The sequence below is a fragment of the Lactuca virosa genome, chromosome 5, assembly GCF_052849685.1.
Source record: "Lactuca virosa cultivar CGN04683 chromosome 5, Lactuca_virosa_CGN04683_v6, whole genome shotgun sequence".
NCBI lineage: Eukaryota > Viridiplantae > Streptophyta > Magnoliopsida > Asterales > Asteraceae > Lactuca > Lactuca virosa.
Window position 1 is genome coordinate 10,103,168 of NC_136430.1, and position 72,089 is coordinate 10,175,256.

Below are 72,089 nucleotides of genomic sequence, written 5' to 3' on the forward strand. Positions count from 1 at the left end.
CCTTCTCGCATAAAAGTTTCTAATCTAGACATATTTCTTAATATCCAACTCCCATTAATGGAAACATTTCCATATTTGCCATATGACAACTCATTCTTAATAGAATCTTATCTGTTCATAATAATGTCAATATAGTCCATCCAGTACTATACTTCCAAGTACTCACAAGCGACCAATCCTCAGTGAACCTCAGATCGTCATTTGATAGTTGTTTAATTATTTTAGTCAAAACCAGTTATAGACCTTTTCCCTCTTAATGCCCTAGGCATTTGGAAAATTTTAGAATGGTCAAATATTATAGCATATGCAATCGATCCTATACCCGAAGCGTATTGGACACGATGCATAATGTCTCACATAAAGATGTGATACTTTATCATCCTTCTGCCATAATATTTTATGTGCCATGTTCCCACAATTCGAACTATGAAGAGGGATGTCGTAATCATAATCGAATTTTGAGAATGCACTATGTATCCTTGACTAAATTTATTAACATTTCTCGATCTAAGCTTTAGAATTTCGAAACGAAGTATAATATTCTCTCCCTTAATTATAGCAAAACAACTTTTCAACCCTTGCAACTTTGCAAAGTGAATCTTTGTTTTCTATAATTAATATTGCTAACTTGCAATACTTACCATAATAATCATGCTCCCACTAACATGATGATTATTTTCTTACCAGCATAACACTTATGCTCCCACTAGCTTTGACATGTATTCAGAAAACAATTGAACTTCTAGAAAACAATGCTTATTGAATTCCTTAAGTTCATATTTCTAATACCTAATGCTTTGATAAGCCTTTATCTAAGCTTCTTAAACTCATACACTTTTGCCTTAGAAAGCTCATATGTGTGTCTAGACAAATTCAGAACTTATGTTACTAAGTCCCAAATGTTCAGACTAACTGCCAAATCTCACAATTCGAACTATGAAGAGGGATGTCGTAATCATAATCGAATTTGAGAATACAATTTTCACAATTGCTATCTTCTTAAAATCTCTCTTAGTGAAAGCATTTCCTCACAATCATTTTCATGAAGGAGGGAAACCTTATGCCACTTAGATTTTATGGTGTATGTGTTCCTATCCACGTGAATTTGCCAAAACGAAGGTTTGCGACAAATCCAAAAAACATATGGACTGAACTTTTTCAATCTTGATTTCTTGCCTCATGGTAACACGAGTGCCCACCATGTCTTCCAAGTAGTTTAGCAACTCACCCTTACATATCAATGTACCTTCCATTGATCAAGGTGCTTGCCTTTATGCATACAAATGAGAACTCATAGAACTCATATGCATAATTAACTTAACTGGAATGGCGCAGAAAACAAAATTATGTCATCCACGATAGGTTACAAACCTCAAGTCGTGCGCTAGTGATGATCAATTAGGTTTATTCTTGATTTATTCTTGAAACTTTTCAAGACCATTAAGACTCCCACTGACTCCTTGACATATAAGGTTCTCTTGTTAAGAAACATTTCTTGACAAACAAATATTCAAGAGTTAGTGTAGCTTCTTATCAAGCTTAACACTTCACACAATTGGTCTTAGTTGGCCTTTGACTTATCCAAGACATCACAACTTACCAATTTCAAATGTGCAAGAATATGAAAACTTTTCCAAATTCCACATTTGATGAGTGTCAGAAACCTTCTTAAGACTTGTCACTCAAGTCACAATCTTAGAGTATGACTCTAAGACTTGATTTTGGAACGAAGTATGATTGACTTCTTGATTTCATAATTCTCGATTCCTCTTCTTACACATACAAATGTACTAAGACTCACTTAGAGGATCAATTGAGATATGGTTCTTAATCATTAAGACTTATCATAAAACACAATAAAAGGTATTCTCCTTTCTTTTTAGAATAGAGAAACTTTTATCTTTCTGCCTACTTGATTCTTCTTATTCGTTCTGCTATTCATTGAAACTCTTTCAATCAACTCAGAGTTACACTTAATCTTATAAGTGTAATCATATTTACTGAACTTTAGTAAACCATGACGAATATCTTTATTACTCTTGTGGTGGACTTGATCGACGCACAACCTAGTGTACTCGATCTCTTAGTCCTTCACTTGACACTTTGTCAAAGAATTAGTCTAATTTTCAAATATGAAGTTTCTCATTCATTACACAATGCAGGTTGCATGATTCCAAGTTTCTGTCCAATTGAAACTTGGGTGATGAGAAACTCTCCCTATTTGGTAAATTCTCGACATTTCCACAAATAACACAATTAAGAATCAAATCCATTATTGCTAATAGGAGAAACATTCAAACATCAATTTTTTCATACATGCCATTGCAAGGATAAATAAATAAGACAAAAAACAAATTTTATTTTATTGTGGAAAAACTTTGTCCTTACAATGCAATTCAACTGAAAAACTATGCTATTACATATTTCTTAGAAATCTTCCCTAACTCTAAAGTAGCAGCTCAAAAATCCAATCTTTGAATCCATGCGATCGAAATCCATTTCTTCGTGATCAGATTCAGCACGCTTCTTCCTTAAGTTTCCTTTCTTTTCTTCGATCCTGCAAAACATCAAAATGTAATCTTATCACATCATGTATTAAGAACCAAAAAATAGGAACTTATAGAGTTAGTTAATGGATTTTACCTGAAGTAGAGCCATACGTCTTGACTCTCCCATCTCTTAGATCTCTCAGGTAGCTAGGGCAACTTGGTCTCCAATGCCCCTTCTCTTGGCAGTAAAAGCAAATGGACTCCTTTGGTACATAGCAAGGGACAATCTCAGCCTTTTCTGGACTTCCAATGTAGCCAGTGTCCAATGAAGTATGGGAGTATGATCGACCAATCAAGTTTGCTTGACCAGTGCACCAAATCATCGCTGATTCAGCAGCAATAAGCAAATATGTCAAATCAATGAGGGTCACGTCGTGAACCATCGCATAGTACTCTCTTACGAACTCACTATACGAATCAGGAAGTGACTGAAGAACCCAGTCAACAGCCAACATCTCTGAGATATCGACACCCAACATCCTTAACCTATCAATGTGTGACTTCATCTCTAAGACATGTGCACACACAGGTTTCCCATCTTCATGCTTACTTGCCAATAGGGATTGAGTGAGCTTGAACTTTTCAAGCCTTTGAACTTGTGGGTCAGGGAGAACAATTGGAGGAGGTGGAGGAAGTGAAGCATGACTCTCATTTCCTTGATCGTATCTTGGAACGTCATCTTCATTTGGAAAGCTTGTTCCAATGGATTTGGGAAGACCATTGTAAGATTTAGACATCTACAAAACGGGAGAAAATTCAAGTCAGTTGATAGGAATCCTTGATGTAACACCCAAATGAGACATCAAGGCTAGGATCCAACACAATACTCTACAACCTAGAAGAGGGATGCCGTAATCTAGTTGCAGAATATTTTAAGGTAGGTAAATGACGATTTACCAATTTCCACCATGAAAAAAAAACGAAAAAGAAATTTAAGTTTTAAACGAATTGAAACTCTTAGATCATTTGAGATTCATTGAACTTTTCAATGGGATGTTTAATCTCGATTATGCCCTTCTATTTGTGACTGGGATGCCGAGGATCACAAATAAGGTGTGAATAACCATACGAATCTACGTGATGCACTCAATGATACTATCACCTAATCAATGTGCCGGTTAACCACACACGCTCCATTGATCTATGATAAACATCGAGCCACCCTTCACTACCAATGTCAACCCCAAATTAGTGTGCCGGTTAACCACGCACGCTCCACTAACGTTTGGCAAGGGTGTGAAGTGTAATTCCATGGATTAGGATACAATTTCACATTTTGCCTAAAGTAACTATGATTTGGGAATTTATAAAAGTATTTAGTTACTTTGTACTTCATTATGCTTATAATGAAGGTTTCGTCCTATCCTACCCGTTCGGCTAACGACCCTCCACTAGTCAAGAGTGCGGTGGGTAAGAGTGGATACCCATTCAATCGCCATTTTATAGGCAATTTCCTTAAGCACCCCTTATAGACCAGCTGCGTGAATGAGGCCTACTAACGGTAAGACTGACTGTTTACTCATACATATATATAATATTAGACTTTTAATGTTATATATAGTATGGGGTGTATTTTACACTTTTAAAATACTAGGTGGTCTAATTTAATAAATTATACTTTTAATTTTAATTAAATGTAAACCAAAACTTTATCGGTTTATAAAATCTCCTTTAATTATACACCTTAATTAATAAATAAAACCATAAGGGTGTAATTTGAACCTTTTCAAAATTACGAGGGTTTTTAGAATTTAACATTTCAAAATTAAACTTTTAATCAACTTTTAAATTCCAAAACTTGAGGGCAAGTTTTGAAACATTTCAAAACATTAAGGTTTAACTATTTAAATTTCAAAAACAAAACTTTTAAGTTCAAATTTAAACTATAAAACTTAAAGGGAGTAATTTGAAACTATTCAAGCTTTGTCAAGAACATTCTAGATCAACAATTCAAATAAGACAATTATTTAGTTTTGACCTAGTCTAATTTCTTGCAAGATAATACACCAAATAATTCAAATAATTAAATTTAATCATATAAGGAAGTAATTATTCAATTAATATGAAATTATCTTTTATTTTGGCAAAGATAATCACCCAATATGATAAAAATCCGATTTTTATCAATAAAAACGTTTTGGTAATTATCCCACAGCAAAAATAGGCAAGAAATCCGAAAAATCCTCCATCTAACTCTCTGACTCGTCGAGTCAGGCTTGGACTCGTCGAGTTCACTATGGACTCGGCGAGTCAAGTCGAAAACCTCAAAAAAATTCGATTTTCAGCCAAAATTCGATCAAACAAGCATCAAATTCACTAACAAACAGCCCTAGGCTCTGATACCACTGATGGGTTTCGAGCAATACATCATTCCTATGGTGTACATGCAAACCCTAATAGCTTTTGGATCTAGTTTGTCTAATGAACATGCAATTGAATATCCAAAGCTATAAACCCTAGATCTATCATATAAGAACTGAAATAAGGGTTTAGTAATTACCTTTGATTGTTATATAGTAATAACAATCAATTCCTTGCTTTGATTGGCTTCAGAAAGCTTAGTGCCTCAAGTGTTGCACCTCTAATGGAGTCACAAACACCACTAAGCAATTGGATGAAGGAGAGAAGAGAGGGAAGGCACCAAAAACGACTGGAAACCCTAATCCAAGTGTTAGCCACGTTTTTGGTGCCCAAGGGTTCCTTATATACTTAGGCTATTAGGGTTATCCAACAAGGAAACCGTAATTTGACTGCTTAAGCCCTAAGCAGCCCATGGACCCCTTCTGGAACATGCCTTGGACGATTTCTAATGGGCTTCCCCATAGAATTTGTCCAACCTATTATTCCAAGGTGATCCATAGCCCAATTGCAATTATCTTATAATTACAACTCCAGTCCCCTAAGTTTAATTAATCTCTTTTAGCCACAAAAATTAAATCTTAATTAATTCTTGATTAATATTAATTAAACATTATGATTTCTCCTTTAATATATCATTCTCATAATATATTAATAAATCATAATTAATCCTTTCTCTCCTTAATTCATCCTACATATTGCTATGGTGAAGGCAACCTAAAAGGACCATGCTCATAATCGGGTCAAGTACATACCAAAATAGTTATGGACTTAGACACTAATCCAACACGTACAAGGGTTTACGACCGTACACCTTCATGTTCTTGCTAAGATGGTCGATTTTAAGATTGATAACAAGTGTTTCTAGTAGATAACAAGCATAGGAAGCAGTTACTCACAATTTGGAAGCTTGATGAGGGTTTACGGCCACCAAGAACTAGTGTGTGTTCTTGGTGTTCTTGGTGAAAGATGAAGATCTAACCAAAGATGAAATTTATGGAATGAAAACATGGATTCATCACTAGTTAAAGCAATGTAGCAACAAATTAAGGTAAGAAACACTTACATTTATGAAGATCTAGGTGAGAATTTTGATGATAGTAGAGAGAGAATCTGAATTCTTGGCTTGGAAGTGTGAAAAGTGTTGAATAATGACTAAGTATCATTTATATAGGTGAGAGTTCACGGCCATAGATGGGTGTACGGCCGTACACTCCTCTTGAAGGAGTGATTGGCCCGAATGCTATACTATGACTTACGAATGTAAACCAAGTGTCAACAAAATTCATAACACCATCAACATATAAACCAAGTGTTGGTTTACGAATGTAAACATCCACATATTCTTCAAGTGCTTGCCCCAATATCACATATGATTTGTCCATAGTGCATTCAATTTTATTGCCCTTCAAAAAACGATTAAATAAATAAATAATAAACAACTATATGATTAACATGGATAGTGTATAACTAATTATATGATATTATGAAATCTTAAATAGTTTAAAAGCAATTCATTTTAAATACCTCTTCATCCATTAAAATCATTCTGTTTTGTCGTGTATCATGTGGTTTCGACCAAGTTGTTCGTTTCCAAAGCCTGATTATTCAGACCTTAATTGTGTAGTTGTCATTTGAGAGACCTAGATCATTAATCATTGTGATTTCGGTTGGATCCATGAGCTATAAAAGAAATATAAAAACTATGATTATCACAGTTGCATGAAAGAATAAAGTAATAAGTATATTCTAAAAAAGGACCAAAATGCCCCTTCCCATATTTCCCCTGTTCAAAATTACAGTTACTTAAAAAAAATTATTTTATGTTCAGAAATAACAGAAACAATTTGAAAGTAATAAGTATATTCTAAAAGAACAATTTCATATGCAAACCGGAAGTGTTAAATGAATTCAAATGTTATATGTCTTTGCACCATTTTTCACAATGAAACCTGCAGCAAGAAAAACATTTATGATAAAACATTTCGGATGGGTCAAAGCATCCTTTAGCTGTTACAACTGTATACCACAATCTGCAGCCTATAAATGCTTATCCTTATACTTTCCTCCAAGTATTTTTCGGTTTAGAAAAAACAGAAACAATTTCATAATAAAAGGACCAAAATGCCCCTTCCCATATTTCCCCTGTCCAAGCATTTTTGGGTTTGTGTTACTATTAATTAAGTTTATTGCAAGTGTGAAACACTACAATAAAAAAAAAATCAAAAATACATTGTTCATCACAGTAAAATGACCATTATGTCCTTTTAAACCTTCATTGCTACCATTTTTCATACCATTCAAATTTCTAAAAAGAGACCGAAATACCCTTTTATATTTTTCTGCACATATATTTAATACATGGAACAAATTCCTTTTTCACCATATCCCTAACTGTGCATCTGCATTACAGTCTTCTGTAGAATATAAACAGACTAATCCATAGATTACAACTCTCTAATGCATGAAAACAACACTTCCCCAAATTTGCCCAAAATGGATTTGCAAATTAGAACAGAAAGCAGAATATGGTTCAGAAATTCAATCAACTGTGTTATTAGTAAAATTCAAACGATGAATGTGATTCCGTTTTATGGATCAAAACCATAGAAAATTTACACAAACAAATCAATTTATGCAGCGGATGATGAAGTTGTTTTTATGTAGTTAATAAGCTTTTAATGCATGGAAGCTAAACAAGATACAATTTGTCAGTATTTTCTGATTTACACATTAAGCACAGGGGCAAAGTCTCCTTGTATGCTGATGAGATCCATCACAAGAAAGCAATGAAGGTCTTTTCGTGTATAAAGTATAAACACACACAAGGATTCAGATATGTGGGGGCATCTTCAATATTTCAAATGAAGAAAATGTTGAAGGCATTACATCGAACACTTGGCGGACATCATAAAAAAGGCCATCTTACACTATGTGTTGAAAAAAAAGACAATCTATACATAACAAAACAATCACATTACTGACCTTTTGTGGCTGTTGGAATGCTAATGAAGATTCTTGAACAGACTTGATTTCCAGCGTGAAGAAGACTCGGGCATATATGAATGAAATTGAAAGAAAACGATAGATGAAATGTATTATATATAGATGAAATTGAAAGAAAATTTAGGAAATTATTACCTGTTATCAGTAAAAGATGAACGATTTTGAATGATTGATGCAATACTAAATATATATCCATATAACATTCCATATAAGTCCATATAACATACATAGATAATATTTGAATAAATGGAAGAGATGTGATTCTGAAATGCATTCATGAAATCCACCGTGATTGGAGGCTAATCGGTTGGTGTTATAGAATGAAAACGTATCTTTGCTTTGTTTATGGACTAAAATTTAGGAAACAATTAACATTATGTATACGTGTGTTTCAAGACTGTGCATCTGCATTATATATTGATTAGGTGGCATCTTAATAAATTGACAAGTGGAATAATAGGTAAATCAAAAATTCAAGAAAATGCCATATGTCCAATTGCACAAGAATTTGACAAGTGGCAATAGGATTCTTATTTATTAGGGAGGATTCCAGTCCAACACCAATTTTTGAGGTTTTATGGTTTGTTAAGAATACTTTCGTTGTTGGTTTCAGAAATCTTGTTTTCTTTTGTTTTATGTTAAGTATGGATTTTGATTTCCTTATTAAATGTTGTCATTTATTTAGTTTTAAATTGTTACTGTATGTATGATAAATATAGTGCATGTCTTTGTGTGTATGGTTGTTTTGTTATTAATAATTCCAACTCTCAATATTTGTCATTTTCATGTAATAATCAAACTTATACATCAAAATTGTTTACAACTGAAAGATAAATGTGCTTACTGCTTCCTGACGTTGGGTTTAGTTTTAAATATTAAAATACATTATTACCATGTTTCAGGTTTGTTTTCTTGGGCAAACAGAAAACATAACCAAAAAAGGTAGTACCCAACTCCAATATCTAAAGTCTAATGGTGAATCCCCATTATGAAAATTTAACACCCTAACACGTTCATTATATCTACTATGTAGGGGTATTAGTAGTGAAGTTCCATTTCATCATAAACATGTTTTTATAAAATGGTAGTAAAATGGTTTTATTCAAATAAATGTCTAAAGAAGCTTTTCATCAATTAGAACTTCAATGGTATTTGTATTTATAAAAAAATGTCCTCAAACTCCAAAGCTGAAACCCTCATGTGGAAAAAGTAAGATCTTTTTTTGTCCAAAATTAGTACAACACCTCAACTCACAGTCTTTATTAAGGTTTAATGACGTTTCTGATTAAATGGTATGTGTATATGATAATTGATATGTCTCAACCCACTAATTCAGTAAAAAGTATAAACCAATGAGAATATAAGGTATTTTCACAATTGAGGGAGGCTAGATTTTGAATCTTCTTGTCCTTTGCTCTGGTTATAGTAATGCAATTCAGTTATAAAATATGACTCAAGACACTAAACCAATGAGAATATAAGGTATTTTCACAATTATCTGCAGAGAGTTGACAATCATCTGTAGGGAGTTGTCGATTGTCTGCAAGGAGTTGTCGTGTGCAATCAATTTCTGGCGTATGCTTTCCATTAAATGTAAACAAAAATATGGATATAAATGTCTCTGGCAAACTTTATTAAAAGATAAAAAAAGAATACAAAGAGCAACTTACAACCAATAAAACAGACCAGAAACTAAAACCCTACACCAACCTATCCATAACCATTCACAAAACCATTTCCTACTACAACCAACAACCCAGACTCTAACCCAAATAAAGCCGACCCAATAAAAGGAATACTCCAAAAACATAAAGCGCCAACTCCATATCCTCAACAGGTTAGAAAAAATCCAGCACTCCCAATCCAAAAACCCCCCAAACAAACCACAAATAAACTCTTCAACAGAGCACTGAAAACCAACTCAACATGAGCCTAAACATGAGGCAAAAAACAAATTATTTGAGACTAACCTCAACGCTACCCTGGTTCAAACAAACCATTCTCTCATCCCCCAGATTTTTATTACTAGCTTCAATCGCCACTTTCTTCATTTTGTAATCTCCTTTAGAATTAATGACATAATTAACCCCAAACGAATTAACAACACTAGGTCCTGGGTCATATTGTAAAACAGAATCCGGACCACCTGTACCAGCCACAGATGAAATAACCTGATGTTTCGTTGTGTTATTCTCTAAACTGTCTACCAACTCATTGGTAATATCACTTAAAACATCAAAGCGATTCCTAGAATTACCAGCAATATTTTCCTTTTGTATATCCATGCTACCCATGCCCTTCTCCTCTCTTTTCTCTTTTCTACTCGGATTCTCACTACTTTTCCCATTATGCCCCTGCATGACCATGTTTGAGACCATGTTTCTTAACAAGATATCCACAAACGTTTTATAATGAATAAAAGGTAAGTCAAACACATATATCTAAACCCACCAAATATTCAGCACAAAATCTGGCTAAATATTCTCCAATTAATAAAAAAAATCTGAACCTAAATTGAAAACTTCATCAATTTATAACTTTTTTTCTAAAACAAACCTTAACAATTCATGTTCCACTACGTCTGCCCATCGGAAATCCTTTGTCGATCACTTTATTTCCATCTCAGCACCCATAAACTCCAACGGTATCATCTGTGATTTCCTTCTACTGTCATTGTTTAATGAACCCTTCAACGTTCCTTCGATGTTCAATTGTACACGATACGATCCAAAGCGCGCCTTGCATTCTGCTTAGGTCAAGAATCGATATTCACAGATACAGTTTCAACGTCTCCATCGACAATCACAGTGTTGTTTTACTTTTTTATCCTCATTCTTTACATAAACCCTTTTTTTATATTTAAACTTATTAATAAATAAATATACATTTTTAACTTAATTTGACTAAACATATATCATGAAAATGTGTCTTTTGAAGTAAATAAATATTATAATTATTAAATAATCACATTCTCTATGACCTTTTGATGACGATTCGATACATCTACAACACAAATGGTAAACCCAAACTAAATAGTTGAGAAGTTTATTCCTATATTATATTTTTACGTTTTTTTAAAACCCGTGAATCACATAAAAATAAAATATACCCTCTATTCTTTTTTTAATAGTCAAACTTGATTTTTAAAATGTCTTTACGATACACAAATTTATTACAAAAACACATATATACATTAAATGATTTTAAGTATAGTTATCTTAAAATTTTAAGATAACTTATGTTTAATATTGAAATTTGATCTTTTAGATATGATAAAATAAAATTGTTAAAATAATCTTTGAATTGGTTGTTAGGCAAAAAAAAATCAAAGTAAAAGAAATAAATAAACTTTTTATAAGAATCACTATAGTTTGATTTTTTGTATTTTTTTTTTGTTTCCTGGTTTACCCAATCACCTTCTAAACAAGGATGGTGAAATAGGATCCATCGCTTTGGAATAGGATCAAAGAGGATAGAGTGAGTGGAATATGTATAGAACTAATTTTGGGATTGACACAGTATGAAAGATCTTTTAGATGTACATATCCCTCCGGGACTTAAATAAACCTTAGTTGAAAAAAAAATTATTGATGGACCAGAAAGAAATTATTGACCTTGATATAAACTTCCTTTACTTCGTAACCTTAGCTTTAGATGTCCTTTCAAAGGCAGGCGAACTCGGACCAGTGCAACAAAGTAGGACTAGTAATGAAGCACAAAGCTAAAAAGGAAGTGGGAAAGCGCCCGACTGCGAAGCTGACAGAATTTTTTCAATCTACGAGTACGCCTACGAGCTCTCTCTTTTTATGGCAGAGATCTCTCCACACCAAGGAACCAAATCACAATGGATCGAACAACTGAAAATGATAACAGAATGACGCTTATTCCATGAAAGAGGAGCGCAACGGAGTCATGAACAAACAAAAATAGCCACTTCCTTATCTACGCTATTGACTTTCCTCCCCTCGTGAGAAGTAGCAAAAAACCACAAAAAGTTTGTTTTATTTTAGATTTAACAACTAAAATTTTGTTTTTCTATAATAGGCATTGTATTTTTCTTATTTTTCTATCGTTTTTTTTTATCGAATCTTATATTAAATTTAAATATATAAATATGAATTCATTATAACAAGTCCACGTCCATTTATCCTTATTAAATATAAGCTTCAAATTGTGGTACATTAACAATTTTTTTACACGTACCTATTTTTATAATGTGTCAATTTTACTAATTCATAATATATACTAACAATTTATATAACATTGGTTTATTATAGTTTTATTACAGGATCTATTGTTTTTATGATATAAACATCGTACGGATTCAAATGATTCTAAAGACCGGCGCAAACAAAGAAAGTTATATTTGGATAAAAAAAATCCAATGTTGTGTCCACCACTTCAATTGATAATTCTTTTTCAACATGTCAATTTTGTTTTATTATAATTACTTTTTTTATTTAACTTAATTTATAAAAATATTGATTTATATTATTGAAATTTGTATTACACATAATCAATACATTATATTATTAATCCGGTAGAGTATTATATATTAAATGTTGTTTTTCCTTATAAAAATAACTACTTTACCGTATATAACATATCTATAAAAATAACTTAATTTATAAAAATAACTACTCTGCCGTATATAACATATCTTGTAGGTAACAATGAAAATATAAATCCAAATATTTTAGGTGGATATCAGTATACAAGTTTTCACTCTACTGTAAACTTTAATGCTACAAGTGTATTATCAAATGATGCTAAAGACAAAAGAAAACTTAGAAAGTTATATTTGGATAACAGAAGATCTAATGATACAACCATGAAGAAGCCGCACGGTATATCTTTTCCTATCATGCATTTTAATGCTATAATAATAGTGTTTTTACACATTCCTGTTAATTTTGATGATTATTTTCTTTTGTAAACCTTTTGCAACATAAACAATGCATTTCTTTATAACACTCTTACAATTTCATATTGAATAGTCCTCATGATCAACATTGATTTGATTTTTTTATTAATTTTTTTAAAATAAATCCTTTATATATCGTTTTCACAAATCATTTATCCTTATCAACATTTAACCACTTCAAATTATTTTATTTATCTTGCAGGCAACAATGAAAATATAAATTCAAATATTTCAGGTGGATATCAGCATACAAGTTTTCAATCGACTTTGGCTTTTAATATTACAAGTTCATTATCCAATGATGCTAAAGATAAAAGAAAACTTAGAAAACTATATTTGGATAACAAAAAATGTAAAGATATGACCACCACGCCAAATGGTATATTTTTTTTTCTATCATGCATTTATAATTAGTTTGCTAACAGAGTATTGTTTTTACATAATATTTTTAATTTTGTTGATTAGTTTTATTTTGTGTTAATCTTTTGCGACATAAATAATGCATATTTCCTTATAACACTCTTAGTATTTCACAAGTAATGGCCATCACGATCAACATTGTTTTGATTTTTTAATATTTTATTTAAATAAATTTCTTATATTTCGTTTTCGATGATATAAGTATGCATATATTTTTTTCTTCGTATATATGTTAAGTTATAAATATTTTGAGGGTTATAATAACTTTTTTCTTATATATTTTTCTCAGTGCTTACTAATGACAGTAGCAAAAGTCAAACCCTGTCATCAAGCAAGTTCAATAATGTTGTCGGTGACAGTCAAAATGTCAACCCAAACATTTATAAAGATAAGCAAAAACAAAGAAAATATTATTTGGATAATAGAAGAGCCATTTAGACTTGCACCACACCAAACGGTAATATGCTATATATTACATAATTTATATTTCATCCATCTAATGTATAATTAATTGTGTAATAATATATTCCTTTGTTTATTATGTATGTTTTATTTTTTTTATAATAATTAAAATATTTTTATTTCATAGCGTATATGGAGTGTGCTCATCAATGTTTCAAATTTACTTCCAATTATACGACAAGAACTCTGTTATCTAACATTACCAATGGTATATCTAATTTCTTTTCACATCAGTTTTCCTACTATATAAGTTACATAAAATAATATGTATGCATTGTGTACAATTTAAATCATACTATTATCCTTTTTATTTCAAAATTCAATAGTAACATTTATACTTTCAATGTCAGGAAATAGACAATATTCTATATTGTCTAATGATATGACAGCCACATCTTCATCGGCAGTCACTTGAGATAATTCTATTTGTTTATCTTTGACAAACAAAAAGTCAAAAAGGAAGATCTCAAATATATCTCATATACCCATAGACTTAACATCAGATGAAGATTTAAATGTTCAGCATAATCATGTTCAATTAATTCCGGGTATCTCAAAAGGTAACACTAATGATTATATATAAACTATTACTCATTTCAAGAATAATGTATTTATATCTTTAATCAAGTTTATTTAAACAGATTATTTCGACCATGGTGATCAGAGTTTTGTGTGTACGAGTTGTCATGCAAAATTATGGCAAAATGAAGCCCGTAAAGACAATAAAGATGGCAACAAAACATCTTTTTCAATGTGTTGTGGTAACGGAAAGGTCGAGCTTCCTGAATTAAAAGAAGCACATTTGTCTTTTCAATTCGATGTTTTCATTTACATCGTATGAAGATTACCAAAATCTGTATCGTTCTGTTCATCCCAAAGGGAAACAATTTTTGAACAACATTCGTCTTTTCAATTCGATGTTTTCATTTACATCGATGGGTGGAAAAGTTGATTCTTCTGTTAACAAAGGCAAATGTCCATATATTTTCAGACTTAGTGGTCAAAAGTACCATTGTATGGGCAGCCTTCTACCAATAGATGGATCAAAACCAAAGTTCTCTCAACTATACATATATGATACTGACAACGAACTTTCAAAGAGACAACACGCTTTCAGGTATATTTTCATGTCTATTTTTTATAACAATCCTTTTTTTTTCATTATACTTATTTACCTACTAAATATTACATATAATCGTCATTATTAACCGTACACAAAAAGATGGGTGCAAATCAACTTCTTAGCAACTTGATATCGAAATCATAAGATTTTTGAAGGTTATGTTGGATTCAACAAATAAGTTGGTTAAGTGTTATAGAATGGCAAAAGATTGTTTTAATGCAAGTCCTAATATAGATCTAAAGTTACGTCTTATAGGAAGAAGACAACAAGACGGAAGGATATATAACCTACCTACCGCTTCTTAGGTTGCTGCTTTAATTGTTGGTGACATTGGTAATTCAATTGATAATGGAGATATCATCGTAACAACTAAATCGGGCAGTCTACAACGTATAAATGAATTGCATCTTGCTTACCTTGCTCTTCAATACCCACTGCTCTTTCCTTATGGGGATGATGGATATCGAGTTGACATCCCTCATAGAGGTGTTACGTGTTCAACGAATAACAAACGACGTAACTGTACAATAAGAGAATTCTTTTCTTATAGGATTCAAGACAGAGTTAATATTTTCTCATTAATTCTAAATTCAAGAAGGCTTTTTCAACAATTTCTGGTTGATGCTTATACGATGATTGAAAGCGAGAGATTGTATTACATACGCAACCAACAAAAAGTTCTTCGATGTGAGTCCTATGAAACTTTACGCAGCGTGAAAAACAATTGAAATACAGATATTTCGAATATTGGGCAGCGTGTGATATTGCCTTCTTCTTTTACTGGTGGTGCACGCTACATGATGCAGAACTATTTAGATGTCATGTCACTTTGTAAGTGGTTTGGCTACCCAGATTATTTCATAACTGTAACATGCAATCCAAAGTGGCCCGAGATTCAAAGGTTTATCGCTGACACAAACCTCAAACCCGAAGACAGACCGGATATCCTAGCTAGGTTGTTCAAAATGAAACTAGATTCATTGATTAAAGACTTAAAGAAAAATTCATTATTGGGTTCGGTCGAAGCAGGTAATTTATATTAATAATGCATTGTTAAAGTGTTTTTATATATTTTGTTAATATGTTTTTTTTATTTTTTCAAAATCTTATAATATGTCTCTATGTAAATAAATTTTCAGTTGTTTATACGGTGGAGTTTCAAAAGCGCGGCCTACCTCATGTTCATATATGTCTATTCATACACTCTGATTACAAGCTCCCAACCGTTGAACATATTGATTGGGTTATTTCTGCTGAAATTCCAAACAAAGACGACGATCCATAATTGTATGCATTTGTCAGCGAGTTCATGATGCATGGTCCTTGTGGTAGTGATAATCCTAAATGCCCATGCATGATTGATAACAAGTGTTCAAAAAACTTCCCAAAGACATTCACAGAGCATACTTCGGTTGATGAAAATGGTTATCCAATATATAGGAGACATAATGATGGATCTTTTGTGGAAAAGTCTGGTGTTAAGTTAGACAATAGAAGTGTGGTTCCATATCACAAACTCCTCTTGAAAAGATATCAAGCTCACATTAATGTTGAGTGGTGTAATCAGGGTGCTTCCATCAAATATTTGTTCAAATATATTAACAAGGGTCCTGATAGGGCTACTGTTGCAGTTGTACCAAGCAACAACGCAGATGATAATGATGATGTAGTTGACGAAATAAAAAACTACTATGATTGTAGATATTTGTCTGCATGTGAAGCTTCGTGGCGTATATTCAAATTTGACATTCATTTCAGGACTCCTTCTGTTGTGAGGGTTCCTTTTCATCTTCCTGGACAACAAAATGTTGTATACGGTGCTGAAGATGATATTGAAGATGTCCTCAATAAACAGTCTGTATCTTCTTCGATGTTCTTAGCTTGGGTGGAGTGTAATGAACATAATAAGGAAGCACGCAAACTTTATTATGTTGAATTTCCTACCAAGTTTGTTTGGAAATTGAAGGATCGTTGTTGGAAGCCAAGAGAAAAAGGATTTTCTATCGGTCGAATTCACACTGTCTCTCCTAATGTCGGCGAAGCATATTTTTTGAGAATCCTTTTAAATAAAGTCAAAGGTCTGAAATGTTTTGCAGACATTCGTACGGTTAATGGACATGTGTGTGCTACTTTTAGAGAGGCATGTTATGCTCTTGGACTTTTGGAAGATGATAGGGAATATATTGATGCAATTGAGAAAGCAAATCATTCAGGTTCTGGATATTATTTGTGTTATCTATTTGCAACTATGTTGAAGTCTAATAGTTTGTCGAGACCGTACTTTGTCTGGAAAAAACCTGGCAATATTTATCAGATGAAATTCTCTACAATCAACAACTAAGATTAAAGGCACCAGGTAATATGTTATTTTTCATTATTTAAATTAATGTTTTACTTAATAATTCTTACATAATATATTATATTTATTCAATAAAATTTATTATATATTTTTATATATTTAACTAAATCTTATTAACCTTATTATTATCAGTAAGTTTTAATTTTATATAGTTATATATCTATAAAAATTAACTTGCAAATTTCTACAGGTTTATCGCTTGATGAGGATCAAGTTAAGAACTTGACACTTTATGAGATTGAAAAAATTTTACTCCAGAACAATTCAAGCCTCAAAGATTTTGATGGAATGCCTTACCCTGATCATGAGTCTATATATTCTTCAAATAATCGATTGATTACTAAGGAGCTAGATTTTGACAGGACGAATCTATTGCAAGAGTTTTATCAGCTACTTGGTTCATTAACAGATGAACAAAGAGGTGTTTTCGACAATATTATCACAAATGTTAAAAAAAAAAGAAAGGAGGTGTCTTTTTTGTTTACGGTTACGGAGGTACAGGGAAAACATTTCTTTGGAAAACATTATCCGCCGCTTTAAGATCGGAGGGTGAAATCGTGTTAAATGTTGCTTCAAGTGGTATTGCTTCCTTATTATTGACAGGAGGTAGGACAGCGCACTCTCGATTTATAATCCCTTTAAATCTTACCGAGGATTCGTTTTGTTCTATAACGCCGGAAAGTGATATTGCTGAATTGTTAAAAAAAACATCATTGATTATATGGGACGAAGCACCCATGATTCATAAGCATGTCTTTGAAGCTTTGGATAGATCTTTGAAGGATATATTGGGTTGTCATCTTCGTAGCAACTCAAAATTGTCATTTGGAGGAAAAGCAATTGTTTTTAGAGGTGATTTCAGACAAATTCTACTTGTTGTTCCTAATGGAAGTAGACAAGACATCGTCAATGCTTTAATAAGTTCATCCTATATTTGGTCAAATTGCAAAGTCTTAAGATTAACAAAAAACATGAGGTTAAGTCTTCAAACATCTAATATTAAAGAAACAGCCACATTTGCAAACTAGATTTTGAATATAGGTGAAGGAAAGGTTGGTGGCTTAAACGATGGCGAGGCAATTATTGATATACCAGATGATATTCTCATTACAGATTCATCGGATCCTATTGGTTCATTAATTACATTTGTCTATCCTTCTATTGTTGAAAATGCCAATAATCCGATGTTTTTTTCAAGAAAAAACAATCCTTGCACCGAAAAATGAAGTTGTTCAAGAAATGAACAATCGTTTGTTATCATTATTTCCTGGAGATGAAAAAGAATACTTAAGTTCAGACACTCTTTGTCAATCGGATTTTGTACACGATGACTTTGACGAATCTTTATACTCTCCGGATGTTCTAAATGGCCTTAGACCTTCAGGTTTGCCAATTAATAAATTGGTATTAAAAGTCGGTGTTCCGGTTATGTTATTGAGGAATATTGACCAGAAATACGGTTTGTGTAATGGAACAAGGCTGCGAGTTATAGCATTGGGTATGATAGTTCATACCCGCAAAGGTGATGGTTATTTATTAACTGGATACCTGATGCATTTGGAATCCAGTTTTATAAGCAGCAGATATGGGATGAAGTTCATTCGATAGACATCCCATGGCCATCCCTATGAGAAACATAGATTAAATTCATTCATATATCAACCGTGATTTGTAGGGGGCAACCAACCACCCATGTAATCTCAGCCATTGATTATTTGATCAAAGAGCCTAAGATTGTGTTTCACACACTTGTCACCACTATTCAATTTCTGATTTGATCTTGGGTTACTTTACTTAATTGTTGTGTCATCAACCAACATAAACATAAACATAAACCTAAAAAAAATCTTGAGCAAACATGCAAATAGGAAATAGCAGTTAGGTAAGTAATAGATGCTAATATATCATATCATATATCATGCACACAAGCTAAGCTAAGCTAAGCTAAACTCTCTCTCATATCCCCTTCCACTCTCCAAAGACGCATATTATGAATCTGGTTATAGTAAGTAGTAACATGCATTCACGAGAGAGAGAGAGAGAGAGAGAGAGAGAGAGAGAGAGTTGATAGTAGGTAGGTAGGTAGGAGATCCTAAACAAACAATTTATACTTACTCAAGTGAAACTCCTCTTAAGGTGTAACTGGGGCAGGCTCAGTACCTGAGACATGTGAGGCAGCATCCTCTTTTGATATGGCGACATAGTTCAAAGGAGCAATTGGTCTGGCACTGTCTCTCTTGCCTGACCTACCACCTGCACCTGCACCTCCATTTTGGTTCAAAGAAAGCCTTCTGTTAGGTGTTCCATTTCCATTACCATTCACACGTGGTCCCACCACCTTCTTTGTACTGCTAAGTGGTCGTGCCGGGCTTGGTCTTGAACCGAATATTGCTTCTTGTTCTGTGTTTAGCTGTTCATGAAACTTCTTCTGGTCCTGTAGGTAGGTAGGTAGGTAGTGTCACAACTCACAATTCCAAAACCAAATTGACTTTTTGACTACTACATTTTATAGTAATAACTAGGATTTTCTAACCCTCATTCTTCGTTTCTCTTCTTCTCTGTCATGCCTGAGTAAAGCATATTCGTCTAACATCGCAAGGAGTGGAACACCGTCATATGCAAAAGTAAGTCCGTGTTCCTCTTCCCATGCTCTGGTTTTCCCCACCAAAGTCTCCACAAGACCTGCATTGCATTGCATTTATTTTACTGTTCTATCCATCTAAAATGCACCAAACACAGACATAATAAACCTAAAAAAAGTCAATAAACCACAGCAATTTTAAAGAGTAAACAACATAAAGTGTTCCTATGGTTACAAAACCAAAAAGGTTACGCATTTGGTCCTCGTCCTAAACTTTTCACCTTTTTCGTCCCTGTCCCTGAAAGCAAGTATTGTAATCCATTACATCTCTAGCCAACCCAAGGATGACTACTCTACCCCTATACGATTTTTTCAAAAAAAATCAAATAAGGGCAAAATAGTCATTTTTTCATCAGCTTTGGACTAAAAGGGTTACAATCCATATTTGCTTTCAGGGACGGAAAAAGGTTAAGGATGAATATTTTTTGCATAACCACAGGATGATTGTCAAATTTATATTATAGTAAAAATCTCTGCAAAAGGTCGAATAACTCTAATGCAAGCATTGGATAAAAAAAATTAACACCCATGCCAACAGAAACAAAAAGTTTGGCTGGCATATTACCCGGAATTTTGTTGACCAAAACTCTGGCCTTTTCTGCTCGCTTCAGATTTAAGTGTGCACCTCTGCTTGCATTATATCTGTTGTCATCCTGTTATGAATATGAAGCCAAAAAATTAAACCATCAACATATTTCAGCTATTAATTTTTCAGGGTTAATTTGCAAAAAAGAAAGAAAAAGATTACCCTATTGTAATCATCAAGCCAGCTTTCTTCTTCACATGCTGACATCCACTTCTCAACTTTATCCAATATATCTTTCCTACTGATTGCCTCTTCCTTGGCTTTTATGATTTGATTATCCATGTCTGCTAGCAACTCAGAAGGCTCGACACTCCCAGAATCAATCAGCGCCAAAATTTTCTCTCTAGCAGCTTGCGAGTTGATCTCAATGTGTGCATGTGCGAAAATCTCTTCAAGCTCACCTTGCCTCTTAAATGCAATCTCTTTCATTCTGCTAAATTTAAGCTTATCTAGCCTTTCAACTTCCACCTCAGCCTACATAACAAAATCATATAATGTCTTATGAATTAGGTATTACCAACCACGCTCCTTATTTTCTTCTCTAAAGAACAACTAAAGGGTTTTTTTTTCCCGTTGACTTCTGTATGGCTGAATGGGTAATGATGTCTATCTGGATAAAGTGCAAGGTCTGTTTCTTTTGTACACTTTATAAACAATCTGAATGAGACTATATGACCATTTTAACTTTACATTCCAAAAAACAAATTTCACAATATTCATCAATTTTAATGTGAGATGGGTTGGGAAGAACAAGAATTGAAAATAGCCGTACATGGTTAGTGTCTTAATACATTAAGTCAGTTTTTTTTTTTTGGCTTAACCCCTTGAGTCATTATGTTCGAATTAAGTAAAAAAAAAAACAGCCGTGTATAGCTGTCCAGATTAACTGCTTAACCCATTAAATAAATCAAAAGGAAACAATCCATATATTAGTATTTTTGATACCTGTTCAATCAAATCAAGAGCAAGAGCCCCTGGGACAGTTACTTCATCCACTGAAGCTGAGATGTTACAAGTAACATGATCAAACAAACTACGCTCTTCTTCAGAAGTATCCATCAAATTCCAAAGATCAATTAGCTGAGTTGCTAACTCTTGAAGCTGCAAAACAGAAAGAAAAACATGTCATAATATGATTTTAGGAGAGACATAAGGAGGTGGAAAATGGCATTACCTTCTTTAACCTCTGCTTCTTATCTTCTTTTAAAGCTATAACCGTTTTAGCAAGCCTAGCTAGGGTGTCATTGCTTATGCTTTTGGACCCCACCCCAGTTGCATCATCTAAGCTTGGATGCACCTCTGTCACTGTACTGTAGAAATCGATCCCAACGACAGCACAAAGGTCATGTACAGTGCTAACAAGTTCCAGGACCTTGTGCAATCTATCACTCTAACAAAAATCAATGTTACTATCAGTGTCAGTAGTCTATAACTAAACAGATGACTGACTAAATGGTTGAGGGTAAAATTGTACTTTCTCCTTCTGGAGCTCTTTTAACTGGTCATGGAATTCTGACAATTTCTTCAAGGATAAGTCAGACTCGTCAACTTTTGGGCTTCCTGCCTGCTGATTACTACTCCCTGCAATTTCGCCACATATTTTTTGTATTTGTGTTTGTACATCTGAGAAATCCTTTATCCTCTCTTCCTTCTGCTTCCACAATTGTTCTAGAGCTGGTGCAATAGCAGCAAGTTGTTCCTTAATGGTTCCTGATGTCTTCTCAGGCTACATATAAGTCAACATGATATACAGAAAAGGTGTCATGACTCATGAATTCTCTATTTCTCTTGTTACAAAAAAAAAACAACAAGATACGTACAATTCCAACAAACGTTTTCTCTCCAAGGGATGCAAGAAGGGTTGAAAATTCAAGTTTAGCATCTGCCAGTGCCTGAAGAAGGTGTGCCCTTGACTTTGCAGCCTGGTCAACTTTCCTCTTGTACACATCCAAGCACTCTTGTTCTAGCTGAAGAAGCATCTTATCCCTTTCCTCATCGCTTTCACCAACCTCATCCCAAATTTTCTGCATTAATATAGAAATTATCACTCAATAGTCAGTTTAGTGCCCACAAAAAGTTAACCTTCCCATAAACATTATTAGTCACTTCATTCTAGCTGAGATTATGTGAGTGAAACTGTGAAAGTGAAAAAACAAACAAATTTCTTTAACAACAAAAATGGAAAACAACAATGTGAAATCATGTTTCACCTGCAACTGATGCAGTAACGAACCGCAGGTTGAATCGCCAAGAAGAGGATTTTGAACATCCACCTCTGCCATTTCGTATCACCCCAATCTACCTAGCCTGCATCAACAGTTAGCAATCAAAAGTTGTATGAAATACCAATGTGAAAAATGGCAGACTTATTAGCTGCAATTTGCTAAAACATGGTTGGGATACTTAAACCGGTCAACTATTGTTGATAGAATAAAAAGTAGGAGAAACATAAATGTTCAGTTAGAGAGATTCCTAACAGAATGATCACCAGCCACTTTACATAAGAGTGGCTGCATGGTATTCATTCTAGATTGTTGCATACTCTAATTATATGGATAAGCCAATATAAGTTCTTTTGTAGGAATTTGGGATATGGTAAATCTATTGGACATTTGTGTAGAACACACTAGATACACAAGTGCAGCATAATCTGCAAAACGAATAATATGCATATGCAGGATGCAGCATATCTACTAATCCATCATGATTTGCATTGTTCAATCTATAACTACAGTAACTACAATTGGTCACAAAAGGAACTCTATTTTCAAAACACTCACAATTTGAAGGACATCAATTTGCGTATATAAAAAAACTGTTAAAATACTGTATTTACGGAGAAAATATGATAAGAAATAAAAAAGTTGATTTCCACTCAAACCTATCTCCACTACACAAAAAAACGAACAGTCGTTTAGAAAAAAAAAAAAAACGTAACTCACTAAGCAATTTCGTCTCCCTAAAACTTCGATAATACACAAATGTACGTACCCAAATCTATATATGACACTGCATATACAGAGAAAAAAAATGATAATATATCAAAAAGTTCATTTCCACTCAAACCTATCTTCAATACACAAAAACTAAACAATCGTCCAAGAATTAAGATCTAATATCATCAAAAAACACATACTCTAATTAAACCAATTGACCTCCCTAAAACCTCAATAATGCACAAATGTACCCCAATCTATGACCAAGGAACAGTTAATTTCAAAACTCAACTATTTGCGAACTTCGAAAGTCATAGATCTCGAGCAAACGTCGACTTCAGGTCCATACAAAGAGCTAACAGTGTACTCAATGTATCAAAAGCGTACGAAAAGCAAGTACATTTATAATAACGATGAAGCAGGAAATATTACTTACAAATACTGTACCCTGGATTAGGTTTTCGCGAAGCTTTTGTGGTCACAGATCTGAGCGTTCTTCTGGGCTAGATGTTTCCTGTTGTCGAGAAGAAGACGAAGAGAGAGCAAAAAGGGCAGGAGTGAGAAACAGATGTGACGATGTCCTAAATATTTTTGATATATGTGTACCCGTGATTTCTGGATTATTTACGAAAATGACATTAAATTATTTTGCCGTTGGATGGTTTCACCCAAGGAAGAGACCTTTTGACTCTAAATATTTATTGACTGGACCCTATTATATTCGAAGAAATAAGTGTTTGTTAGGCTTATCGCACACAAAATAAAAAGGAGAATGACTGAAAAGCGTAATATAATTTTTGATTTGTACAAATTTAGTCATTGATTTTTTTTTCGTTCACATCATCTTACGTGTGATAGCTATATGGTGGGGGATAGGTTGAGGTGGTCCTGCTATATGTTAACCGTGGGAAGGCGAATGCATTACTGTACACACTCATCAACAATATTGAGGATTCCGCGTTTCTTATATTACTCTGATTTTCGATAAATGTATTTTGGAATAAACGTTTTTTCTTAATAATGGATTTATAATTAGGGACTTTTGCCTTATTTAAAAATGAAAATTTTTAGCTGTGAAAATGAGACGTTACACATAAACATCAACAACCCCACACACTTCATCAATGATTGTCCCACGTAAGATGTCGTGAGAAAAACATAAAAAAATCATTCATAAGTACTAAATGAGTACAAAAACAAAATTGACTTATTTTGAAACAAAAAAATATTAAGGATTAAATGTGTACAAAATATTAAGACTAAATGTGTACAAAATGAGAAATATATTACCCTATTAAGTCATTTTTCTCAGCTAACCTGTAGTAACCGGTCATAAGGACTGAACGTGTACAACTTAACAAGTTCAAGGGATAAATGTGGACGAAAAAAAAAATTCAGTGACCAAATGTGTACAAATCGAAAAATATATTACTCTATTAAGTCATTATCCCAAATAAAAATTATATATATATTATGAGGAGTTAGGTGACAAGTGAAAATATGGTACAACTAAAGTGTCTAATAGTAAACTTTCAAAGTAAGGTGTTTTAAGAAATAGAGGTAAAAATAGTTATTTTTCTTTATTTTTGTTTTCTAAATAACTAAAATTTTAAGACTTTTTCAGTTTTAACTAATGAAATTATAGGTGAGGGCTAGGCGTCAACGATTTCATTACCTTGACTGCGATTTTAATTCAGGTATAAAAATGGTCATTTTATCACATATTACATACAAATACTTGCGATTTCCTCTTTACTTATCGACGATTCATGTGTTCTTCGATTTTTTTTTTGGCATGGTCATCTACGAATTTACAAATCTTTAATGTACAATTTGTAACGCCCCGATTCCAGGTATGGATTTAAATAAAAGGTTATTTGGTTTTAAGTCCTACTCGACGAGTTGGTTGCCCTACTCGTCGAGTAGCAGCGGGTTTGATACGCGTGTTTAGTGACCTACTCGCCGAGTCCATTAAGGGGCTCGACGAGTAGGAGCTGGCAGATAAAACCCTAAATCTCGGGGTTTTGCACCATATTTAAAGAATCATAAGCCTCCTTTGGCCTCTTTGCAGTCCATTGAGAGTCCAGAAGAACCCTAACTTGAGTGTGTGTGTATTCTTTGGAAGTTTAAGCTTGGAGGAAGATCTTTGGTGAGGGAATCTCTTGGGAAGCAAGCTAGTTGAAGCAAGAGTTTGTGGGTTTCAAGTTCTGCATCAGAAAGGACTCTCTTGAAGGTACTAAATCGTTTTTCCCTTGGCTCATTCTCTTCTAAACCCCTTTTGTGCATAAGTTTAGAAAAGGACTCTTGTGATTAAGCCAAGATCTGAAGTTGTAACTTCAGATCTGGACTCCCCTTGGCTTCTGGATTCATAAAGCCATCAACCTTGTCTAGTATGAGCCTTCTCTCAAGGATGTGACTTCATTGCAAGCTTAGTTGTGCCATTTTAGGGTCTTAAAGCCTTGCATGTACGTAAAGTTTGCAACTTTACGTGATAAGCATGCCTAAGGAAGTTGGATCTGCAACTTGGGGCCTTGGCATGGCTTAGAAAGTGTCTGCATGGATAAAGGGCTGAAGAGACCCGACGAGTCGCATAGTCGACTCGACGAGTCATATGAAGATAGGCATTGAACTCGACGAGTTGGATGAACAACTCGGCGAGTCTGATGAAGATCGCCGAAGACTCGACGAGTTGGATGAACAACTCGGCGAGTCGGATGAGTTTCTCCAGGATATGTATGCGTGTGTATCCGTCGAGTTGCAAGAAGGACACTCGACGGGTGGCCTTAAAGTTTGATCGAGAATCGGAGGAACTTGACGAGTCACCTCGATGACTCGGCGAATTGGAAAGTGTTTCAAGGAACTCGGCGAGTTAAGGTCAACATGGACTGTTGACCTTGACTGAGGACTTTGACTTTGACCAGGGGTTGACTGGTGGGTTATGGAGTACCTTATAAGGTTAACGACTTATGAGTATATTGTGCTATGGTAATAGGTGGTGGAGCCTGTGTCAAGTGTTTCGAGAGTTGGGTTTATCTACAGAGTCGATATCTGCGAGGTGAGTTATACTCACTATATCGATAGGGTCTATGGCACCAAGGCCGGCCCTTTTTAGTTGTTATCGTGATGGTATGCTACATGTGGATATGATCTGTTAGATCGGAATCAGGATAGACAGTATGTTATGTTTTTATGATCCGTAGGGATAAATATGTTAGTGACCTGCTAGGTCAGTGCTATAGTTATGAGTGATTGCTATGATTGGTGATCAGTGAGATAGATATGTTTGATGATTGTATATGCCAGTATATGTTAGTTATGCGCACATGATTATTTGTTTGTTACTTGGGTTGAGGCGGTCCTACTCTGTGCTAAAGGCCAATACACCCTATGAGCGGTCCGGGGAGACTGTAGGCCCACGTGGCGGTCCAGTCATGCTGAAGGCTCGGTATAGTTTCAGTTGGACTGTAGGCCCGGTAGGGCGGTCCAGTCAGGCTGATGGCCCAGTATGCATGTTGATTGATTGATTATTATGGATATGGTATTATCAGTGTGGTATTGGTATTTTAGGGGTAGCTCACTAAGCCCTCGGGCTTACAGTTTTCAGTTTATTGTTTCAGGTACTTCAGGAGTTCATGGCAAGGCGAAGGCATGACCGTACCGCTCCTCGTCCTTATGATCTGGCTTTTGGGATACTCTGATTGAATAATGAATTGAAAACACTTTTGTAAAAAAATACTATTTGGTTTTATTTATGCTTGAAAAGTTTAAATTTGGCGTAAAAATTTATGGATGTTACAAGTTGGTATCAGAGCCTTGGTTTGAGTGAATTGGAGGAACACTCGTGTGAATCCAGTCTCAAATCAAGGAGGTTTTCGGAAAGTAAAATTTTTAAAATGGTTTTCAAAATAAAGGATGGAGGATGCAGAGGGTACGATCAGCCAGAGCCTGTAAGTAAACCCCAAAATACCATACAGTTATTTGATATTTTGATATGTTAGAACAACATGCTAGTGCTAGGTTAGGGATCTTCAGGAATTGCATGATAGATTTGCCTGATTATACGATGCCTATTAGCCTAGGGTTTCTTGTATATGGAATTGACATCATAATTGTAAATGTTTAGTGTATGCATCACGGCTGTGCATAATAAAGACCTCATAGCCTGAGAATGTTGATTCGGCCTTCGGGTAGGATTGGACATTCGAAAGTCTATTGGGTCCAGCGTTATGTGCAGCTAGTATACACTAGTGCTGCAGGGGATGATGAAAGTTTCATGGATGTGTGAGTTGTGAGAAGCGGTAAGACCAGTTGCGAGATAGTTGATATTCCTCTAGGGGTGAGGGTTGAGCGCATTTTATGATTGATGCTAGTGTTAGGGTGTTGTGGTGATACTTGAGACAAATATGGGTAGGTGTGGAAGGTAGTATGGGCCCGTACTACTGAAAGCACAGGACCCATACGCGTAGCAAGGAAGTCACAACCCCTAGGGTTTGTGGATTTGGTCTCCCGATATTATGTTATTTATCTAATGATTTGAGTATATCTTTCGGTATGGTGGTGACGAGACGTTTTGCTGCTGGGCCCGGATCAGGATCAGGGTCCGCATCGGGGTCAGGGTCGGGAGACGGAGGGTCGGAGGTGCCGGTAGCACCTGAGCCCGTGGTACAGATAGGGACAGAGGAGTTGGATGCCAGGATCTGGGAGATTTTGCACGACGAGATTGTTGCTGCATTCCGAGAGCAGCTGCCATAGATGTTCGGGTCGATTAAGACCGCGATGGTTGAGTACTTTGATGAGCGATATGCAGCTCTAGCAGAGACAGCTGCCGCTGCAGCCACTTCGGCTGTAACTGCGGCAGGGATTGGAGGAGGAGCCAGCAGGGCTTTCCAGTACCGGGACTTCGATAATACGAAGCCCCCGACATTTGATGGTACACAGGATGCGATCAGAGCTATGAGGTGGTTATCAGACGTAGAGGGATGTTTCTTCACGTGTTCATGTCCTGCTGACCAAAAGGTCAGGTGTGCCCTGAACCTGCTGAGGCTTGGGGCAAAGGACTGGTGGAGATTGACGATAGGGTCGTACACGGATGATCAGTGAGCTGCTGTTACTTAGGAGCAGTTACGGGATATGTTCGGCACCCGCTACGTTCCACGTGTTGAGCGGGAGCGGCTTGCTCAAGAGTTTTTGACATTGAGACAGGATGGGGAGTCTGTGATGGAGATTACCCGTATGTTCACGGAGAGGGCCATGTTTTGCCCGGAGTTTGCTTCAAATCAGTCTCAGATGAATCGTTATCTGAGTATGCTCAAGACTGATATTCGACAGTTTGTGTCTACACATCGATGTGATACCCTCTTGGATCTTGAGGAGGTCGCGAGGCGGCGTGAGTTGGAGATAGAGCTGCAGTTGAGGGAGCAGCGTCAGTCACCGGTACAATCTCAGTCGGCGCCTAAGCGGTCTAAGATCTCTGATACTCGGACTGGGAGTCAGCAGAGCCGCACTTGTGGAAAGTGTGGCAGGGGACATTCAGGAGTTTGTCGAGCAGGAGGTGGGTGCCACAAATGTGGCAAGGAGGGGCACTATGCCAGGGACTGCCGTCAGTCCGCCCCTCCAGCAGATATGAGGATTTGTTACCATTGTCATCAGGTTGGTCACGTGAAGACCAACTGTCCGCAGCTCGCCGCCAAGCCGGCGTAGGGTCCCGCGTCAGCTACTGTGAGGATTGGGGATGGGAGGTCAGTCAAGGTGGAGCCTCCGAAGGCTCAGGGTCGCGCCTTCCAGCTCACGGCCGAGGAGACCAAGGCAGCACCGGATGTGGTTGCTGGTACGTTTCTTTTCTCTGTCTCAGTTATTGTATTGTATTATGCTTATTTGTTGTACCTGTGATTAGGTACGTTTTTAGTGAGCTCTTTGCCTGCTTTGGTTTTATTTGACTCGGGGGCGAGTCGGTCGTTCGTATCTCAGACTTTCAGTAGAGGGTTTAGTGTGCCGGTAGATGAGCTTGAGTGTCCGTTGCGAGTTTCGATCGCCAACGAACACGGGGTTTCTGCTTCTTCGGTCTACCGGGGATGCGAGTTGGAGATTTTTGGGGTGCCCTTCCCGATAGATTTGATTCCTATTCCCATGGGGGAAGTGTGCGTGATCGTAGGGATGGATTGGCTCAAACGATTTGGCGTCATGATCGACTGTGAGGTACAGCGAGTGGTAGTTCGAACCCCAAGTGGGGGAGAACTGGTGGTATTGGCGAGGGCACCAGGATGGGATCAGGTTTTTGTTTGGCGGCCAGGGTTCGACAGTATATTCAACACGGATGTGCCGGTTATTTGGCGTATGTGGTAGACACGCGGGTTAGGGATCAGCCCACGGTTTCGGAGGTCCCAGTAGTCAGAGAGTTCGCTGACGTGTTTCCGGAGGAGTTACCCGGAGTGCTTCCGGAGAGGCAAGTTGAGTTTAGGATTGATCTAGTGTCGGGTGCGGCCCCTATCGCTAAGGCGTCGTACCGACTGGCACCGCCAGAGATGCAGGAGTTGTCATCTCAGTTGCAGGAGCTGCTGGGTAAGCAGTTTATTCGTCCGAGTGGTTCCCCATGGGGAGAACCGATCCTTTTCGTCAGGAAGAAGGACGGTTCGCACAGGAAGTGCATTGCCTATAGGGAGTTGAATAAGTTAACGGTGAAGAACCGTTATCCACTCCCGAGGATAGATGATCTTTTCGATCAACTGCAGGGTGCATCTTGGTTTTCCAAGATCGATTTGAGGTCCGGATATCACCAGATCCGGGTGAGGGAGGAAGATGTGGAGAAGACCGCGTTTCAGACTCGTTATGGTCATTACGAATTCGTGGTGATGCCGTTTGGGCTCACCAACGCGCCGGCAGTGTTCATGGATTTGATGAACCGGGTCTGTAGACTGATGCTCGATCGCTCGGTCATTGTGTTCATAGACGATATATTGGTGTATTCCAAGACACGAGAGCAGCACGAGGAGCACCTCAGGGAGCTGCTGGAGGTTCTGCGACGAGAACGGTTGTATGCCAAGTTCTCGAAGTGTGAGTTTTGGTTACGAGAGGTCCAGTTCCTCGGGCATCTCGTTAACCAGGAGGGGATTTTGGTCGACCCGGCCAAAGTCGAGGCAGTTATGCAGTGGGAGATTCCGAAATCTCCCTCCGACATCAGGAGTTTCTTGGGATTAGCAGGGTACTACCGGAGATTCATTCGAGATTTTTCCAAGATTGCAGTACCCCTCACGCGTCTAACGAGGAAGGGGTGGATTTCCGGTGGGGCCTTGAGCAGCAGAGGGCGTTTGAGACCCTCCGGCAATGTTTGTGTGAGGCGCCAGTGTTGACGCTCCCCGAGGGAGTCGAGGATTTTGTGGTATTTTGTGATGCATCCATCACAGGTCTGGGGGCGGTCCTCATGCAGAGGGGACGAGTGATAGCCTATGCATCGCGGCAGCTGAAGCCGCATGAGACGAGATACCCCACGCACGATCTTGAGTTGGGAGCGGTGGTTTTCGCTCTCAAGATTTGGAGGCATTATCTGTACGAGGTCCGATGTACTATATACATAGATCACAAGAGTTTGAGGCACATTATGGATCAGCCGAACCTGAATATGAGGCAGCTCAGGTGGCTGGATGTAGTCAAGGACTATGATTGTGAGATCCTTTACCATCCTGGTAAAGCGAATGTGGCTGCGGACGCTTTGAGCCGCAAGTCAGCTGGGTCTTCTACCCCGGCAAGGTGTGTAAGGATAGCGGTGGATTCCCCGCTTGTGAGCTTGATTAGGGATGCTCAGGTCGAGGGCATGAGACCAGAGAACTGGAAGATGGAGCGGATTAAGGGCGAGAACGCCCTGTTTGTTCAGGATAGCCGTGGATTATTGACCCGACACGGTCGGGTTTGGGTTCCGATGACCGGAGGGATCCGGCAGACAGTGATGGAGGAGGCTCATAAGTCTCACTTTTCTATTCACCCAGGGGCCACCAAGATGTACCGGGATTTGAGTTTGAGTTATTGGTGGCCCGGAATGAAGCGAGAAATCGCTGAGTATGTTGAGAGGTGCTTAACCTGTAGGATGGTCAAGGCCGAGCATCAGAGGCCGCATGGCAAGCTGCAGCCTCTGGAGATTCCCATGTGGAAATGGGAGCAGATCACGATGGATTTCATTACCAAGCTGCCGAGAACGGCGAAGGGTCTGACACTCGGTTGAATTGAATGGCTGGACTTTACAAGGCAATAATTTGCGGGTTGTTACATCATCCCTCCGTTAGATGGAATTTTGTCCCAAAATTAGCTTTCTTAGCAGTACTACTGGGGTTGTGCTACTCTGATTTGCATAATACCCACTCGTAGACCTGGCAACTTTGCTCTAGTGTCCATGATAGGATTCATACCTGGTCCATCTATCATTACCTCGTGTATACAAGTCGTATATAATTAAGATTAGTTAGACGGTCGGATGTGCGACTCTGCCCCAGGTCCACAACCAAACAAGGAACAGGAGATAGGGCGGAATCACACATACTAAATCTGTGTAATCATAATCATATACCACCCTCGCGTATACACTTAATAGTGATAGGTGGGCTGTATTCGTCCTTAGCCTCTATGCTTGAACTTGGTCTGCTGAACGAGTGGTATTTCGGGAAGGTCTGCGGAACATACGACGACAAGGCTTCGGAGGGCAAAGTACTCTTTGCACGAGTACTTCGGGGTTTAGAATACGAGGTAGACGATTCCGAGGTCTGGGTCAGACTGTCGTTACGAATGACGGAGGTTTTGCGAATTTGACGGTTAAGGCGATAGAAGCATATTAACTTAGTATGGTGAGGACCACGCCAACTCATGACGAATGATAGCAACAGACTCTTTACTGAACAAAGTTTGGCCTATTTGAAAGAAACGTCTGTTATACGATGATGTATCCCTAGGGTGCTCGACAATGTACTTTGTGTAAACGTTCTAGTGCTTTCTGTTTTATCCTTGATGTTAACACTTCTACGTATCGTACCGCGATGAGCGGGTACATACTGTGAAAGTGCTTTGATAACTAGTGTCAATACTTTATACTACGATCCTCGTTGGTACCACTACGATCGCCTGGAATATACAAGTTATGAATAATTAAGATGAATTAGAAAGTCGATTGAGTAACTCTACCTCAAATCCACAACCAAACAAGGAACAGTAATTAAGGCGGAATCACTCACTCTAAGTCTGCAAAATCTTAGCTATGCACAACCCTGATGTACATACTAAGCCATCATAGCTTCTCTGAACGGATCTTTTAGTTCTCTTGAATACTATGACTTGTTCCGATAAGTGAGTTATTATAATTACTTTTAAATGTTTTCCCCAAGTTTTAATCTTATATAAATATAAATTAATTTTTTTTAAATAATTACTATATCGAAGACGTACCGCTGCTCGCTGGCGACTCCGGGGTTGACTCTCCTGCGGTGATCATCAGAATTCGTCCATCCGCTCCTGAGTTCTTTGTTATCGGGCAGTCCTTCCTATAGTGTCCATTCTCACCACAGCCATATCAGGCTTGGTTTTCTTCAACTCCGGGGACTTCGGAGATCGGTTGAGTCGGTGCCCTGCAGAAACGGACTGTGTGTCCTTTTCTATGGCAGTTCAGACACTGCGTTTCCCGACATACTACGGTGTGGTGATAGTTGCACTTTCCACACTTCGGGAGAGTTCCAGCATATCGACTGGTAGGTGCTGGAGTAGCAGGTGTTGTGCCGACGTACATAGTACTCGTTTGTTGCTCCTGCGGGGGTTCCTGTGTTGTTCGCTTCTTCTTCCTCTTGTTCCCCGACTTCCGTTTATTGTCCTCTCCCCTCGATGGCTCAGGAATGGGGACTACCACGCCATGGCAGACTCCATGGTCAATGAGTCGCTGGTCCAGGTGTTTGGCACTATCGAATGTGGTTGGGTTAGAAGACAACACATCTCCTTGGATCGGGGCAGATAAACCCCAGATGTATCTTTCTATCTTCTTGCTCTCCGAGGTAACCATCCTGGGGCATAGTGCTGCCAGGTCGCTAAACATGTCAGTGTAGGCCATTATGTCTGAGCCGACCATAGTGTGCTCCCATAATTCTTGTTCCAGCTTTTGAACTTTGCCCCTTGGGCAGTATTCTTCCAGCATTAACTCTTTTAGGTTCTCCCAACCCATTGAGTTAGCCACTGATAGGGTCAGTGACTTAACATGGCTATTCCACCATGTTAGGGCTCTTTTGGAGAAGGTGCAGGCAACAAACTTCATTTTGCTCCCTTCTGGGCACAAACAGATTGCAAAGATCAAATATGTTTTCTCGAACCATCGCATCAGAGCGATGACTCTACCATTTCCATTAAAGGATTTGGGTTTGCAGTTCATGAAGTCCTTGTACGAACACTCCCTCGGGTGTCCGTGAGTAACTCCGAGGTTGGATAAGTGGGTACCGCTACCAGATCCGAAGGTATCACTTTCGCCGAAGTGAGCTAGAGCAGTTGCCACTGCGGCTGATATCGTTGCTTGAAGAGCAGCAGGATCGAACTGTGGAGGAGGTAGTGGTGGTTGAGTTGGAGTTATCGGAGTAGTGCGCCTGTTTGATCTGCGAGGAGGCATCTTTGCTAAAAGAATACAAAGATGAGATGGAATAAGTCTATAGCAGTGGATATAAGCCGAAAGCTGAAAGACAAGGTTATCCTAGTTCTGAGTGTATCTGGTTCTGACTTTCATAGGGTTCTGGAAACAATTCATAAAGGAGTCTATACAAAATAAACTTTATGAATTAGAAATGGCTATCCTCGAATGAATATCTGTGACCTGAATAATTGTTACCAGTTGCACGAAAGAAAATAATCCTAACACATAGAGTGAGCAGTGTCTCCACTAGCTCATTAAGTTAACCAAGATTATTATTTATTAGTGTGATGCATAAGACGTTTTGGTTACTTCGGCTGATCCTTCTTTGAAAACTTCTCATGAACCTGTTCTAGTTCCTCCTTGACTCTTCTGTTGACTGCTATGAGGAAGCGGTTACATCTATCTGGGTTTGTCGTGCGAGAATGGAAGTGTCTAAAGAATCTATGAGATTAAGTGAAACATTATGGGGTGATCCTTACATAGTCCTCCTATAATTGTACAATGTATACAAGTTGTATATAATTTAAGGTTAAATAGACCTTAGAATAAATGATCCTACTCCAAAACCACAACCAAACAAGGAACATGTAGTGAAGCATAGACCACAAATTCTAAGTCTATAAAATCTCAATTATATAAAACCTTGGGAGTATACATTGCAAAATTATAGATCTATCCGTAAGGGTCTTTTAAGTTATCACATAAGTTATTTATATAGTGCCTAAAATACTCCTATAGTATTTTAATGTAATGTACTTGATATGTTTTAAACTTGTTGTCGTGTTATAGTATCATAAAATACTCCCATAGTATATTATCCTTATGTACTGATCTAGAAATCCCTTGACTAGCGTTAGGTAAGTTTTAAGACCGTTGCAACACCACATCACTCCCAAACACATGTCGGTCACATCTCGAATGAATATAGTTGACCAGGCTATATTGATCCTAGCTATGATTACATAACTGTCCAGGTTTGACCGCAGTGTTCAACCTTTAAATACTTTTGTTCTGTTCTTCTTGTGATACTTGTTCTAGTATGTATATATGTATAAGCACGTATGTATACTTTTATAAGGTATTGTTATATTTTTAAAATATAATATTATCCAGAGCACTTCGACCCCATTGTATTTATAGTTGTATATCTTTTATCGGTTGATATACTTAGTTCACTATAAACAATGCTCTGATACCAATCTGTCACACCCCCAAACCGGAACGGCGGAAACGTTCGGGGATGGAGGACATCATGTTTAGTATCACAAGTCATGTATCATAGTAATAAAAGTAATAGACAACCATTTCATTAGAAAGAAAGTGTTTACAAAGTATGTGGTTCACATAACGTAGACTACAAAAGTAATAACAAAAAGACATGAAGCTATTATGCTCCATCTTCTGAATCCCAGTGCGCGTACCTGTCTACTGGTCTCCTGAGAATACAAGTTATTTTGAAAGCGTAGATCAACATTTAAGCTGGTGAGTTCATAAGATTTTAGTGATGTAAGTAAGTTGTAAGTTCTTTTAGAAAAGTTCGCATATTCCTCCAGAAAATCCTATATTTCCTGCTTTGATGAAAGATAAGTAAAAATGACTCTACAATCCTTTCTATGAGTACTAAATGGATACAAGTTATATACAACCCAAAGTAAACAAACAATCGGTTGTGTGTATCTGCCCTAAGTCCACAACTAAACAAGGAACAGGAAATGAGGCGGAAGGCACACATCCCATTGTTTGTTGGATCATCGTTGTATATAACCCTGGCGTATTCACTTGGTACTCACGGAGTTAATTGTAATAGTTCCTTTATATTTGATGAAAACATTCTTTAAGAAAACCCTTATTTCTTTTAGTAAAAATGGTAACCACAATAGTTTCTTCTATAATCACTTAGTTTATACAAGCTATATATAACCTAATATCGAACGGATAGTTAATTGTGTGAATCTGCCCTAAGCTCACTACCAAACAAGGAACATGAAGTAAGGCGGAAAGCACACATCTAACTACCTATCGGGTATTAATTATATATAACCATGATGTATAAACTAAGGTATTATAAAATTAACCACCTATGGTCCTTTATGTTATACTGGTTTAATAAAATGGATTAAACCCTTGTTCTGGTAAGTTTCTAGTTTTTTCTATCAAATGTTCTATTTGAAAAGTATGTTTTGTACTAGAAAACGGTGTATTGAATTAGTAGGTTGGGTGAATCTGCTCTAAGCCCACAACCAAACAAGGAACAGGAAATGAAGCGGAAAGCACACATCCTACTACCTGTCGGATCCGCTTAATATATATCCCTGATGTATAAACTAAGGAATCATAAAGTCAGCATTATAGGCCCCTTTCTACTGAATGTACTAGACCCGACTGTTCTGTTTGTTGTTTGTAATGATGTATGTTTTCCCTAGTTTATAACTATCTTTACTTGAAAATAGTTTGCATTACATTTCAAGTGAGATTATCACAATATGAAAGTAATGGGAAAATGTAAGTTCACAGTTGTCTTTTAAATTGACATACTAAAGTACTTGTTCATGTTACTAGTATGTTATGCAGCGTTATTATATTGTTTAGACAATTACTAGGAGTAATGAATCCTATACTCTTAACGCTTTTATCAATACTGTTGTGAGTTTTGTTTTATTTATTAATGTCCGGTACTTTGTAGATGTACCCCTTTATAAATAACACCGGTACTTTGTAGATGTACCATATATATAACGCCGATACTTTGTAGGTGTACCCCATATATATATATATATATATATATATATATATATATATATATATATATATATATATATAACTCCGGTACTTTGTAGATGTACCCCATATAGATATAAATCATGGCATATTGTAGATGCACCATATATATATATATATACATATATATATATATATATATATATATATATATATATATATATATATATATATATCCTTTATACTACTTTTATTATCACCTTTTGTTTAGAACAATGAGTTAGTGATACGTTCCCTTCCTAGGTTACTGGGAATCATTAGTATAATTATGTAAATCATGATTTGTTCTTCTGTTATAGTATATAGTATGTTCTTTCTGTTATCGTGTATTGTATCTTCCTCCCTGTTTCTCTATATAGTATGTTCTCTATGTTATCGTGTATTGTATCTACCTCCCTGTTTCTCTTTATAGTATGTTCTCTCTGTTCTAGTGTCTAGTGTGAACTGAACCTCTAAACTATACCTATTATAGTTTACTAGTATCTTTACTTTGAACTGTTACTGACTTGAAGAAAAGACTCATTTATCTATTAAGTTATGATTTTACTTTAAAAACGGAGTTCTATAAACTATAAAGTAACATAACTTTTAAAAGAGTTTTTGAAATGTTTTGATCACTTATAAATACATAACCAATCTATTGAAATGATGTTTATAACAAAACATTTACACAATTATCATTGTGTTCAACTTGTATTGCCCCCTTTAAAAGCATTTAAAACAGTTTAAAAGATTGATTATAGGGGTATGAACTCACCTTATGTGGGTGATTCAATCGAATGTGCGCGTAAGGATGAGAAGTTCCACGAATGAAGTCCCGTGACACAATCGAGTCCTAATGACATATAATGGCATGAATATAGTGTTTAGAAGCAACTTACGATTTAGGAGGATTTGGATGAAGAACTTGATGATAGTTGAGAGAGAAATCTTATACCTAGACTTGGGAGTTGAAGAAATGGCTAGAAATGAAGGGGATATCATACTTATGGCGGTGGTGTACGGCCGTACACTCATGTGTACGGCCGTACACTCCTTCTGATGGAGTGTTCGACTCGATTTCAACGCAAAGAACTTTAGCTGACACCTCCCTAAACCCAATGCTTGAATGTACTGAGCTTAGAACCCTTAAAGGGACTCTAAACAATGCTAACTGATAGCAGAAATGGGTCTGACACTCGGTTGAATTGAATTTTACAAGGCAAAAATTTTCGGGTTGTCATACCATCTATACGCTAAGCGTACTCGTTGATTAAGCGTACAGGCTTGTACGCCCATCATACTCACCCAATAAGTCCAATCCTTCCATTAAGCTCCTAATGCATTAATCCAGAAGTCTAAACCACATATCTGAGTCCAATAAGTGTCTAGAACCATAAAGTCACTGACTTGGTGACTTTGCATGCCCCAATAAGATCCAACCTCAAAATATTGCATTCTATCATCATGAAAAGGATCCAAACTTATGCATAGATGGGTTTAAACCCTAAAGGTACCAACTTTATGGACCTTGAACTTCAGAAACACCAAGAGGGGCAACTCAAAGCTCCAAGAGTGGCGTCATGCCACTAGATCATATCCATGGGGTCAAAAAGGAACCAAAACTCATAAATGATAGAACTAAGTCATCAATGACCAAGTTCATATCTTTATTATACCTCAAACAAGTTGGAAATGAAGCATATAATCCAAATCCATAAGCTCTTCCATGATCCTCAACCTTGCACCAATCTCCTACTTATTGGATATGGACCAAAACACAAAAAATGAATACCATGAGCTCAAAATACCATCATGAAGACTAAAGATCGATTTCTAGGGTTTTGAGGAATTGGAGGCTAGTAGAGAGACCATCCCTAAATACTTAATGAAGTTATATAGGGTACATCAACAAAATTAGGGTTTTCATTAAGATGCATGTACGCCCTGCGTACGTGCCCGAAGGCACGATCCTGCCTCGCATCATTACGCCCTGCGTACACCTTTGTATGCCCCGCATACTGGATTTGGAACTGGTACGCCATGCGTAAATATATGTACGCCCCACATACTGCTTAACCCTTTAACCCTAATTTACTCTGAAGGTCATAACTTCCTCGTTATCAGTCCGATTTCGACGATCCTTATATCCATGAAAAGGTAACGAGAAGCTCTACATTTTAACCAACTCATACCTGCCTTACAATTGTTGGATTTTATGTACTCTAACATCCATACGGTGCACATACAACCCTAATGCTTTGGATCTAAGTTTTCTCTAATTATACATGCAATATTCATTTTTCAAAGCATGAAGCCTAACTAGCATGCAAAGGTTATATTTGAATCATAAAAACTAGTTAGAAGATTACCTTGTGTAGTAGCTTGTAGAATCTTGGCCTTAAAAGAGCTTAGCACCTCAAGTGTGATTCCTCAAAGAAGTGACAAACGCCAATAAACAATTAGATGAATATGAGAGAGGTTTATGAGACTCTAAAATCGGCTAGCTCTTCTTCGAATGCAAGGGTGGTCGATTTTAGGGCTTAGGGTATACATTTATAGTGTAGAATTCCAAGAGTCATATGTTTAACCCTAATTCTTACACTTAAGCTTATGATCCAATAATTGATTTGGATCAAGACTTCATGGACTAACTCATAAGCTTAGCCCATCACAAATCAACCATGGATCATTAGCCCAAACCATATGTATCACTGATTACATAATCAGTCCCCGTTAATTTAATTAGTCTCTTTTGATCACTAAATTAATTCCAAATTAATTCTTGATCAATACTAATTAAATAATATGATTTCCCAATTAATATATTTTTCTTATAATATATTAATAAATCGCAAATGACCTCTTTCTCAAATATCCATCTATCAAATTGTTCTGGTGAAGGCAACCCAAAATGGACCATGCTACTATCAGGTCAAGTACATACCAATTATAGTTATGGGCTTAGGGTATCCATTTTCCATATTTCATAATCATGAAATGCAGCTATGGCTAGCATAACCCTTATAGATTTAATCTTCGCTACTGGTGAGAAGGTCTCATCATAGTCAACTCCAGAAGTTTGAGTAAAGCCATTCGCGACCAATCGTGCCTTATAAGTGTGTACTTTCCCATCCATGTAGGTCTTCTTCTTGAAGATCCATTTGCACCCGACCGTCTTACGACCCGGTACATTGTCAACCGATTTCCAAACTTGATTGTCATACACGGACTGAATCTCGCTGTCCATTGCCTCTTTCCATTTTGCAGACTCGGGGCCTGCCATGGCTTCCTTGTAGTTGTTAGGTTCATCCAAATTTACCAGTGTACTATAACTGATAAATGTATCACCTTCAGTAGTAATATGGAAACCATAAAACTCAGGTGCCATTCTAACTCTACTGGAACGTCTCAGAGGTAAGGACTCGTCAATAGGTTCAACAGGAGTTTCCACCTTGGGTTGAGCACTAGTGTTTGAGGTTCCTTCATCACTTAACTCTTGAAGCTCTTCAAGGCCAATTTGCCTCCCACTATCCTCTTGGCATATGAGTTATCTTTCGCGGAAAACCCCTCTCCTCGCAATGAAGACAACATTGTCACTCGGTCTATAGAAGAGATATCCAAAGGATTTATGTGGGTAGCTGATGAAAATGCATCGCTCACTACGAGGTTCGAGCTGGACTCTCAACTTAATAAACTTATAATAAAATCAATGTCATTCCATCCATTGTATTGAATATTTTCTTTGGACCAATTTGTAAAATTTGGCTATTTGCTTCAAAAATTGACCAAATGAGCTTGAATTCATGTCACCCAAGAATTTTGACAATGGTTGGAACCGGTCGGGTACTAATCAAAAATGGATCGTGCTTCAGAACTTTGTCCAAAGTTGGAATCGTCACCCCATGCTTCAAAACACAAACCAGAAATACAGGGGGCCATGTCGTGGTAATGGTCAAACCACAACTTGGTTCTTGCAATTCAGCTTGTTCTTGTTCTTCATCTGACCATTCTGCCAGTAACCTTTCCAGCTCCTCCAAATCTCGTTCTGGATTAAATTCTTCATCTTGTAAATCTAGCTCTTGTGACTCAGATTGTTCTTGTTCATTAGACAAGATGTTATCTAATCATCTTCCAAATTTCTTCAAATCATCATCTGAGTCATACTCCTCATCTTCTTGCTAATTTCCTGTACTACTTCCTCAAGAAAAGCATCAAGAGCATCGAGATTTGGAAAATACATAATAAAAAAAAATCAACAACTAAAATAAAAAATGATAACAACTAGCAAATAAAATTAACTATTTAGAACCGTTCCCCGGCAACAACGCCAAAAACTTGATGTGTGTAAAACGAACTAGTTTTAGTCCTACTAACTTAGACACAGAAAAAAACACACGAAATGCAGTGTACCTATCGATTATCAGCTTAGTTCAGGTAAGTAGGGCATCGAACACATGGAACGGTAAACAATTAAGATTATTACTAATATTATCTAAATAAAACAAGTAAAAAGAAGGGTTTTTCTCTAGTTACACAAGACTAGAAACTTAATCAACTTCTTAAACTCTTTAACAAAGGACAATTAACAACTAAGGATAAATAAAAGACAACTAGATTCAATCACTTTAAAGAGACTTCTGTTTAGATTCGATTCACTTATTCCTATGGTTGATTTTATGGCAAGTGCAATGGATTAATTGACATTGGCTACCAATTAGTGTGATTAGGTTCACGTTCACTATTACTAATCCTTAGAAAACAAATTAATTTAAGCAGTGATCAAGTGATTAAACTAATAAATTTCCTAGTTTATTGATTCGGGTTAAGTAATACTTGTAGTTAGCTAATCAAATTACTAATTCAATTAACTTCTTGTTGATGGTTCGTCACACAAGCTCACATATTAACTTACCTATTTTCTAGTTAACCGTAGTTTCACGTTCGTTATTCTTAGGCATATAACAATATTTTCACATAAATCATATGAGATAAGCAATTAAGAGATGTTCATGCAGCTTACTATACTTGTAATTAACAGAAAATAGTTGTTGTTAACACATAAGATTCTTTAACAAGCTTAACAAAACAAAACTCACCAAATTAAATTAATCCAACCATAAAATCAAGCCATATTCATAAAGTCATCTATCCTAAACAGAAGATATGAGTTTTAGCTCATATCTACAGCAAATAACAACATAAATTCAAATTCTAATGATTCAAACATGGTTCAAAACAAAGATTAAGAAAAGAAGAATAATTATTTGCCTTTGATCTCTTGTAAATTGCTTCTTAGGTTGAATTCTCGAAAACTAGAGCTCCAAGAACCCTTCTGGCATCCAAAAATTGTCCAAAGCTTCCCCTATTAGTTAGGGTTCGAATGAGAAGCGTTTCTATGTATATATTCTGAAAACAGGGGCGACTCGGTGAGTCCAGTGACCGACTCGATGAGTCCATCACTTAAAATCCGTGGACGGCAAGTCAGCGTAAAGAATCTCGAAACTTCTGACCAACTCGTCGAGTTGATGGCCAAATCGTCGAGTCCATTTGGAATCAACATTTTCTCAAAACACGAAAGTTGTCTGAAATTGTGTCTAGTTTTCAGAAAATTTTGAATCTCGTCAATCAGAGTTACGGTTCATGAGATATGGCCAAAACACTAACAAGGGGTCAAGCTGTCCAGCAACATCCTTCTTTCTTCAAAATCCAAAATCCAAGCTTCCAATTGCTAAATCCGCTTCCTTTTCCACCCGAGCTCATCTTTTAGGCTACAAATACATTTTAAACATATTTAAGTACCTTTTGTTCATGATTTGAAATAAAATAGTGAAGGGACAATATATATGGTTTGGGCTAGGCATCAAATGTATAGATGAGTTAGGGCATTTGTCAATGTATTTTGGAGTCCTTTGTGCATGTTTGTTGTTTTCGGTCTTAGAAGGTTCTCGGTTAGGGAGTGACCGAAAACCAGTTTTCGGTCTCCTGACAGAAAACTGTTTTCGGTCCTTGTTGGTATATATAGGTGGTCAGGTTGTCATTTGTGAGTTGTTGATCCACAGTTGTTTCAGTGTAGTTTTCGGTCCTTCGAGTTGTATCAGACGATTTTGGTGTTTAATCGTATGCAAGCTCGATCTCATTCCATCTTCTACTCCATTTCTTCTTTGTTTTCTTATGCTTGATTGATCATTGGTGAAGATCCTTCCATCAAGGACCTTACAATTGGTATCAAAGCTTCAAACCGGTGTCAATCAAGCTTATTATTCAGTTTTTCATCTTCATTGATTCGTGTTCATCAAGTTCTCGGTCCTTGGAAGTGTATTGTTTACTCGAGTTTTGAAGACTAGATCAGAATCTGCATCGTGTGGAATCGAGATCTGCTTGGAATTCAGCTTTTCGATTGAATTCTCAGTGTTTTCGGTTTTATCTTCATCAACCGAAAACATATCTTCAATTGTTTTCTGTCCAGATCTATCTTGTTTGAAGGCTGTGTTTGAGGTTTCAGTGTGTGGAAATCAAAATCGAATCAGAAAACCAAGTTTTTCATTGCAAATTGTTAGTTTTCGGTTCAACCTTCAGAAACCGAAAACTGTTCTTCAACCGAAATCCCTTGAATCTTCAGAAACCGAAAACTGTTCTTCAACCGAAATCCTTTGAATCTTCAGAAACCGAACACCATTCATAAACCGAAAACCCTTTATCTTCATAAACCGAAAACTCCTTTATCTTCATAAATCGAAAACCCCCTTATCTTCATAAACCGAAAACTCCTTAATCATCATAAACCGAAAACCCCCTTATCATCATAAACCGAAAACCCCTTTTATCCTTTCAACCGAATTCCTTGTTTTCGGTCATCACTCCTCAACCGAAAACCCATTCTATTTGATCTTTTGATTTGATTTTCAAGTTAATTTTTATTAAAAATTTACAAAAAAAAAAACAAAAAAAACAACAAAAAAAATCAAAAACAAAAAAATGGAATCTCAAAGCATGTCAGCTCACCATGAATTGGATGCGATTATGGGAACCACTACTCGAATTCCACGACTGTTATCCGCGGAAGGATTTCCAGAATGGAAATATCGGATCGAAAAGTACATCAAAATGAAAGATTTCAAGATATGGAGAAGCATTCTAAGAGGTCCAATCCGCATCACAACAATGTTGGAAGATGGCACAATAATGGATAAGCAAGTTGAGAATTACACTGGCGATGATTTCGAAAGAGTTGAGGAACAGGAAAAGGCTCTTGCTACACTTACCATGGCATTATCTCCGGAAATTGCTCAAGGTTTTCGCGAGTATACATCAGCAAAGGCCTTATGGGAAGCACTGATAGAAGTCTATGAAGGCAACGAAGACATGAAACAGAGTCGCCAAGACATGTTGCGACAAAAGTTCAATATGTTTAACCATGTCTTGGGAGAAACACTTGAGAATCAGTTGCAAAGGTTTATCACACTTACCACAGAAATGAGCTCTGCTGGTGTGATGGTTACAAGATCGGAGATCAACAAGAAGCTGCTGAACTCTCTACCAAAATCCTGGGATATGAATGTCTCAGTGATTAAAAAGACCAAAGATTTGAACCGTTTGAGTTTGGCGGAAACAATGGCGATCATTAAGGCTTGCGATCTCGATGATAAGCAAAGGGAGATTAATCATGTTAATTCATACTCCAAAGCAAATCTTGGGATCCAAACCACCAACAACACTGCTTTCTCAAGTTTCTCTACTCCTCAAGCTCCTCAAGTTCATGTTTCTCAAGTTCAACCTTATGTGACTCATCAGCCCACCTCATACGTTATCCCTCAAATGCAAAACATTCAAGTTCCTCAACCTCAATCTCTATCTCAACAAGTTGGTTTTATTGTTGGTTCATCCTCAAATGCACCCATTCAATCTCATGGAATCAATTCTCAAGCTTCATCTTTGAAAGATAAGGAAGAAAATCTGGCCTTCGCCACTGGTCTGGTGAACTGTTACAACGCTTTTGTGGCCGGAGAACTTTCCCCACAACTATCATTTGCTGACCTAGACCAGATCCATCCTGAGGATGTGGAGGAGATGGACATCACCTGGCAAATGGCCATGGGTGTTTTTAGGGCAAAACAGTTCTCCAAGAAAACAAGGAAAAACAACTGGAGTGTGAATTCAGACAAGAAAGTGGGATTCAACAAAGGGAAACTGCGATGCTACAACTGCCATGAGCCTGGGCATTTTGCAAGGGAGTGTCCAAAGCCAGATCGAAGGGAGAATATTGAGCGAACGATGGTGCCGGTGAACAACAACAGAGGATCTTCTGGAAGCAATCAGACCGCTAACTTGGCAATGGTGGCCCAATCCTTTAATTGGGAAGATCAAATTCAGGCTCTGAATATTTCAGGACCTGAAAATGCGCATCTTGCTCAAATCAAGGATTGTGTGGAGGAAGAAGCAGAGAGAGACCCAGAAGAAGAGATGATGAATCTTCAGTTTGCGTTCATGGTGCAAACTACTCCTGAGCCTGCCAAACCCGAGGTCAGTGAATTTGGTTGCTCTCAATCTTGCATTAAGACTGTTAAATTCTTACGTGAACAAATTGAATTAATCAAGAGAGAGAACGAGGACCTTAAGTATGAGGGGTACACACTTAGGAAAAATCAAAAGCCTTTAAAGACACAATTAGAAAATAAAACAAAGGACTTTAAGAAACTGCAAGAGGATTACAGCAACAAATGCGAGAACTATGATCATCTCAAAAGAAAATTTGCTGCTGTGACCGCTGAGCTTGACACATTGAAAAATCGTTTTGAAAATGCTGAATTTAATTTTAAAAAATTCGATGGGTCAAGTGAAATAGTTGCAAAAATGATAGAGGAACAGATGCAGTGGAAGGACATTACTTGTGGAAACCAAAAGAAAGTAGGATTAGGTTTTGAGAGTGTCCCTCCTCCATTCAATCATAACTATACTGTCGTTCCTCTATCTCAAGAAGAGATTGATAGAGAAACTTTCTTAGTTTATGGAAAGCCTGCTTCTGAACAAGCAACATGCTCAAATGATAAAGTTTTGGATACTAACATTTCTATCTTGAGTGCAGATGTGTCAATAGCTCAGGGGGAGCAAGAAGCAGAAAAATCTTGTGGTTTTGAGTCAAATAATTGCGTGTCTAAGTTTGGATTTGAGTTGTGTGAAGAGTCTGTCTTGAATTCTAAAACTAATGGTTTTGTCTCTGGTGGTGTGATATTTCAGAACGATAAAATTGAGAATAATTGTGTTGTTTCTGATAAAGATGCTATGTCTGATTCAAATGCTTCTACATCTTCTACGTTTGCTTCACAATCTTGTGCTTGTTCTTGCAAATGTGAAAATGCTAGAAATGTTAATAAACGCAAGAAATCTAAAAACAACAGTACCAAGTCCATTGATAATAAACAAATTTGCTTCAACTGTGGTACTGCTGGTCATATTGCCAGAAATTGTTTAAACCGAATGTTTGTGCATCACATGTCAAAAAGAGGAGAGAATGAGTCTAGAGGACGATCTTTAATTAGAAAATCCTCCAGAACTCGCTCTCGAGATGATGACTGGAAAACAAATCAAAACAAGAAAATGGCAGTTTTTCAAAAGAACAAACAGGTTTTCAATAAATTCACAAACAGTTTGCCAAAATCGACCCAAGCTAAGCCAAAGTCGATTTCGTCAAAGAGTAGGTCTGGATCTTCAAACTCTTAGAGTAGAAAATCCATCTGCTCAAAGCAAACTGAAAAGAAAACTGTTTCAAAACCTAATTTTCAATGGGTGCCAAAATTAAAATCTGATCAATCATCATCATCCTCTGTACCTGTTGAAAAGGAAAAGTCAAAGGAAAAATCTGTGAAAGTTAAGGGTCAACCCAGGACTGTAATGACCTGGGTCCCCAAATCTAAATAATTCTGCTCATCATGCAGGGACATTTGCGGAGGAATGTTGTCAGACCGTGGTATGTCGACAGCGGCTGCTCCCGGCACATGACTGGAGATATCTCCCAACTGCACGTCATTCAGACATTTAATGGGGGATATGTCTCCTTCGCGGGCAGAGAAGGCGGAAAGATAACACAGAAAGGAACGGTGACCAACGAAGTGCTTAGTTTTGAGAATGTCAATTATGCTCCTGAGTTGAAGCACAGTCTACTGAGTGTTTCTCAAATCTGCGACAATGGTTACTCAACACACTTCACCGATAAATAATGTCTAATCTTAAAGCCTGACATTGTCATTCCGGAGGAGTGGATTCTTGTCAAATCTAAGCGGGATGGGAATGCCTACATTATCGACATGAACAACAATGTACCCGATGAAGTCACTTGTCTCTTTTCCAAAGTCTCCGAACAAAACGCAATGTTGTGGCATCGTCGACTTGGCCATGCAAATGCAAAGAACCTGAACCGGCTTGCTAAGAACGAAATGGTCCGAGGTCTACCCGTCAGAGATTTCATCACTTTTGAAAAATGTGTTTCCTGTGCTCAAGGCAAACATCATCGGAAGCCACATCTGCCAAAGCAGGTCAACTCCATCAGTCAGCTGCTCCAATTATTGCATATGGATTTGTTTGGTCCGGTCAACGTCCTCAACATCAACCGAAATTCGTATTGTCTCGTTGTGATAGACGATTTCTCTCGTTTCACATGGGTCTTCTTTCTGTCCAACAAAGCTGGGATCGCTGACCTCATCAAGAAGTTCATTGTAATGATCGAGAACCAAACCAACCACCGAGTGAAAGCGCTACGCACAGATAATGGAACAGAGTTCAATAACGTTGTTCTTGATCATTTTTGCGCTAAGAAGGGTATTGTGCGTCAGTATAGTTCTGTTCGGACACCACAACAAAACGGTGTTGCTGAGCGGAGAAATCGAACTCTACAAGACGCAGCAAGGACGATGCTATGTGATTCTAAACTTCCAGTTTTCTTTTGGGCGGAGGCGATCAACACTGCGTGCTACGTTCAAAATCGTGTCCTGATCAACAAAGCCCAGATGAAAACCCCGTATGAGATTCTCTATGGACACAAGCCATGTGTCAGCCATTTCCAAGTATTTGGCTGCCCTTGCACCCTTCTCCACTTGGAATCCAACCCAAAATTCAATGCAAAAGCTAATGATTGCTACTTTTTCGGATACGCTGCCCGTACTGCTTACCGGATATACAACAAGAAGACGAAACAAATCGTGGAGTCTTTCGATGTTCTCTGGCTTGAAGAAAATGAGACGGACGCTAGGGTGGGTCCTGATTGGCTATTTGACTACACATCTCTATTCAAATCTTTTAGTGTGTCGTCTGATAACCAAGGTGGGTCTACCTCTGGCTCGAAGATTATCATTGAAGACGAAGATGAAAAGGTTGTCTACAGACCGCCATTGGTTTCTTCTACTGATCCTCCAGTGGAGTCATCTGTTCCAATCGCTTCTCCTGAGTCCTCAACACAACAATCTGCTCCAGATGCTGATGCTACTCCTCTAACTCCAGATGAAAGAGAGTTCATGAACCGAGATACTTCCGCTGTCACTCAAAATTTGATGGAACTTCTCTTTCCCGAACAAATCGCTGAAGAGTTTGTAGCAAATCCACCAAATGAAGCTGGTACATCTACAGTGGATTCTTCAGCACATGAATGAGCTATTAATATTCATACTCTTCCCGTTTCACTCAATGACATCAGTCATGAAATCCCCTCTAGCATACAACGCGATCATCCGATAGAGAACGTTATTGGCCAGCTGGGCGACGGAGTTCGAACGAGAAGCCAGAGTGGAGATGTCAACACGTGTCTCTATTCTTGCTTCATTTATCAAATAGAGCCCAAGAACGTCGAAATGGCTTTGAATGAGCCCAGTTGGGTGGATGCCATGGATGACGAGCTCAATCAATTCGAAAAGCACGGGGTTTAGAAGTTGGTGGAGCTGCCTAAAGGCAAGAAATCTCTCGACACTAGATGGGTGTTTCGGAACAAGCAAGACGATTCGGGTGTCATTGTTCGGAATAAGGCGAGATTGGTGGTCCGTGGGTTCAGACAAATTGAGGGTCTTGATTATATAGAAGTCTATGCTCCGGTGGCATGCTTGGAGGCTATTCGTATCTTCCTTGCCTATGCTTCCTACATGAACTTCACCGTATACCAAATGGACGTCAAGACGGCTTTCCTGTACGGCAAGGTGAAGGAGGATGTGACAACCGTCAAATTTCGGTCAAGTCAAAGTCAAACAAAGTCAACAAGTCAAACCGGTCAACTCCATTAACCCTTGTATGTTAGGGTTTACGTTGTACAATTCGCTATTTTAATGAGAAAACATCATTTGGAAAATTCATGTGTTTGATTTTCCTTAGCCTTAACAGTGCTAAACAACGAACCAAAGCGATAAAACACTATTGCACAATCATCAGGGGCTGTGTAAGACTCTTAAACATGGCTTAACGGGGTTTACAAATATGACAATTGTAAAAATCTCATCATATTTACTATTTACTATTTACTATTTACTATTTACTACCTACTATTTACTATTTACGTTTTAAAAATTACTATTATTAGCCAATTACTATTAACCATCTTCTAGAAACATTTGTCATGATTACATCATGAATATGTCATATACACTAACTAGTTATATGGAGAATGTCAACATTTAACACTTATTATTAAAGAATTATATATGAATAGTAATTCTTACTAGTATAAATACAAGGCTTAAGTCACTCATTTTCTACACCATTCTCTCTCAATTTCAAGACTTCCAAGGTTAATCATCAAGCTTTCTTCCACTCTTGGTTCTCGATTCGTCAAGGCATCTTCTAAGTGTTTTTGAGTTGAACACTTCTCTTCTCCAACATCCATCCTCTAAGAACACATAAGGTGAGTTCACACCCCTATCTTTTCATGTTTTTGTTAAGTTTTATGGGGGGGAATACAAGTTAAAACACCAAAAACACAACTAAACTCATTTAACAGTCTTCAACAGAAAAGTTTAACTCCATTCACAGACTGTTTTGGTCCACTTAAACATTTTAGTTTTCAAAACTGTATCAGGTGAAAATAGTTCAGGTTCATACCTTTAAAATGACTACTTGCACATCTCCATATGATTTTTCTACAATTTATGGTGATTTTTACAAAACTGCCTATCATTTCAAGAACAAATCCGGACCAGTCTGTGATTATGGACTTTTTCACACAAGTTGGAGATCACTAAAAATCATGAGAAAATTTATGAACAAACTAGACATATTTTCTAAACTCTCAGAGTTTTCGGTTTTTGATTTAGACCTTTGATGATTTTTTTATAAATTTTCTAAGAACAGAAACAGAAACGTTATCACTAGAAAAATACCATCAATTTCATTTACACCTTGTAACTTGTTGAGCAAGGTGTATATCATTATGTAATCATATATTATTACATTATATGTCATTTTGTCTTGGTAATTAGACATACATCAGAAAACAAATGGATTTTTACCTTCACAAGTATGGTAAATAATTAATTTTTATAAACAAAGTTTACATCCATTATACACAAACATTTGGTAAACTATGACAATTATAGTTTATGAACACTACTATTACCCTTGTTGTGATAAACTATAATAGGTATAGTTTATGATACATTTACATAACAAACTCATTACTAAAGGGTACATTTATACAAAAGGAGTTTTCATTACACTACAAGTAAATTCGTTAATGACTTCTGTGAGACATTCGCTTCAATTTACAAATAAGTCCTGTATTATAACCAGAGTCTCCTCGAGGGAGAGCGTGATACTTGTGTATAGATCTATATTGGGTCTGACAAACCCACACCTTAGCTGCATGCAACAGCTAGACTGGCAGGTCTGGGGTGACAAATGTCATAACATTTCCGACGCCTGAAGAACGTCGTTTCAGGCCAACTAGGTCATAGCATGGTTATAATAACTCACATTAAGTATTAACAAACATAGAATTTACGGGGATTTCATTAAAATCAAATGAGTTTATATCGATTTAAACTTGCATTATTTTACTATAAGTATGACAAATTAATTGTACATTTCGGTCTTTGGGTTTTAAGACTACATTTATACATTAAGGAAAATATTGGATTTTCTGGAACGAACACTACTTTTACAAGAAAAGGTTTTCATAACTACATACAAAAGCTTATGAACTCACCAACTTAATTGTTGACACTCTTTCAAAATTACTTGTATTCTCAGGAAATCACTAAACAGGTAAACAAGTGCTTTTGAGGATGGGACGTTAAGGCGTCAAATATTTCATATTTTGTCAACATAATGTAATTGATTCGTAAAACATGTAATTCATACAATGATGTAAGTTTTTCAATTATATTTATGTTGGTTATGTTTACTTTGATCACTATTGAAATTGTTGTTATGATACTATACATGAAGTCCTCCACCCCCGGACGTTTCCGCCATCCTTGGTTTGGGGGTGTGACAGAGGAGATTTATGTTGACCAACCTCCTGGGTTTGTTAACTCAAAACTTCCCAACCATGTCTAGAAGTTAGACAAGGCTTTGTATGGGATGCATCAAGCTCCTAGAGCCTGGTATGATACTCTCACAGAGCACTTGCTCAATCATGGCTACTCACGCGGCATTATCGATCAGACCCTATTCATCAAGCATGTCGGTGCAGACCAGATTCTTGTTCAAATATACGTGGACGATATCATTTTCGGGTCGACGAGTCCTCAGTTATGCAAGGAGTTCGAGGACGTTATGAAAAAGCGATTCGAGATGAGTTCGTTGGGGGAGATGACCACGTTTTTGGGGCTTCAGGTCAAACACTCTTCAGCCGGAATGCTGATTCATCAAGCCAAATATGTGGATGATATGCTCGAGAAGTTCGGGTTCAGAGACGCCAAACCTGCTTTGACGTCCATGGTGGAGAGACCACTGCTGACTCCTGATCTTGAAGGCGAATCCGTAGATCAAACATACTACAGATCGATGATCAGATCGCTGATGTATCTGACTGCAAGTCGCCCAGACATTATGTTTGCGGTCTGTCAATGCGCGCGCTACCAAGCTAATCCTAAACTGTCTCATCTTATTGCTGTTAAAAGGATTTTTCGGTACCTCAAAGGCAGCCCAAAACTGGGTCTTTGGTATCCGAAAAATTCCGAATTTGATCTTTATGCTTTTGCAGACAGCAATTACGGAGGCTGCGAGCTTGATAGGAAATCGACTTCAGACGGATGTCAATTTCTAGGAGATAGGCCGGTATGTTGGCAGTGCAAGAAGCAGAATACTGTCTCGACCTCAACAGCAGAAGTAGAATACGTAGCTGCATCTGCCTGTTGTTCTCAAGTCATATGGATCCAACATCAGTTGTTGGACTACGGTTTGAATTGTCAAGAAACCCCTATATTATGTGATAATGAGGCTGCGATCCAAATTGCTAAAAATCCGGTCCAGCACTCAAAAACCAAGCACATCGATATCAAAGTTCATTTTATCAGAGATTGTTATGAGCGCTCTCTCATTCGGCTAGAACAGGTTCCCACTGCTAATAATGTGGCGGATCTGTTCACCAAGCCGTTTAACAAAGCTCGATTCGATGTGCTGGTAAACTTTTTGAAGATGATTCGCTTTGAGGATTAATTTTTGTTTAGGTTAGTTTAAATTTGCGCATTTTAATTTCATTCTCACCCATGCACAAATTTAGGGGGAGGAATAAACAAAACCAAACAAAAAAATTAGAAAATTAAAAATCCAAAAACAATAGAAAATCAGAAAATCCAAAAACATTAGAAAAACAGAAAAATCAAAAATATTACTAAGAAGTGATGTGATGGGAAGTGATATCAACAAGTGATAACAGGCAATCTGAGTCTGTGTAAAGTACCAAAGCTAAATTGTCTAGGCTCTGTGTTCGATGCGCTGGTAGGCACGAAAAATTTAATGGACTTGACTAGGTGCAGATGAACTTAAGGAATCTAGAGACTTGATAAATTCTGATCTAGATAGTTCTATTTAGCCTGACAATACGACGCTCGGATAGGTTGAGCAGGGAAATATACATGAGAATCCTTCAGTCACATTAAAGGATCTGTATCTAGAACCGTGGTTTAACTTTTCCTCGATGTACGGATTTTGTCCTTAATTCCGATATTGACGGGGCGACTGGGGAATTCCGATAAAGTAGGTCTGTAGGAAATTATTTTCTTTCTCTTCTACTGTTAGTCATATGTTGCTTCCTCTGTGTGATCGAAAGATCCGACCTGGACTGCAGCATATGCAACTCTATTTCTCTGCATCTTCTATCTATGCAATTCTTCCTATCTGTTAGCCATATGCTGTCTCCTTTGCGTGATTAACAATCTGACCTGGTACACAGCATATGCAACCTTCTACTTCTCAATCCCTCTGAAATTCTAGTCAGTCATATGTTTCACTCTCTGCGTGATTGAAAGATCCGACCTGAGTGTACATCATATGCAATCTAAATCTATCCTTCTATGAATAATCGTCTGCTCACCTAAAGTAAGGAGTATCTCGGAAGTTCTTGATTATTGGGGTATGTCAGGAAGCGGGAAACATGTTCTAGTACATCTAAAATTGAACAATTCTAGATTGTCTGTAGATCTCGCTGCTCAATTTAGGTGGACAACAATATCCCTGGTCGTCGTCAGATAAATGGTCCTTAGGTATTTTTATCTAGTAACTTAGGATCAATCTGTCCAGTCACTGATAGCATTCCCAAAATCTGTCATAATTTTACGTGCTTAAGTGGACCACAATACCGGCGATCGACCAGATCTATTCATGAAAGGAGAGGTACTGATAAATGGAAAATGATTGTCTAACAACTTTGATCCCACACCACAAATGATATTAATTTCAGATAGAGGATTAAATTTAGTTTGAATTAAAATTTTAGTATTTTTATTTTATTTTATTTTATTTTCATTTTTTAGGATTGATAAATTTTAGAAAATGTTTTTATTTTATTATTTTTATTTTTATTTTTATTCTTTAAATTTTTAGGATTGGTAAAATTTAGAAAAAATTATTTTATTTTATTTTGAAGTTAATCCTCAAAATGATTTATTTTTAAAATTTTTGAGTATTGGGCTTAATACTAATTGAAATCGGGATCAGCCCATGGGTGAATAACCGGGTTTGGGCCGGATATATAAAAGAAAAGGGGATACCGAAATCAGTTCCCTTCTCATTTTCTCCTCTCCAACCGAAAACTCTCCAGATTTCTCTCAAACCCTCGAAATGTTTTTGTGTTTTTTCGTTCAATCGACCCCATAATCTTTAAGGTATGAAGATTCCGACCTCATCCATGTAATTTTTACCGAGAATCGACCGTGAAATCGAAGCAAAATCGCGAAAACAAGACTGTCGGCGAGCTTTCGGTCGAAGCCGTTTTTCGGTCCATCGGCTAACCGGCTTTCGGTCAAGCCGAGCCGTTTTCGGTCAAATCGGCTCATTTAAGCCTTTTCGGTTCTAATTGGCTTTCGGTCAAACTAGTGTTCGGTCCATGAGCTTTCGGTCTAACTGTCTTGACCGAGAACCAAATGTTTGACTAATAAAATTCAAATGAAATGGACAAAATTAATTGATATAATTGAGAAAATGATTTTAATTTGTTTTAATCAAATGTTTTCTCACCTGGCCTGTTTTGTACAGATAAAAATGGTAAGTCTCAAAGTTGCAGAAAGTCAGAACGTGTTCATCCTTCTTGATGATCCTCCAGTAGCACACAACGAGTTCAAATCAATGATATACAGGCTAAGGGAATGCTGCATTTCAACTGCACTGACCTGGAACCCATCATTTATTCGAATCTGATCAACGAATTCTGGAGATCTGCAAGTGTCAGGAATGGAAACAATGGCTCAGTGATCATTGAAGCTTCTGTCAAAGGGTGTAAAGTTGTTATCTCTGAGCAATTCATCAAAGATGTTTTAAAGATTGATGACAAAGCTGCTTATCCGACTGATATAGATATGAGACTAGTTGATGAGTATCTCGAGAAGATGGGATACGAAGGAATCTTTCCATCTACCCTGAAGAAGCTGTTACCTCCTTACTGGAGGTTTCTAGCTCATGTGTTCGTTAACTGCATATCTGGGAGGAAGGGTGGTTCAGACGAAATATCCTCGAGAAATACTCAGGCGATCGTTGCATTGACTGTCGGGATTGACTTCAACTTCTCAAAGTTTATCTTGGAGGAGATGGTTACTAATGCTAACAAGAAGTCAAAGGATCAATTCCTGCTCTATCCAAGATTTATTCAAATCTTCATCAACAGCCTATTTCCAGATATGGTCAAGACAGGAGAGATTCTTGACATGAAAGCCTTCGGACCAAACACAGTGAGCCTAATCAAGCAGAACCGAAAGGGGAAAATAATGTTCCAAGGGAAGTACCCTCTCGTAAAATTTGGAAAGTTTGCTGAGCTGTCAGACTCTTCAGAATCCCATGGGTCGTCTGAACAAATGTCAACTGATCAAGCATCGTCAGAACATGCAAACGTGAATGACGATGTTATCGATGCGTCAGACCATGAGGAAGAAACTGTTGCTCCATCCATCATTGTTACTGAGGAGCATGACCTAACGAATGTGACAGTTTAGAGTGATTTTAGCGAGGGTACAACAGAAGAGTTCACTGAGACTGAAGGAGAAGGAGAGGATGAGTATGAGAAGCTTGATCTGTCCGGTTACGACATAGATGACGTTGCGTTGCATTTTACTGGACTTGAGCACCCATTGTCAAATGAAAACCTCAATGACTTCCTCAAAGATATCGATGATGGTGCCAATTCAACACCGGAGATAAGGGAGAAAGCTGACAATCAAGAAGTTGAGCCTTCGGTTACCGTTCAAGCGGCTGATTCTTCAACTCATATGGACACATCATCAGGGATTCCTCCCTTTGATAATGTGGTTCCTACATCCGAGCCAATTACAAGTGATACCCAGACAGTCCTGACCTCCCAGCCCCCGATGAAAAGACGTAGAATTGATCCAAGGGTAGGAGTAATTTTTCCTGACCCAACTCAAACCACATAGACTCCTCCATCTACAACAGTTGCCCCTTCCTCATCTGTGCCCATTCAAGAAGGCCCCAGCTCAATCCATGAAGCTGGTGGTTCGTCTGCTGGCCTGAGATCGTCTCCTCTAAGGCCTTATCATGATGCTGTCTCTGAGAGACTAGCCATTCATTTGGCCCAGCAATCAATTCCAACTCACTCCTCACGCGGAAAAGGAATATCCTTTAAGGAAGGTATATATGGAGATGATGATGCCTCAGTGCCTGAGCTGAGAAAGGAGATTAGTGTGTTGAACCATAAAAACATTGAGCTTGATATCAAGGTTGCAGACCTTCAAACTGAGAACGCCAAGCTCAATATTCAAGTTGCTGATCTTCTTGAAGATAAAGCTCTGAAGACAAAGCAGATCACCGATCTTCAGACGCATTTTGGTTTATTGACCGCCAGCTATTATGACCTGAAGAAGAAGCTGGAAGAAGAACTTGGTGACAAATTCAAATCATTTGTCGATGAGCCAAGGGTCTATCTTCCCAATCAAAACGCTCTCGTGGTTCCACCTCCTACAAGAACAACCACGATTGTCGACCGGTTTGACAAAGAACCAGCGCAGGATCCAAATGTCGTGGCGTTTAAACGTGCTAAACTATCCAAGTCTGCTGAGAAGGGTTAATTTTTGTTCAAGAGGAGCTCGGATCAGAATGCTCCCGGGGGTCAACCAAACATCACCGTTACGGATCTTGGAGAAAATCGCTTCAGGGACGTATATGGTGATAGGTCAGGGATCATCTCATGGGGATTCCACGACACTCTAAACATGTGGATCGTGAGAAGGAAGAGTGGAAATACCGAATTGTATAAAGACGCTCACGACTTCCACTCTTGGACCAGGTTTGATCTTACGGAGTTGTCTAAGGCTCCTTTTGCAAATCCATCAAATGAACCCAAGGCGACTCAGTTCAAGTTATTTTTGGAAGATCAAGTGGCTAAGGGCTTTCCCTCAATGAAGACTGCAGAGTCTATTATCAAGATATACCCGAGTGTCATTGATCCCAAAACCAATCAGCCTCTTCGATCTGTGATGTGGCCTGCAACTAATCAAGTAAAGCAGATTCCTATCCTTCAGAACCATCCAGATGGATCTCTAAAATCCATGCAATATTGGGTGTTTGATGAAACTACAGCTTCCGCTGTCATCAAACTTGAACATGGATGTATTCGTTTGTATGACAATAGGGATCTGCTACAATTTGGAAAGTGGGATATACATCAGCTTTCTCATCATCAGATCAAGGTGGCTGAAGACCTTTTTGAGTCTGCTGCTAAGGAGTACACTGCCATGGTTGCTGATATTATTCAAAAGGAGATGTGGAATGGAGCCATGGGAAAGTCAGACGTGCTGGTGGTTGACAAAGACTGAATTCATGCTACCCCCAAACCAAGGGGGAGATTGAAGGGACAATATATATGGTTTGGGCTAGGCATCAAATGTATAGATGAGTTAGGGCATTTGTCAATGTATTTTGGAGTCCTTTGTGCATGTTTGTTGTTTTCGGTCTTAGAAGGTTCTCGGTTAGGGAGTGACCGAAAACCAGTTTTCGGTCTCCTGACAGAAAACTGTTTTCGGTCCTTGTTGGTATATATAGGTGGTCAGGTTGTCATTTGTAAGTTGTTGATCCACAGTTGTTTCAGTGTAGTTTTCGGTCCTTCGAGTTGTATCAGACGATTTCGGTGTTTAATCGTATGCAAGCTCGATCTCATTCCATCTTCTACTCCATTTCTTCTTTGTTTTCTTATGCTTGGTTGATCATTGGTGAAGATCCTTCCATCAAGGACCTTACAAATAGCCAAAATTATTAAGATTTAACACAAAATATATGACTAATTATGGTCATATCAATACCCCACACTTGACTTTTGCTTGCCCCCAAGCAAAACTGAATTTTAACATACTAGCATCACATAAAATAATTCTAATCAAACCCAACCATTATGCCAAGACCGCAATACATGCATTTGTGTATAAAATTTGTCCTAAGGACCCCCTAATTCTAAATACTCACAATCCTCATAAACACTCGCCCACTTCTTTTGAACAGCGCTCATTTTATGCATCCTCCGAATCCATTCGCATAAAACCTCCTAACCTCAAGGTATTTTTGATCAAGAAACCCAAGCATACATAATCTGGAAAATTACAACTTTTTGATACCACTATAGAGCTTATTTGGAATTCTTCATTTATTTGATATTTGATCTTTGATTTCTTTGAATTCACCACCTTGTTGTTTGATTTTTGGTATCTTCAACTTTTTGAATTTCTTCAGAACTTTGATCTTTTGATCTTCACTTTGATTGCTCCAAAATTCTTATAACTTTTCTTGTAATTCTCTCTCTTTTTTTTCACATGTAACTCACTTTTTTTTCACTCAAAACCTCGCAGCCATGAACCGGACCGACCTCGCAGCCGTGATCAGGCTTCGGGTCGCAAACTACCTTCGGGCCGCATACGAGGTTCACGACCATGAACCCTCGCATATATATATATATATATATATATATATATATATATATATATATATATATATATATATATATATATATATATATATGTTTCAGCTGATTTTTACTTCATTTCTACACTTTCAAACGAAATTCCAACCATTTTCTCTCAAGTATCATCAGCCAAGAACAACCTCTCTCCTCAAGAACATGCTAAATTCATCCTTTCTCATCATTTTCATGTGATAATCACTAGTTCTTCATAAGATCTAACAGGTATCATTTCTTGATCTTGTTATCATTTCAAGAACTTCCTTCAATCTTCTTATACTAGGCTGAAAACCCGGTAATTTCACTAGTTTAAACAAGGAACATGAAGAACACGCGAAGAACACGAAGAACACCCTTTTGAAAACCTTTGAATCTTCTTAGAAACTTGCTTAGGATCTTCAGGTGTTCTTCATTCATTAAGAACACAGGGCCGTAAACACCTCATCGACCGAGAACCCACTTGGCCGTGAACTCAATTTAGCCTCCATTGTAGCTTCTTACACTCCTATTTGTAAGTTATACTTACAAATTAGTCCAATTTCTAATCATTCATATGATTATATTAGCTAATTGGTTGCATATATGCTATATAAATTGCTTTATAGGACTTGTTTTACTACGGGATTTCACTTGTGCAAATAAACGTCCTATATCAAATCATCAATCGAATCACCCTTTAAAAGGTGAGTTCATACTCCCCGTATTTTCATAGTTTTACAGTTTTAAGGGGGGGGGGGATACAAGTCTAAAACAAGGATTTTGTGTTGCAACAAATGATTTCAAAATATCTCACAAAAATAGATTTCAATTATCTTTAAAGCAAATGGTTTCAAATTGTGTTAAAATGACATCAAGTCACCAAAAGTATTTCAAAATGTTAAAATCTTTAAATTATTTTATAAACTTATGTTTTTCCCCAAATATATATATATATATATATATATATATATATATATATTTGTTTATGTATATAAATATAAAAGTTATTTCATTCAGTTTCAATACCCTTTGTAACATACCGAGCAAGGGGTTGCATTCATGAACAGTTAGTATCAATTCAGAAAGTACATATAAATTATAATAGGTATAATTTATGATTCAAAGAACACTAACTTTCAATTCAAGTATATTAGAGTACACCATTTTACAAGAACAAGGGTTTGATTCAAAACAAATCAAGAGTATACATTTTACAAATACATTTTAAGAATACTAATTGAGGAACATACTATCAACCATTTATTTCAGAATGATTGGGTTTTCACTTATATTATACACGTAATGTCTATATGATTTTTATGAGTCAATAGATTCAGGTTGTTTATTCATTTAAACAACATAGTTAAAGTCCTAACATTATAACAAGAATCTCCAGTCGGGGATCGAAACAAGTGTGTATAGATCTATATGGGATTGACAATCCCGCACTCAGACTGCTAGCTACAGCCGGGCATACATGCCTATGAGTGACAATTATTATCAACAGTTTTGACGCCTTCTGTCACAACCCAAAAATTTCTATCTTATAAGGTCAAACACATCAACTTAAGGTCAAACTTATGGGTTTCTAGACCTAGTATAAGTCAGGGTTGTGTGTTAGGAAGTGAACCACTAAGGAAAAGAGTTAGAAGTGTTGCATTCGAACCATAAAACCTTAACAAGTGAGGTTCACGGCCCCAAACCATGTTCACGGCCGTGAATCCTCCTTAGGCCGTGAACCCTTAGCATATATAAGAGTTTTATCCACTTTTCCTTCACTTCTTCTTCTCTTGGCCGCAAACAACCCATTCTCTCTCAAGTATCATCCTCAAGAACACCATCTTTCACTCTTAAACACCCCTTATCCTTGCTAATCCTTAGAAGCTTACTAGGATCTTCAAACACTTGCCAAAACACCAAGATCTTCAAGTGAACCATTCAATCTGGGTCATGAACCATTCATCAATTGAGCCGTGAGCACCCCATTGGGCCGTGAAAACCTCAAGCCTAGCTGTGAACACCCTTTCAACCTCCTAACTTGCTTCTAGCACTCTTTTGGTGAGTTATTCTTGCATCCTAGGTTGTTTCCTAATCACCTTTGTAGTTAGATTCACTAATTTCACGCCTATATGTATCATTATATGTCATTTAGGACTCGTTTGTGCCTCGGGACTTCACTCGTGGAACTTATCATCCTTATTCGAATCTTCAATTGAATCACCCACATAAGGTGAGTTCATACCCCCATGTCCTTTTTCCAACTTTTAAAATGTTTTAGGGGGGGGGGGGGGCGGGGGGATACAAGTATAATACAAGAAATGTTGTGTTTTAAAATATAAATTGTTTAGTTATGTCTTTGTACCAATGAACTGTATTTAGAATATGAACTTCGAATAGAACATAGAAATAAACTTACAAACTTTAATAAGTTTAGTTTAAGGAGCAAAAAGGATGTAACATCCCAATATTGTCATTTATGGTCCCTGGGGATAGAAGGAATGAAGCCATGAAGTCTAAGGGCTAACTTGTAATTTTGGGACCAGGAGGAGTACGTTGCGTGTACATAAGGGTACACTGAGCGTACTAGGGCACGCCCTAGTACGCTGGGCATACTCATAACAGAAGGAAACCCTAATATCTCGGGTTGAGGGCTATATAAACATCCTTATGGCTCATTTTCTCTCCTCCTTCTCAGCCTCTGTCTTCTAGAAACGTCCCCAAACCCTAGTTCTTGTGTGTGAGAGTGAGTTGGTGGGTATTTTGAGCTCTTGAAGGTGAAGCCATTGCAACAAATAGTTGAAGAAGTAGATTGGCTTGTAGATCTGAAGTTGTGTTGTGCCCTTGAAGCTGCAGAAGGTAAAAAGCTTCAAACTTTATGCTTGTAGGTCATAGATCTAGCCTTTCTAGCATTATGGAACCATTTCTTGTCCCAAAAACCCCAATATGGTGCATGATATATTTTGGATGAGATAAGCTGTCCTTTCTGGACCTTGAAGAGGTCTTAAGTGATAAAAATTAGGTCCCAATGGCTTAAGATGTCCCATGCATGTAGTAGAAGGGTCTTAATGGATTAAGAGCTTTCTGGACGTCCCAAGTAATAAAGTTCGAGACTTTATGGTTCCCAGATACTTTTGGTCGATGGATCTGAAATATGGGCTTAAGTGCTTAAGCCATTAAGCACTTAGGAGAGTTTTGGTTCAGTCGCGAGTACGCCCTACGTAAATTCAGTACACCCCGCGTACTGGGTCAACCACCCCGATGGTGGTCAACATCGGGAGAGTACGCCCAGCGTACCAGAGGAGTATGCCCTGCGTACTTCCTCTGTTGGGCTTGTGTCATTTGGGCTTCGGGTTTTGGGTTGTGTTTAGACTAAATGGGCTTGGGCTTTGTTGGACTCTCTGAATAATTGGATTTAGGCCAAGTTTTGATAATGGATCTTGGATTGAGGCCCAATTAGGGAGTTGGGCCAAATTTGGTAAATTGGGCCAATAATGGGCTTGCATAAGGACTTTCAAGTCAAGGACTTGGTATTGGGCTTGGAGCAATAAAGAGAATGGACTTAATGAGTTGTGTGGACCCTTAATCAAGATTGTTATGTTGTGTAATCACTTGGTTTTATTATATGGATAGTTCGGGATCATTGGTGAGGCGGCGATTCGGGAGTTCGACTCTTCAGTTCGGGATTCTCGGTGAGGCAACGGTTAGAGAGTTACAGTATTCCAGCGCTACTAGCGAGGTGAGTTACCTCACTATACTAAGGGGTCTAAGGCACCAAGGCCGCATTGGATATGTTATCCTAACAGTGTTAGATGTTGAGTATGAGTTAGTGTTGCATGTTAGTGGTTATGCCAGTTAGGTAGATCTATAGGACTGCCTGTGTTGTTATATGATTATCTGCATGCTCAGTAGTTATGTTATATGTTGATATGTTATGTGGGATGGGTTGAGGTGATACTGCTACGTGTGGTAACCAACAAACCCGGGAGCATTCCAGATAATAGCTAAGGGAGACTCGTACTGTGGGCTCGGTGGCAAGCCAGATGTGAGCTGTGGGCCCGAAAGGCAATCCAGACTCACACTGTGGGCCCAGGGGTAATCCAGTATGTGGAGCATTCTAGATACGAGCTAAGGGAGACTCGTACTATGGGCTCGGTGGCAAGCCAGATGTGAGCAGTGGGTCCGGAAGGCAATCCAGACTCACACTGTGGGCCTAGGGGTAATCCAGCCTATAAAGTTGTGGACCCAGTACATGTTGTTATTTGTATATGTGTTATGTGTAGTGTAGCAGTATTTTGGGGGAACTCACTAAGCCTCGGGCTTACAGTTTCAGTTTATTGTTTCAGGTACATCAGGGGATCGCGGCAAGGCGAAGGCGTGATCGTACAGCTCCTCATGTTTTGTTTATGTTTCTAGGAAAACTCTGATATTAAACATTTTGAAAACAAGTTGTAACGATTTAATGGTTTTGAAATACTTTTAAAAGTTCAAATTTAGCATGATTTTTATGGATGTTACAAAGGATCTTTTTATAAACTTATCTGTTAATTATAAAAAGCGTTTTCCGCATTATTACTTGTAAAGTCGTTAATCCAGCTTGTGAGACACGTCTTCGGTACTTACTTAAGTACCAATGGAAGTCTACCCTTATGAGCAGAGTCTCCTGGATGGAGAGTGTGAGTTTGGGTATAGATCTATACGAGATTAACAATCCCACACCTCGCCGTTAGCTACAGCCGGACCGGCAGGCCTACGGGTGACAAATGTCATATTCTTTTCGACGTCTACAATACGTTGTGTTTTACACTAGTCAAATTAGTATGGTCGATAAAACTCGCAAATAGATTAAAACGATATATTTACGTAGTAATATAATTTTCACGACCAGTCTCAAGGGATATTAACTATGTGCTTACTTAGTATGTACCACAGGGTTAGATAAAACTGAAGTCCGGTAGACAGTGGAATGTGTGATTTCCGCCCCATTTCCTGTTCCTTGTTTGGTTGTGGGCTTAGGGCAGATTCACCCATTCAACTGTTTGTTCGATCTCGGTTATATACAACTCGTATGTATTAAGTGATCATAGGAGGGTAGTAGTCACATCAGGTTTTCCAGAACAACCAAGTCTTTATTCAATATTAACTTATCAACTAAACTAGATATCATTAAAGTAGGTATATTGATTATACTTGTGCTTTTCAAACTTGGAACAACATTGACAACCATTCAGTTTCAGGGTAAACATCATTCTTTTATAGAAAATATAGGATTTCTAAGGTAAACATCATTCTTTTAAGGTAAACAGTTTTCAATTAAACTTTCTGAAAAGAATAGCATTTTTACCAAAAACAACGTTTCACAATTGAGTTAGTGAAACTAGAAACTTATTTATAAAAGGGTTTAATACTTCTTATTAAACTAGTATAACATAAAGGACCTTAAATGGTTAAATCTGTAATACCTTGGTTTATACATCAAAGTTATATATAATTAATATCCGATAGGCAGTGGAATGTGTGATTTCCGCCTCATTTCCCGTTCCTTGTTTGGTTGTGGGCTTAGGGCAGATTCATACATTTAACCGTCCGTTCCTTGTTTGGTTGTGGGCTTAGGGCAGTGGAATGTGTGATTTCCGCCTCATTTCCCACTCTATCATAGCAGTCAGCAGAGGAGTCAAGGAGGAACAAGAAGAGGTTCATGAAGAGTTTTTCCAAGGAGGGATCAGCCGAAGAAACCAAGCGTCCTATGCGTCACACTAATAAATAATAACCTAAAATGACTTAGTGAGCTAGTGAATACACTACTCACACTATGTGTTAGGATTATTTCTTTTTCGTGCAGCTAGTAACAAATATTCAATTCACAGAAATTCATTCGAGGATAGCCACTTGTGATTCATAAAGTTTTTTTTATATATAGTCTCCCATTATGAATTGTTTTTTTCGAAACCCTATGAAAGTCAGAACCAGATACACTAAGAACTAGGATAACTTAGTTATTCATCATTCGGCTTATAACCACTGCTATAGACTTATCTCCGCTTCCCTTTGTATTCATTTTAGCAAAAGATGCCTCGCGGTAGTCCTGTAAGGCGCGTAGTCAATGACACAACAGGGAATTCACCACCACAACACGACCCTCTTGCTCTCCAAGCAGCAGTAGAAGCCCCAGTAACAGCTGCTATGAATCAAATCCACGCAAGTGGTACCAGTGGATCTGGTAGAGGTACCCACCTAACTAACCCCTAAGTTACCCACGGACACCCACGAGAGTGTTTGTACAAGGACTTCATGAACTGTAAACCCAAATCCTTTAATGGAAATGGGGGAGTCATTGCCCTAATGCGATGGTTCGAGAAAACAGATTCAGTTTTCGAAATCTGTCTGTGCCCAGAAGGGAGCAAAGTGAAGTTTGCTGCCTGCACCTTCTCCGACAGAGCCCTAACATGGTGGAATGCCCATGTTAAGTCACTGACCCTATCAGTGGCTAACTCGATGGGTTGGGAGAACCTGAAAGAGATGATGTCGGAAGAATACTGCCCAAGAGGCGAAGTTCAAAAGATGGAACAAGAGCCATGGGAGCATACCATGGTTGGCTCAGACATAGTGGCGTATACTGACAGGTTTAGTGACTTGGTAGCACTATGCCCCGGGATGGTTACCCCAGAGAGTAAGAAGATAGAAAAGTACATTTGGGGCTTATCTACCCCGATTCAGGGGGATGTACTGTCTTCTAATCCAACTACCTTCGATAGCGCCTTACACCTGGCCCAGAGACTCATTGACCATGGAGTCTGCCATGACGTGGTGGCCCCAGTTCCCGAGCCAACAAATGGAGAGAACCGTAAACAAAATTCGGGGAAAAAGAGGAAGGAACTAACAGCACAGGAACCCCCACAGGAGCAACATATAGTTATCGTACACGCAGCCACAACACCTGCCACTCCAGCACATGTCAGTAGATATGTTGGAACTCTCCCAAAGTGTGGTAAGTGTAACTACCATCACACCGGAGTTTGTCGGGAGATGCAGTGCATGAATTGCCGCAGGAAAGGGCACACTGCCCGTTTCTGCAGGGCACCAGCACAACCGATCTCCCAAATCCCCATAGTTGAAGTAAACCAGGCCTGCTATGGCTGTGGTGAGATAGGAGACTACAAAAGGGACTGCCCGATAACGAAGAACTCTGGCACGGATGGACGAATTCTGATGATCACCACAGGAGAGACTGCCCCGGAACCACCAGCGAACAACGGTACGTCTTCTAAATAAAAATTCCTTTAAATTTTTAATTTATATTTAACATAAGATTAAAAATTTGGGGAAATTAAAAAGTAATTATAATAAGTCATTCGTCCGAACAAGTCACAACATTCATAAAAGAACTAAAGATCCGTTCAGGTGAGCTATGATGGCTTAGTATGTACATCAGGGTTATGTAGAACTAAGATTTTGCAGGCTTAGAGTGGGTGATTCCGCCTCATTTCCTGTTCCTTGTTTGGTTGTGGATTTAGGGAATAGTCACTCAGTCGACCATCTCATTCATCTTAATTATACATAACTTGTATATGACAAGCGATCATAGAGGTACCGAGGAGGATCATAATATAAAGTATCGACACTAGTTATCAAAGCAGTTTCACTGTTAGTACTCGCTTAGCGCGGTACGATTTGTGGGAGTGGTAATTTCAAGGAGAAAACTGAAAGCACTAGAAAGTCTACACAGATTACATTGTCGAGCACACTAGGGACACACTATCGTATAACAAATGTTTGTTTCAAGTCGACCTAAAATTTGTTTCTATAAAGAGTCTGTCGTCGTCAATCGACGTGGATTGGCGTGGTCCTCACCATACCAAGTTCATGTGTTTCGAAAATCCATCGCCTTAACCCCTCGTCACTCGTAACGACAACCCGACCCATACCTCAGAAATTGTCTCTTGTCTTCTAAACCCTGAAGTACTCTTGCGAGGAGTACCTTGCCCTCCGAAACCTTTCCGATGTATACTCAACAGACCTTTCTGAACTACCACTTGTCCAACAGATCAAGTTCAAGCACAGAGGCTAAGAACGAATACAACCCACCTATCACTATTAAATGTATACACGAGGGTAGTATATAATTATGATTATGCGGATTTAATATGTGTGTTTCTGCCCTATCTCCTGTTCCTTGAATGGTTGTGGACCTGGGGCAGAGTTGCACATCCGACCGTCTTACTAATCTTAATTATATACGACTTGTATACACCAGGCGATGATAGATGCACCAGGTATGAATCCTAGCATGAACGTCAGGGCAAAGTTGCCCAGGTCTACGAGTGGATATTTTACCATTCAGAGGAGCACGATCCAAGGAGTACTGCTAAGAAAGCTAATTTCGGGACGAAATTCCATCTAATGTGGGGATCATGTCACAACCCGAAAATTTCTATCTTATAAGGTCAAACACATTAACTTAAGGTCAAACTTATGGGTTTCTAGACCTAGTATAAGTCAGGGTTGTGTGTTAGGAAGTGAACCACTAAGGAAAAGAGTTAGAAGTGTTGCATTCGAACCATAAAACTCAACAAGTGAGGTTCACGGCCGTAAACCATGTTCACGGCCGTGAACCCTCCTTAGGTCGTGAACCCTTAGCATATATAATAGTTTTAGCCACTTTTCCTTCGTTTCTTCTTCTCTTGGCCGCAAACAACCATTTCTCTCTCAAGTATCATCCTCAAGAACACCATCTTTCACTCTTAAACACCCCTTATTCTTGCTAATCCTTAGAAGCTTACTAGGATCTTCAAACACTTGCCAAAACACCAAGATCTTCAAGTGAACCATTCAATTTGGGTCGTGAACACCTCAAGCCCAGCCGTGAACACCCTTTCAGCCTCCTAACTTGCTTCTAGCACTCTTTTGGTGAGTTATTCTTGCATCCTAGGTTGTTTCCTAATCATCTTTGTAGTTAGATTCACTAATTTCATGCCTATATGTATCATTATATGTCATTTAGGACTCGTTTGTGCCTCGGGACTTCACTCGTGGAACTTATCATCCTTATTCGAATCTTCAATTGAATCACCCACATATGGTGAGTTCATACCCCCATGTCCTTTTCCAAATTTTTAAATGTTTTAGGGGGGGGGGGATACAAGTATAACACAAGGAATGTTGTATTTTAAAATATAAATTGCTTAGTTATGTCTTTGTACCAATGAACTGTATTTAGAATATGAACTTCGAATAGAACATAGAAATAAACTTATAAACTTTAATAAGTTTATTTTAAGGAGAAAAAAGGATCTTTTTATAAACTTATCTGTTAATTATAAAAAGCGTTTTCCGCATTATTACTTGTAAAGTCGTTAATCCAGCTTGTGAGACACGTCTTCGGTACTTACTTAAGTACCAATGGAAGTCTACCCTTATGAGCAAAGTCTCCTGGATGGAGAGCGTGAGTTTGGGTATAGATCTATACGAGATTAACAATCCCACACCTCGCCGTTAGCTACAGCCGGACCGGCAGGTCTGCGGGTGACAAATGTCATATTCTTTTCGACGTCTACAATACGTCGTGTTTTACACTAGTCAAATTAGTATGGTCGATAAAACCCGCAAATAGATAAAAACAATATATTTACATAGTAATATACTTTTCACGACCAGTCTCAAGGGATATTAACTATGTGCTTACTTAGTATGTGTCACAGGGTTAGATAAAACTGAAGTTCGGTAGATAGTGGAATGTGTGATTTCCGCCTCATTCCCTGTTCCTTGTTTGGTTGTGGGCTTAGGGAAGATTCACCCATTTAACTGTTTGTTCGATCTCGGTTATATACAACTCGTATGTATTAAGTGATCATAGGAGGGTAGTATCGTCACATCAGGTTTTCCAGAACAACCAAGTCTTTATTCAGTATTAACTTATCAACTAAACTAGATATCATTAAAGTAGGTATATTGATTATACTTGTGCTTTTCAAACATGGAACAACATTGACAACCATTCGGTTTTAGGGTAAACATCATTCTTTTATAGAAAATATAAGATTTTCTAAGGTAAACATCATTCTTTTAAGGTAAACAATTTTCGATTGAACTTTCTGAAAACAATAGCATGTTTACCAAAAACAACGTTTCACAATTAAGTTAGTGAAACTAGAAACTTATTTATAAAAGGGTTTAATACTTCTTATTAAACTAGTATAAGATAAAGGACCTTAAATGGTTAAATCTGTAATACCTTGGTTTATACATCAAAGTTATATATAATTAATATCCGATAGGCAGTGGAATGTGTGATTTCCGCCTCATTTCCCGTTCCTTGTTTGGTTGTGGGTTTAGAGCAAATTCACACATTTAACCGTCCGTTCGATATTAGATTATATATAACTAGTATAAACTAAGTGATTATAGAAGGAACTATTATGGTTAACCTTTTTACTAAAGGAAATATATGATTTTCTTGAGGAATATTTTCATCAAATATAAAAGAACTATTACAGTTGACTCTGTAAGTACCAAATGAATACGCCAGGGTTATATACAATGAAGATCTAACAAACAATGGGATGTGTGATTTCCGCATCATTTCCTGTTCCTTGTTTGGTTGTGGGCTTAGAGTAGATTCACACAATCGATTGTCTGTTTACTCTAAATTGTATATAAATTGTATCCATTTAGTACTCATAGAAGGAATTGTAGAGTCATTTTTACGTATCATTCATCACATCAGAAAATATAGGATTTTCTGGAGGAACATGCGAAATTTTATACAATAACTTAGAGTATACTTTTTGTAATAAAAATGTTGATGAACTCACCAGCTTAAATGCTGATCTACTCTTTCAAAATAACTTGTATTCTCAGGAAACTAGTAGACAAGTACGCGCACATGGATTCAGAAGATGGAGCATAGTAGCTTCATGTCTTGTTTTGTTATTTACTTTTGGATTCAATCTTTTGTGAATCACATACTTTGTAAACACTTTAATATTAATGCAATGGTTGCTTGTTACTTTGATTACTATGATGCATGTGTTGTGATACTAAGCATGACGTCCTCCGCCCCCGAACGTTTCCGCCGTTCCGGTTTGGGGTGTGACACCTTCAAAGCGTTGTTTCAGGCCATCTAGTCATAGTATGGTTATGATAACTCATTAAAAAGATACTAACAATACGGTTAGTGTATAATTAACTAAACATGAGTACATTTTCAAAGTACTAGTTTACAAATATACAATTTACAGTATTATATTTCAGTTTACAATCACAGCTGGTGAAGCCAGACCCACTCACTTTTACAGGTTTTACAAAAGAATACAAATACAAAACACTGGTTTACAAACAGAATGGTTTTATGAGATTAAAACTACTTTTCATATACATCAGAAAATATAGGAGTTTCTGGAACATTTTACATATTCAAAGAACAGAAAACAAGCTTTCAAACATAAATACTTATGCACTCACTCAACTTTATGTTGATACTCTCTTTTCAAATTACTTGTATTCTCAGGGAATTAGTAGACAAGTACTCCCCAAGCTTTTGAGAAGATGGAGCTGTTTTGAGTCATGTCTTCTATCTTTTGCTATAACTATTTTTGATGTCAATATACAATGACTGAACACATGTAAAAACTTATACTTATTAATGCAATGGTTGTTTGTACTTTGATTACTATATTGCATGTGCTGTGATACTACAAATGAAGTCATCCACCCTCGGACATTTTCGCCGTCTGGTTTGGGGGTGTGACACATACCCCCATAATGAGATAGGTAACGAAGCTCGAGTCATCATGGAACGAACCATGTCCAACAAGGTTCGATTGCGCCTCTCTGCCACACCATTAAGTTGTGGTGTCCTAGGTGGTGCCAATTGTGAAACAATTCCACATTCCTTGAGATAGTCGTGGAACTCGATACTAAGATACTCACCACCTCGATCGGATCAGAGCATCTTTATCTTCCTGCCCAATTGATTCTCCACTTCTTGCTTAAACTCTTTGAACTTTTCAAAGGTTTATGACTTATGCTTGATTAAGTAGACATACCCATATCTACTATAATCATCAGTAAAAGTCACATTGAAGCGGTTAAAATCCCTTGTGGTGAATCTGAAAGGTCCACACACGTCTGTGTGTATGAGATCCAACAAACCCTCACCCCTTGTACAAGAACCAGTGAAGGGTGACTTGGTCATCTTTCCAAGCAAACAAGATTCATATGTGTCATCTGACTTTAAGTCAAATGACTCCAACACTCCATCCTTTTGGAGTTGGGCTATGCGCTTCTTGTTGACATGTCCAAGACGACAATGCCATAAGCATGCTTTATCCAAACCATTGGACGAATCAATATGCAACACATTATTTCCTAAGTTATCTACAACCATCACAGTTTCATATATACCATTACAAGGCAATGCTTCAAAATAAAATTTACCATTATAATAAGCATTACTACTACCAATTTCATTATTAAATGAAAAAGTAAAACCTTGTTCATAAAAACCATGAAAAGATATAATATTTCTCGCCATACCAGACGAGTAGCAACAATTATTCAATTCTAAATTTAACCCACTACTAAGCAATAAAGAATAAACTCCAATCTTGGTGACATGCGACCTTTTCCCATTCCCCATGATCAAGTTCATCTTCCCATGCTCCACATCCCTACTTCCTTTTAGACTCTGCAAATCAAAACAAATGTGAAAACCACATCATGTATCAAGGACCCAAGAATTAGCATGTGATGAGTTATTAGACAGAATAGTGTAAACACCTGCAAAGGTGGGCTTGATCTTCCCATCCTTTATGCCCTGCAAGTATTTGGGGCAGCTTCATTTCCAGTGCTCCTTTTCATGACAATGGAAGCACTCTGCTTCCTATGGATTGGACGAGGGTTTAGCAGAACCAAATTTGGTCCTACTAGAAGAGGATCCATCATGGGACTTTCCCTTGTGGCTATTAGAAGGAGCTTTCCTCTTCTTTCCCTCCCCATGTCCAATTGCCAAGACATGGGCAACAACAGTATGAGTAGGTACAACAGATTTGCCTTTCAAACTGCTTTCAGCAGTTCTCAAAAGACCTTGAATCTTGCTTAAAGTGAACTCCTCCTTGTTCATATGATAAGTCATACGAAACTGATCATAACAAGAAGGCAAAGAGTGTAGGATAATGTCAATGGCCAACTCTTCATTGAAATTGACATTCAACTTCAGCAAGCGATCCAAAAACCTTTGCATCTTTTGCAAGTGGGCCGTGATGGACTCACCATCCTTCATTTTGGTTGTGATCATGGAGGCAATGATTTCATACCTTTCCTGCCGAGCACTTTGATGGTACCTTTCCATCAAATTTTGGTGCATTTCATAAGGGCAAAAGTCCTCATAGGGCTTCTGAAGCTCAGCGGTCACGGTAGCAATAATGATACACGACACTTTTGTTGCGTCCCTCTCATGAGTCTTATGCTCAACAATCTGTTCGGGAGTAGCAGTGTTTTCATCAATCTCCTTTAGCTCTTTATCGAGGACATATTCTTTGTCCTCGTAGCGAATGGCCATGCGGATGTTTCAAATCCAATCATTGAAATTTGACCCATCAAAAATGACCCTCCCACATAAGTTCATTAGGGAGAAGGAGCCGGAAGGGATTGGGTTTGAAGCATTGTTTGAAGTAGACATCTGAAAAGAAAGACAAAGTTTAGATTAGATAAGGATCCTTAATATAACACCCAAATGAAATATTAAGGCTAGTACCCAACACA

At 37.6% G+C, this 72,089-nt stretch overlaps 2 protein-coding genes across 3 annotated transcripts; one reads left to right on the forward strand and one right to left on the reverse strand.

Moving 5' to 3' along the window:
• The first annotated feature begins 16,196 nt into the window (after window positions 1-16,196).
• Window positions 16,197-18,809, forward strand: LOC145110976 (uncharacterized). Its single transcript, XM_079047283.1, has 5 exons — window positions 16,197-17,055; window positions 17,392-17,622; window positions 17,667-18,122; window positions 18,243-18,332; window positions 18,400-18,809. Exons 1-5 carry the CDS (start codon window positions 16,197-16,199, stop codon window positions 18,807-18,809), a joined length of 2,046 nt encoding a protein of 681 aa, XP_078903409.1.
• Window positions 18,810-19,079: 270 nt separating this feature from the next.
• On the reverse strand, window positions 19,080-23,945 carry LOC145114850 (65-kDa microtubule-associated protein 1-like). Of its 2 annotated transcripts, none has more exons than XM_079050941.1 (10): window positions 23,801-23,945; window positions 22,639-22,735; window positions 22,249-22,452; window positions 21,903-22,154; window positions 21,603-21,818; window positions 21,374-21,529; window positions 20,591-20,902; window positions 20,408-20,495; window positions 19,735-19,883; window positions 19,080-19,635 (listed from the first exon to the last, which is right to left on the reverse strand). In XM_079050941.1, the coding sequence occupies exons 2-10, from the start codon at window positions 22,708-22,710 to the stop codon at window positions 19,333-19,335; spliced, it is 1,752 nt and encodes a 583-aa protein (XP_078907067.1). In that variant the 5' UTR covers window positions 22,711-22,735; window positions 23,801-23,945; the 3' UTR covers window positions 19,080-19,332. The 2 variants fall into 2 exon arrangements, with proteins under 2 accessions (XP_078907067.1, XP_078907068.1); XM_079050942.1 differs by having other exon boundaries at window positions 23,812-23,940.
• Window positions 23,946-72,089: the final 48,144 nt, after the last annotated feature.

What these genes read in the sequence shown, in the direction of transcription:
- LOC145114850 (XM_079050941.1), bottom strand. Translation starts at nt 22,710, where the DNA reads ATGGCAGAGGTGGATGTTCAAAATCCTCTTCTTGGCGATTCAACCTGC. An exon ending in AGAAAACGTTTGTTGGAATT is followed by an intron (nt 22,155 to 22,248) that starts GTACGTATCTTG and finishes ACTTATATGTAG; the next exon opens with CCTGAGAAGACATCAGGAAC. An exon ending in AAGAGCTCCAGAAGGAGAAA is followed by an intron (nt 21,819 to 21,902) that starts GTACAATTTTAC and finishes GATTTTTGTTAG; the next exon opens with AGTGATAGATTGCACAAGGT.
- LOC145110976 (XM_079047283.1), top strand. Translation starts at nt 16,197, where the DNA reads ATGATTGATAACAAGTGTTCAAAAAACTTCCCAAAGACATTCACAGAG. An exon ending in TGAGAAAGCAAATCATTCAG is followed by an intron (nt 17,056 to 17,391) that starts GTTCTGGATATT and finishes AAATTTCTACAG; the next exon opens with GTTTATCGCTTGATGAGGAT. An exon ending in AGATTCATCGGATCCTATTG is followed by an intron (nt 18,333 to 18,399) that starts GTTCATTAATTA and finishes GTTTTTTTCAAG; the next exon opens with AAAAAACAATCCTTGCACCG.